Source organism: Garra rufa, chromosome 1 (genome assembly GCF_049309525.1).
Source record: "Garra rufa chromosome 1, GarRuf1.0, whole genome shotgun sequence".
NCBI classification, from domain to species: domain Eukaryota; kingdom Metazoa; phylum Chordata; class Actinopteri; order Cypriniformes; family Cyprinidae; genus Garra; species Garra rufa.
The window spans coordinates 50,856,750-50,917,511 of NC_133361.1; the positions used below are offsets into that span (position 1 = coordinate 50,856,750).

General features: G+C 37.1%; 3 protein-coding genes across 3 annotated transcripts; all 3 read left to right on the forward strand.

Annotated features, from left to right (window-relative positions):
* Nucleotides 1-5,338: 5,338 nt before the first annotated feature.
* Nucleotides 5,339-8,795, forward strand: hoxb3a (homeobox B3a). The gene is given in 3 exon segments (XM_073833506.1): nt 5,339-5,406; nt 5,408-5,883; nt 6,615-8,795. Coding segments are annotated over 3 exon segments (1,305 nt in total). The 3' UTR covers nt 7,376-8,795.
* A 1,501-nt stretch (nt 8,796-10,296) lies between these two features.
* Nucleotides 10,297-13,832, forward strand: hoxb2a (homeobox B2a). Its single transcript, XM_073833507.1, has 2 exons — nt 10,297-11,796; nt 12,625-13,832. Exons 1-2 carry the CDS (start codon nt 11,301-11,303, stop codon nt 13,362-13,364), a joined length of 1,236 nt encoding a protein of 411 aa, XP_073689608.1. The 5' UTR covers nt 10,297-11,300; the 3' UTR covers nt 13,365-13,832.
* Nucleotides 13,833-27,389: 13,557 nt separating this feature from the next.
* hoxb1a (homeobox B1a) lies at nt 27,390-29,221 on the forward strand. The gene is made up of 2 exons (XM_073833508.1): nt 27,390-28,023; nt 28,750-29,221. The coding sequence occupies exons 1-2, from the start codon at nt 27,390-27,392 to the stop codon at nt 29,064-29,066; spliced, it is 951 nt and encodes a 316-aa protein (XP_073689609.1). The 3' UTR covers nt 29,067-29,221.
* Nucleotides 29,222-60,762: the final 31,541 nt, after the last annotated feature.

A 60,762-nucleotide genomic window follows, 5' to 3' on the forward strand; every position in this document is an offset into this window, starting at 1 on the left:
AAAAATCGTTTGACACCTTAAATAATTGCTTAGCAAACGGTGACTCGCAACTCACAGTAAGAAAAAGGGCTTTTTTCCCCCTAGAAAAACATTCACAACATGTTTTTGCCATGTAAACAAACATCCAAACAACAACATTAACAGCAGCCCATTAATTGCTTTGCCAAAAGGCTACTGGAGCTATTTGCTGTCTTGTTGTATGCCAAATATTAATTTTAGGGGCACAACAGTCTGAAAATATATACACATATATTTCCATTAACGCCACTATTTTTAAAAGACCGATGTCCTTTTAACGTAACAAAATGTTATCTTTAAATGGTTCATACACTACTAATTGTAACTGACTTAATGCAACGGTTTGCGAAAACTTTATTTTTTTTTGCCTTTGATCACTGTTCTAAAAAATGGAATTGTGTAGAAATGACAAACTATAAAACTACACAGCTGCATAGAAAATTTACTCTGTATAATCTTTACAATTTTAATACTTCTTTAATGACATTTTTCAACACAGACATACATTTGCTTTAAAATCCTTTTAAACGATCTCATTAATTTTAATTTCAAAAAGGTTTATCCAGGGATCTGCTTGAAGTAGGATAGAATGTCCGGAAATGCAGCTAGTTTTGCTTCTGGTTTCTGAAGATGTACATCCATGGAAATAATGCACCGAGGCTGCGGTTGTCTTTTTTGTATTCCATTGGAAAAGAACGATAAATGTAACATCCATCACCGCGCAGCTCAATATGCTGTCCTTTTTTGAAAATTAACAGTATGATTCCCAGTCCATGAAAACCAGCATGTCATAATCCGAACTGTAAAATTCGACCCACTGTCTGAACAATAACAGTTTGTTAATGTTTACATCACAGCTGAAAGATGGCAAAATGAAAGAGTAGAAATAGTGTTTTCTGCCTTTCGTTGCCTCAGCCCACGAGTTAGTTAATTAGTGCCCTTTTAAGTGGCTCCCCATTGGATCCTTTTAGCAAAGGTTGCAAAATAAGGAACAATGCCGTTTAGTAAAAAGTTGCAGACACCTACATTTTTGCCTTGTGCCTTCCTCCCACACCGTTGGTGATGCTCTCTATTCAAGCACCTAGAAGAAATGCATCTTTTTAAAGTTGCCTGTTTACAGCTGCCTGTGTATGGTGGAAGTCATAAATCTTACGTAGCCATAAACGACGGGGGTAGTGTCCTGAATAATAAAAATAGAGAGAGAGTAAGAGAGAGAGGGAGACGTGGTGTTTGGCTTAAGGAGAGAGAAGTAGCAATATCTCTTGAACACCTTCGTGGTGTTTTTTTCTTTTCTTTTTTCCATTTTGCTTTCGCGCCGGCTTTCTTCCTCGTTTCTTTTTCGTGTCTTTCCTCCATCCTTAAAGGATATGTTGATATTTTTGTCCTTTTTGTAGTGAAACTCTCTCGTCTTTTACCGTGCAAGCGCCATCCATGCTACTCGAAAAATTGTGTGACCAGGACTCCACAGAGCTTCTTAATATTAAAAAAAAAAAAATCTTTCTTTTTTCTTTTTGGTGATTTGTTTTCACACCCCTCCCTCAGGTCTCAAGTCCGCCTGTTGTCTGTTCTCTTGTTCTTAAACCCTCACCTCATTGGTTTTTATATTTTGCGCATAAGTTATTATACTAGTTGGGTGTGTTGGCAGGGATGTGATGAAATATTAACAATACAGATAGAATGTTGTTTCTGCCTCAAGCTAGAAGCAAGCCGGCGCTGAGAACGTACTTCCTGGTAATTTAATATACACCGCTAGAGTAAGAGAGGGAGAGAGAAATGGGTCCTCTCTGCTATAGTTGCCTATTAAACAATGTTACTAGAGCATAATAGTTAAACCACACAAGTGAAAGAGACTCGGGGAAAAAAAACTCTTCAGCTTCCGTTATAGACCCTTATCTTGTCCCGAGCGCCTGCAATTAGCATAAGTTTTCACTGGTGACGCTGTTTGATGGGGATTAACGCTTGCGCCTCTCACATCCAGCCTGCTCCGTTATTTCCAATAGCTGGAAAGGCCTGGTATTGACTACATACAATAACCTAGCAAAGACGAGCAAATAACACCAGCAGACCCGGGCCCCGACATGAGACGGGGAGATGTTACGGCGAGTCGGGAGCCCACCTCGGATTATGATGTTCAATTTTGCGCCGTGAGGAGAAGGCGAGGGGAGATTGAAGGCGAAATCTGAGGCCATTGTTATCTGCGAGCAGGGCGTACCAGTCGACAGGGCGGCCAGGAGCAGTGCTGCCTGTCCATTTGCAGCCCCCCTCGCATACCTCAGATCTTTCATGTTAGACCGTCTCCCCCTTTCGCGAGCCGAGGGGAATCGTCCAGCAGCGCCCGCACTCTGGCGCGGGGCAGCCGTGCTCGAGATACCCGGCGTTTGACGCGCGCTGTCTGGCTGGAATATCGAAAGTGGTATGAGCTTTGGGCTTTTTTATTGATTGCAGCGTGGCCGAATGTGGAAAATATGATGCCTGCCCGCGCGTCTCTCGTCAGAGGCTAAGGTAAGCTTGGTCTGAAATAGGCTATCAGTTTGTGAATGGCGGTATGTGTGTCCTAGTGATTTATGACCGTATGACTCCAAACGCGGTTCAAGAAGAGTTCACAATGCTTTAAGCTTCCATTGAAGCAGGAGCTTTCTTTCGCTACCTCTAAATAAATGCATCCCAGATTGTGTTATCTAGTCTAATTTTGGCTTCGTTACATAACAAAGGAAATCATTTTGGGGGATGTTTGTTTTCATGCATGGCATTGGTAGGAAAGCGAGCGTTTCATTTTTCAAAACTGACTTGGTGTTTTAACGCGAGCAAATAAAATGCGGTGGTTAAACGCCAGTATGAAATATTCAAATGATTTTAACGATTTCAGCAAATGCTTCGATTGGCACCAAGGTGTGTTTTCATTTGATATTGAATTTGCACGTTCAAGGCCTATTCTTTCCGAATGCAAAGACAGTGGGAGTCTCTAATCGAAATATTTACTTACTATATTTTGGGGCTTTATTTGCAAGCCATCCTTTAGAAATTTACATAAATATCAGGTAACTTTCGAACAGCAATAAGGCACCCAAGCAATGTTATGTTGTTTTTGTTGACGTTTGGGTTGGTCCTGCTCCTACTACGTCCGCTCTCGACTCCGTAATTGTGTTAGGGTTGAATCTACAGAAAAGTTGGTTATTGTGTTACCGTAACAAGAGGGCCAAGACATTACGTGTTCCATTTAATGGAACTGCGATATGATTTCATATCTATTATGCCTGTTTTTATATCCCCCTTCTTCCTCTCCCCTTTCTCTCCCCTGAACAATTCCTTAGAGTAAATGATTAGGATTCCGGCCGTCCTCTTCGAAGATAAATGACCGACATTTGTGACGTGTTGAGACTCAGTCGTTGTCCAAAAGCTGTAGCTCATATTTACGCTTTATACAACAGAAAAACAAACCTCTCTCCTCAATATTTACAGATTTATTTCTAAATTAAATACTAATCGCAGGATTAGAAACATATAATGCAGGGAAGTACATTTTATAATCACAAAGAATTCTCTCTTCGAGAAAGACGAATACACCGACTATTCCAGTTCAGTTTAACAAAGGTTTTTTTTTCTGTTGAGTTGAGCTTCTACAATGTATTTATGATCCCTTAAGCTTATAATGTTGGTTCAAAATGTTATGGTAGGTTTTTAATCGCTTTACCTTTTGTTTTTAAACAAACAAAAGAAAAAAAATACATATACTGTTTTAGAACAATGAAATGTCAGGATGATTAATTTAGATGGTATTTCAAAACCACATATTATATTTTGTGGAACACGTTATTATTATTATTATTATTATTATTGGATAGATAGATAGATAGATAGATAGATAGATAGATAGATAGATAGATAGATAGATAGATAGACTGACTTATAAAAACAGTATTATTCCTTGCTTGATCAAAAGAGTATTTGTTTTTTTCTTTTTTGGATTTGATTTTCGCAACGAAAGCAAATAATTAAAAAATTAATAAACAAGCACAAGACGCTAAACATGGTTTATGTAAAACAGGCCTTCGTTACACTTGTCGTGTATGTGTATGTATCCAACGAAATATAAGACAGCATTAAAATATAAATGTATTCTTCCTGACATTTTAGTACACTTATAGTAATATCCACATCATTTTTAATTTCCAGCTCAGGCATACAATTTGTAGCTATGGAGGAAGGACACGAAATAATTACAAAAATTGTATTGCCCACTGTGAAGTGAACTTGCAAGTATTTGATAAAACAAAAGCCACAGTAGTCCTCCTGAAACATCTTACGCAATCTCCTGGCTTCCCCTTAGTCTTTTTAATAACATTTACTACCCAGGCGAGTGAGTGAGAATAAATGCCAGGTGCCTGTAAGTGTTTGAGTGATCGTTTTCGCCCGGTCCTCTCAGCAACCCCAGAGCCAAGCTGCGAGGTCTTGAGCTTTTTAAAGGGCTGGATTTGTCTATTTCGGTCCAGCGACCATTATGAATAACACCAACCGAAGCTTCCGGTGAAGCTTTTCCTGTGCGTTCATAAAGGCCAGCAACAAAGTTAAAGAAACACGATGCCGGTTTGTCAGGTTTTAATGTTGCCCAAATACGTATGTTTGTAACTGGAGAAAGCCCTCCAAAGATGGCCTTTGTGTAGGAGGCGAGAGCTCTCATATGTCCGCAGAACTCGCCTGTATTGTCCATATTTTTTTCTTTTAATAACGCTTTGCTGTCTTTTATTGTGTTTATTCAGTTCTGTTTTGATTGCAAAAATTAAATATATATGAAATGTTTTTTACGCAATATCAGAAGCTCAGAATGGAGCCCTAGTGTCAGCAATTATCTACCAGTGATTTCTATAACATTTTCATGTTTATAATAGGACAGTATATATTTATTTATTTGCCTACCTAAACACATATTTTAGTAAGAACAATGACCACAACACAAAACATTTATTTAAAGGACAGAAGCAAGATACATCTGTGATAAAAAAAGCACAATTTAAATAACATTTAATAAACAAAATGTAATTTGAAAAAACAGTTTTGAATAAATGTAGTCTTTCAGTTCTAACCCTTATGTGTGGTTTGTTATGATGTGCTAAAGAGAGAAAGTGAGACAGAGGGGGGAAGAAAGAGAGAGAGAGAGCATCTGCAGGCTGCGTTGTGGGAACATGCTATTCATGTCATGGCGTCTTTCAGTGCAGTAAGATGGATTTACCTCGCGCCCCTCTTATTATGTGCCTCTTATAACCTTTCAGGTCAGCTTCCAAGAGGCCATTGGAAAGAGACCGTCACGTGACATCTAGTGCCAATGTTCTTCCAGAAGGTCGTCAGGACCCTGGTAGCCGGTAACTCGATTTTTGGAAATGCAGAAAACGACCTACTACGACAACTCGACACTTTTCGGAGGATACTCGTACCAGGGGGCAAACGGTTTTGGCTATGATGCCCCGGCACCAGCCTTCCAGAACACAGCGCATCTTGAGGGTGACTACCAAAGGTCTGCTTGCTCCCTACAGTCGCTCGGCACCAGCGCACCCCCACAGCCTCAGCATGCCAAGACGAAAGAGCTTAATGGCAGCTGCATGCGGCCCAGTCTGCCACCTGAACACCACCCACCCCCCCAGGTTTCCCCTCCTCAGAACGCTGTAAACGTTGCTGCCTCAAATGCCACCCAGCAGCCAGGCGGTAGCGGTGGTGGCGGGGCTGGCAGCGGGGGCACGGCCAAATCGTCATCCAAGTCGTCCTCTCTGGCCCCAAACCCAGCTCTCACGAAGCAAATCTTTCCTTGGATGAAGGAGTCACGTCAGAACACCAAGCAAAAAAACAGCTCCCCTAGTGCAAGCTCAGCTAACGGTGTGTTTGCCAAACCCCCTCTTCTCTTCTCTTCTCTTCTCTTCTCTTCTCTTCTCTTCTCTTCTCTTCTCTTCTCTTCTCTTCTCTTCTCTTATATTCTCTGCTCTTCTCACCCTTCTTGACCAAGACAGATGTTGGCCAACATTATTAGCTTGAAATGGGATACAATAGGGGTGGGACTAAATCAGACCATGTTCATTTTAAATGTTTTCAATATTTTTTTTTAGTAATTTGATGTTTAACAAGAGTATGGGCCAGTCTAATTGTGATTATATGCTTATACACTCTGAATATCTCTGACTATAAAAGTGTCAGAAGAATCAGTACACAAAGATTATTGTTCAGATTTTAGATAGCAGCAATGCCACATCACTTGTCATACATAATTATTGTGTCCAGATAACAGAGGATTTCTCCTACAAGCCTCTGAATCTGCATGTAGTGGTTTGTATCGTCTTAATCCTCTCTGTAAACCGTTCAAAAGACAAACCATGTAGCAAACACACCGTTGCCTAGTGCACAGTATGAATCTGGCCCTGGGCTTTAGTTGTAATGTGATTTACATACACAAGGTCAATGTTAGGGCATGCGTCTCTTAATAAATGCCAAAGTTATGAAGTGTTGACAACCAATATCAGGGGGATAAGTTTTTCATGGCCGGCTTTATTAGTGGGAACGATGCATTCAATTTCCGTGTGGAGTAATTATGTTTTATTTCATTCTCACCCCAGCGGAGAGCAGCGGTGGTGAGAAAAGCCCTCCGGGTTCTGCAGCTTCCAAGAGAGCACGCACCGCTTACACCAGCGCTCAGCTGGTGGAGCTTGAGAAGGAGTTTCACTTCAACCGATACCTGTGCCGGCCGAGGCGTGTGGAGATGGCCAACCTGCTCAACCTCAGCGAGCGGCAGATCAAGATTTGGTTTCAGAACAGGCGGATGAAGTACAAGAAGGATCAAAAGTCGAAAGGCATGGGCTCGTCCTCGGGGGGGCCATCCCCTACAGGAAGCCCACCTCTCCCGATGCAGTCCTCAGCTGGTTTCATGAACTCTATGCACTCAATGGGCAGTTACGATGCTCCGTCCCCACCGTCTTTTAACAAGCCCCATCAAAATGCATACGCCATGTCAACAGCCTATCAGAACCCAATGAAAGGTTGCCCACCCCAACAGAAGTATGGAAACACTGCACCGGATTACGACCCACACGGGCTACAGGGTAACAGTGGCACCTACGGGACACCGAACATGCAGGGTAGCCCTGTGTATGTAGGAGGTAGCTATGTTGATGCCATGCCTGCCACTGGGCCTTCTATGTACGGCCTCAATCACCTACCACACCACCAGTCGGCAAGCATGGACTACAACGGTGCCACACAGATGTCGGCGAACCAGCACCATGGACCGTGTGACCCACATCCGACATACACGGATCTGTCTGCGCACCATCCTTCTCAGGGTAGAATCCAAGAAGCACCCAAGTTGACTCATCTGTAGCAGGTTTGGACAAATAAAAAAAAAATAAAAAACAGAAAAAAGCAAGGAAAAAATGAAAGGAAGACAAAATGAAACAGACTAACCCATGGGGCGATGCAATGGGGTTGAAAAAGATGATCCAGTGGTTTCTTGCCATGACTAGAACACCGGTTTGTGTCAATGTTGTCTTTCCATTCCTACGTGAACATACCTGAATTTAGTATCCATAGGTCTAAATACCCCTTTAAAATGACACACTTCATGGAAAGTGGCTAGTTTATGCCAAGGAATAGACTGTATAGCTGTATGACCTCATTCAATCATCCTAAATGTTTGTGTACTTCTTCAGCATTTTCGCTGCATTCCTCACACTTTGGAGGGCGGTACGGTATAGCTTACATTTAAACCTACTGGTGCAAGAAAACCACTGGATTGTTTTCGTCCACCACCCTTATTTCACATACCTCTTTTTTTAAACGTTTCAAAAACCAGTCGATTTTTTATTAACTTGTTCCAAAAACAGCAGCAGACTGGCACCTTGTCTTTAGCAAAGACACGGTGATGAAGATATTCATCTCTTTTAAGTCCGTTTTACACTATACTACCTATCACTATTAATGAGAAGTAAATATAATTTTGTTATGGCTTTGACACAGGGTAAAAAAGAAGAGTTGAGAATACTATTCAATTAAAGTTCATTCCCTCGTTCTCAACTCGCTGCCCCCTCCCCCTCCCCCTCCCTCTCCCTCATACTCCTTCCCCAGTTCTTTATCTTTCCCAATCTTTGGGTTCGCCTACATTAGTCCAAACTAATATGAAAGGCCCACATTTTCTCATATCTTGACTTAACGTGGAAACAGGGTATATTTGAACAAAAATGCATGTCCGGGAAACCAAGCTACGGCGCAGACGTCTTTGTTTACGCCTAATGCGCTCTCGTCTGGGCATCATTGTTGCACTTAGAGTTTACATTTAATGGGTGAGGAAGAAAAGTAAATCTTATTTTGAATCGGAAGACCTTCAATCAGCGTCTTTCGCTAAGTGTGTTCAAGTGAACATTCATAAATATATATTTATTTGTTATAGCCAGTTTAAATACTTTCTTTTTTGTATTATTTATCCCCATGTATTTATATCGATAAAATGTACTTTTTTAGTATCTACCTGTTATAAAAAAGACGCTGTGTTCTTGTCATTGTAACAAATTAATTTTTAGTTCTTGTATTTTAGAGATATGTAGGTTTATGTTACCCTTGTATAAATAATGTCTTGACTTGTACAGGGGGCGCAAGAACGGAATCAAACCGTTCCCGCATAGTCGAGATTTAGACGAAATATAGCGAAACATTTTGAGAACTTCATTTGTCCTTTGTAACTACTTTTATTTCCTTGTTAAGAGTTGGTTGTTGAACAATTCTTTAATAAAATGTTATGTTATTCATTTCCACTCTAGAAGTTCATGAGTTTACCAAACAGACTAAAACACTGAAAAGGGTGGGGGTTCCTCGAGGCCTGTGAAAAAGCCCTGGAGGCCGCGCCTGCAATGGTCACGTGAAGAGAGTCCAATAAAATCGTTGAACACTCTTATTACTGGTTATGGAATCAAAACAAATGATTACAAATAATCCCAAGTTTAAAGGAGAAAGGTACAGATATCATATGACAAAACATATTTTTGCATGTTGGATCTCGATCGATGGTTGTAGCCAAAAACAAAAAAGAAGAGAAAAAAATGGCTGCGTTACTGTCTGTGCTGCTTATTTATTTAACAACAGATTTAATTCTAGCATGCCCAGGTTTTAGACAACTCTAGACAAGGAAATCTGGAACCGCGTGAATACAAAATAAACAAATATTACAAGAACAGTGATAACACTATTTTCATTGCATGCACGAAAAACATACCAACGCGGCTGTAAACGGTTTGCGATTACCTCTGATTTTCTCAACATGTGACTGCTTAAACGTTTTATACTGTTACAAACATTTATACTACCTTAATATGTCTAAAAATCTAATAAAACACACAAAATCTGTTATCAGAATAAAAAAATTACACACACAAAAAAACAAGTTTTTGCATTTTAACCAAATACACAGAAAATAGTCACATTTGGAGGTAGTGTACGAACGTAAGTATCAAACAGTCAAATATTCTAACTTCTGCATTTTACATAGATCGATAGATAATTACAAAATAGGATATATATTAAGAAATGATTGAAAAACCGCTGTCCTTGGATGTTATAAATCCCTTTAAGCATTTAACGCAGATCGTTGTTCAATTCGTCCCAGAATATTATTATTATTTTCCAGCGTAATAAAATCCAGTTGAAAAAAGGATAACTTGACAATTGTTTATGCTACTACTGTCCGAAACAGAAACACATAAAAACGCACAAACAACAAATAAGAGAAAGTATCAGTGCGTCCCAGTCCTTCTCAGTCGGCTCCGTTCTGTAGTAAAGGAGGGCCTTTCAGATTGACCCCTTTCCGAAGTGCCCACGGCCTACAGCTTGCTTTGTATTTCCTTTAAAATTCCCAGACACCCACACAGGGTTATAGCCGATCTGTTTCCACTGTTCTTTTAGACAAGAAAATCGACGAAACGAAGCTCGGGCTGCAAATCCGAACTACTGTGAAGTCAATTTCAGAATAGGCTGCAGCACAATTTAGTTTTAATCTCTAATCCTATCGATGCGACGCGCCAATGGAATGTATCCAATGCAGAAAAAAAATAATTCTAGAAAAAAATCCACAAATCTACGAGGGAATAATGGGGGTTTTCTTTGTTGTGATCTTGGAGGAAAAAGGCGAATTCTTGAGGGTGGCTGCTGTCAAGCGCTTTGCCGGCGAAAAGATTGATCACCCTTGCTGCCTCTCTACTCCTGCTCTAAAAATATCTACCCCCTTTCCCCATTCGTTTTAAACTTTGACGCAACCAATTTTGCTTAGTTTTTCATCAAATAACATTATTTTGTTGCTTTTTCCCTCCAATGTGCAATAGAAATTCAAGTCAACACATTCAGTCGTAAACGCGACCACAGGATGAACTTTTGGTTGTTGTCACAGTCAACAAATGTTATACACACCACTAACAACTATTTTTCGTGCGGTATTATACGTCTAATCTGCACCTTAATTTTAAGAAATGAGCAAAATATTTATAGAAACATTATTTGACAATTCTCTAACCTGGATTTAGTGCAAACTTACGCGCTTTAAGGTCCCAGTTTTCAGCAATTCTTCAGAGGCTGTGTTAAATAAAATAAACCATTAAATAAAAATCTAATTTGAGGTAAACCCCAAAATAATTTATTTGTATCGTAATGGTTGGGAATCTCCTATTCGGCAACTGTGGCAGATAATCTCACCAACACTCTTGTACATCCTTATTTATGTGCTTGATAAAAGAAATATTTTTAGATCTACATCTAGTGTCTGTTACTCTTGTCAAAACTTTTAAGATTAATGACCCTTGATTGTAAATACGTAAGAAGCCATATTGTGGATGTGCTTATCAGGCAAGGGCCTGTGAATTACATCACCGGTAGTTCTGCATTTGGATTGTTATTGTCTAACATAAGAGGCCCGCACTTTACCTCTCATGACAAAACAGCACTGTCCGAACACATGGCAGCCGAGAGACTTTTTTTGTTAAAAAAAAAAAAATATTTAATCTATGTTACAATAAGAACTGAATTATAATATCCTGTTGTATTTTTTTTATCAGTTCAGACAAATATTGCTTTCTTTTGCCACCAGGCCCCGAATTTTGATTGGCTGAGACGAGTCATGTGACCAGGAATTGGCTGCAATTTCGCCCATAGTCTTCAGTTTAGTAGACCCTGGTCCCCATACGCTAGTAATATCACCAATATACACAATTATTAAAGCCCGCAAATGCCGTCATAGCAGGAACGCGAAATAAATCCCAGCTTTTTGGATGTTATTTTTTGCGTATGTTGGTGTCGTTGGACGCCCTTTTTGCCCAGGCGAAGCGATGAATTTTGAATTTGAGAGGGAGATTGGATTCATCAACAGCCAGCCTTCCCTTGCAGAGTGCCTGACGTCTTTCCCCGCTGTCCTGGAGTCATTTCAAACTTCATCAATCAAGGACTCGACAGCAATTCCACCTCCTTTCGAGCACACCATCCCTAGTCTGAGTCCCTGCACAGGCAACCAGGCGCGACCGAGGAGCCAAAAGCGAACTGCCTCCAATGGCCTCCAGCTCCGGACACAAACAGCACCGCCGACGCAGCACCAGCAAGGCCCGGCCCCGCTATCGGGTGGCGCGCCCCTGGCCCACGAGTTCCCATGGATGAAAGAGAAAAAATCATCGAAGAAGTGCCCCAAGCCCGGAGCCACTGCTGCAGCAGCAGCAGCCTCCCCTTCTCAGGCATCCTCCGGCTACACAACCGCGGGACTGGAGTCCCCGACAGGTACGTTTATCAAAGCAGTAAACGCGTTTGTTCTGCATTTTGGACATTTTCCCCTGAACGAATCGTGACTCGAATAGATGTCAATGTAGCTAAAACTTTATTAAATTTTAATGCCTGTTATTATAGCCTAATCAAAATGATTACAGTATGATTTCACATGCCTGGAATTTTTATGCAATTGAAAAAAACCTGCCCTTTCGAAATTGTTCTTTGTCCCATTTGTATGTGATGTACGGCATAACCTGCTTTGGATGGGATGGGATTCGAGCTCTCTGTATTTAGGCATAATCTTTAGTAATAATTGTGTAATTTTATCTGATGTCTAAATTTCAAGCACAATTAAGCATGCATGATTGTTGTCCAAACATAAATATATACATTTTAAAATCCCGTTCCAGTAATGTTTTTAAAAGATAAAAAGGCACCCCTCCCCCATTTCTTGGCACATATACAAAACTGTGCACATTCTGAAAGATTACGTTGCCATCCTACAGATAGTAGATCTTGATCTATAATAACGATTTAATCGCAATTGATGTCAGCCGAGACTCGATATTTATTCATAACCATGTTTCATGGCTTGGGGAGCCATTTTGGATATCAGTATAAATTGTGAAAGCTCTGGAACACTACAAAATATGGGGCTTATACACCACGCTGCTCTATTACCACAAGACATGCCTAACCATTGCAGGCATTGCTACATGACAAGCCCAAACCATAGGGCAGTTCTACACTGGGATTTTATTGTCATCTGGACAATTTCTCACATAAAGTTCGATGACTTCGCATTTTGTATGGGACTTATTTCTGTTTTGATTCTTGCAGAGGCTCAAGGTGGACTGGATAATGGTAGCGGTTCACGGAGGCTGAGGACCGCATACACAAACACGCAGCTACTTGAATTGGAGAAGGAGTTTCACTTTAACAAATACCTCTGTCGGCCCCGGCGCGTTGAAATAGCAGCACTTTTGGATCTAACCGAGCGCCAAGTCAAAGTGTGGTTTCAGAATCGACGCATGAAGCACAAAAGACAAACTACACACCACCGGGACGGGCAGGAAGGCGAGCCCAGCGGTTTCGAGCTCCTGGAGGGAACGGACGCTGCTTCGCCGTATTCGAGCCAATCATTGGAAGTATCTGGTTCTGGCTCTGGTTCGGCAGCAGCCTCCGAGAGTGAGACTTGCCCGACAACTGCCTCCTACACGAACAGTGCGGACAAAAGCCAGCCCACGCCTGAAGAGGGCCAGGCGAACCAGTCGGAGCCTGCATCTGTTCCTGACACAGCGGTTCACTCCCCCCCGTATCCAACGCCTACTGCAGATAACCCCACCACAATGGCTGAGGGCCGAGCAGTTGGGCCGGAGCATTCGTTCACAGAGCCGCAGGATGCCACCTCTCTGCCCGATTTGAATTTCTTTTCGACGGACTCCTGCCTACAGATTTCGGACGCTTTATCGCCGAGTTTGCAGAGCTCACTGGACAGTCCAGTTGACTTCTCCGAGGAAGATTTTGACTTGTTTACGAGCACCCTTTGTACTATAGATTTGCAGCATTTACAGTTCTGAACAATTGTGACATCATAAGAACTCCATCTTATTGCAGTGTCACGAATGCTTCTCGACCGCAACATTCCTATAATAAGACATAAACAGTGAAAGTAGACATCTCCCTAAACAGTTTTTTATGAAAAACAAAAAAGGCTTAAAAGAAAGCCTAAAAGGAAATAAATTGTCCATTATTTTGAAAATACGATGATGTAATCTTTTTGAATACACATCGAGATGGCCCCTGTCGAAGTTTCAGGTATTTTATTGCCTTTTGATTCTCGGATTTTAGTTTATGTCTACTAACAGATGAATGGTTGCGGACTTTTTCAGTGAAACTCAATCATTGGAATCTCAGGAATTGTGTCAGACATAAGGGTAGTTGAACTGCTTTTAGGAATTCTCCCAAGGCGGGCGTTGTCCCTATTGAATAATTTTAGAACTAGTTTATTTATTGAGATTCTTTAATAGTAAATTTCAAATTTATTTATTGTACGTTATTTTCATAGTTGAAATAATAAAAAAATAAAAAATAAAAACAAAACATAACATGGTGGAGCGAGTGTGACTGATTCTCTAAGCTTTAATGAATTCTTTTTCGTTAAGAATGTTTAATATTTTAATATAAATCAAGACATTAATTTTACGAATTTGTTCTTTCTCCGTGGTATTGATGTGTTGTGATGAAACAGTCCGCAGGTTGAATGAATGTCTGAGGAACGTTAATAACTATATGCATAGATTATTCTTATAATACAAATTATTATTATTATTATTGTTATTATTATTATTATTATTATTATTATTATTATTATGTTACTATCATTTTATTGTGATGAGTGATATTCTGTGTCATTAGTAGGCTATTCGTACAAGAAAGAGGTTGGGACTGCATAAATTCAAGAAAAAAAGAATAAGCCACTAAACTTGTAGTAAAATTTCAAATCTATTTTCAGAACATAAGCAAAAAATCAAGGGTTCTTTTTAAACAATGCAGCACGAACAGTGATTATTCTAAATTTGAAATTAAACATGAAAACAATATATTCTTCACAAAATCTACTGTGGTTAATAACATCAGACGTAAAAGGCAGCAGCACTGATATTATTTATTTTATGGCTGTTTCAACGAGCGAAAAAACGCCAAGGGATAATCTGCAGGAGGGTCAAGCGCTTGACTGGGTTGTGGGCTCCCATGGCTGCACTCGCCCTGATGCAAAATGGCGCTTGAAACACAATGAAAGATATGAACAATAAAGCGGCAGCCATTATGGATAGTTTAGGCTGCAGCTGAGAGCGGGATGCTACGAGCTGGCTGGTTGTTAGTTTAGACATCAATTTAGACAAACACTAACCAGAATTATGTAAGTTAAAAACAACGATTTTATTACGATCATTATTATTATTTAAATATAGTGTATAAATACAGAACACCATATGTAACAGCTGGAACTGAGCATTTATATAGGAGATAATCTTACAATAACACAGTGGTTATTTGGTGTAACACATCTGCTATAATACTACTTCTAATAATAGAATAATACATTAAAACACTGCATATTGCACAAAAAGGCCTTCATAAATGTTATTGACTATTTTATTACTTCTATTTGCCTTTAACCCAGATAGAATGTACACAATGTTTCCATCACCCAGGTCTGACTTCTGTTATCTCTGTTATGAGTTTGAAGCAGCAAGTAAAACAACATTTCAATTCAGTTTAAATATTTGAATAGGTCTTTTTTTTTTTTGCTTGGTTTACATGAGCAGTACCAGGTAATGACCCCTGTGTGCGTTGAACAGGTGCTTTGCTCATATTACTGGAAAGATGGATCTGGTCACAGTAGCTCTATGGCAGCTATGAATTTTACGCTGTATGTGTACAAGAGCCACACACTGAATTAATAAAGTACACATATGGACAATTTAATGATATCTAATCCCAAGCAAAAGCTCAAGTTTGCTGCTGTGTCAAGAGTAGAAGAGTGACATACAGATGGATAAATACAACGACAGATGTCTCTTGTGCTGATCAGTAAAAAGGAATGTGATTTTGGCCAGCCGGCTGGCATCTATCCCTAATTTCTAGAGTCCATTTCAAATCATCAAGTTTGATTTCCAGTATTTAGCCTAGTTATTTCTTGTTTAGGTCCTGGTTTGGGATTTCTTAATTTCCTTATGCCAGCACATACAGGATTCGTTCACTCTCTCATTTCAGACATCTGCCCTACTTCTGTTTAATTCACCTTAGACAGGTGAGACAGAGACTTTACATATCTACATATCTCCAAACTATAAACAACTTGTTCCCTGCTCTGAGGCCACACAGGATTGGTAAATATTATTATATAAAAAAATAAATAAAAAACTCCAGTGGTGATTTTTTTTTCATTAGCCTGATAATTTGAGGTGTGGCTGGGTCAAGTTTTATCTCAGTCCCTATGCTTTGCTTGGTGGCCTGCCAGCTTGTATTTATCAGTACAGCTCTTTCTGTTTATATATTTCGCAGAGCACAGTACTTTGGGACAGCAAAATCTAAAACAAGAAGAGGTGTGGTGGCACAGGGATTTTCTCACATGAGAAAATGGGCCAATGTTTACTGTGGTGCATCCTGGGTAATGCTATGCCTGAAGCAGTGGTGGGACTAGCCAAGATTAAAGTGGAAATGTCTCCTGCCCTATTTCAGTCAAACCACCATGAAGGCTCAGTTTAATCACTGAAGTGGTTAGGAAACCAAAGTACTTTGTCATTGAACAACAACAATAACAATAGTAACAGCAAAACATTATCTTAGCTTATTTTAGAATGGCCTTATAAGACTTTACGGTTAGCAATGTAAACACATCATATTGGATTATGAGCTCTGTAAACAGCTCCCTTTGTAGTACCTCTTGTATTCATTTGTTTAGCAAACACTCTTTGTTCATAAAAGCCTGCGACTACACAGCTACTGGTCATATGCTTATCAAATGAAGCATTATAGCATGCATGTGAATCAAAATGGTAACTGGCAGTTTAAAAAGAACCCCAAAGATATTAATGCGACAATACCACTAAGATGCACCATTCTGTGCTCTGAAAACAGGAAAAATCTGACTGATTACAATGCCACCTGAAACCCTCTCCTGTGACATTTCATAACGTGAAACATTTAATAGCTTGAGCAGTTCAATTTGCATACTTGTTGGCAAGAAGCTCATTTTACTGAAAAACAAGACACATCAGCTTCATCCCTATTCAGTCCCTATTTTTAAAGCTTATGTACAATGAAATAGATATAAAAAGAACATTGTATGGACATTTCAAATGCATATAGACTATCTGATAATCATTACATAATGTTTGATAATGACATAATAAAGAGGGCTTTAAAAATTTAGGTCTCTTCTATTTTGATCTCTATTATATCTCTTCTATGTAAAGAATGCTAAGAAATAGTAAAAGGATACTGTACAAACTAGAAATACTGAAAACAAAGCCTTTGTAGCAAGTTTGCAGATGTACACACAAACCTAATTATAGCATTAGCCATGTACCTATCTGCTAATTACTACAACTCTAAAAAGGAAACAGAATAGGTGTGAAGCTGACATGCAGATAAAGAGATGGACAAATACAGTAATATCAATTTTAACCCCAAAACTCAATGGTTTATCATTTAGTTTGATCGCTCACTATATTCACAGAAATAAAGAACACATAGTTTTGATAGCACTGAACCTTAAAAGGATAGTTCAATCATAAATTGTAGGCTTATTGGAAACAAATGCCTTCATATACATTTCTGCAAAACTGAAAAAAATGTAGGCCTATCTATATGTACAAATGACTGCGGTATTCAGCAATGAACACTAGAAAAACTCAGACATCTTTCATTTCTTTTCACACAAAGTATGATTTACAGGTATAAAGTTTTGATTAATAAAGACTCATTTTCATACAATTACTTGCAGAATATAAGGTTATGACTTCAAAACAATTTTAACATCCTGCACGATTTGAAAACTGATACTTTTGAATGTTGCCATCACATATACAGCTTAATATGCTTGAGTTTTCTAATTCGGTAGGTTTGCTTGGTAGCTCTCGTGATACGGCGTTGCACTTGAGCGATGAAAAGCTCCGGTGCAAGAAAACGTGAAACTATGGTTCGACAAAACAGCTCAAATCCATATAAGGAAGTTAAAATACCACTGGTGCATCAACAAATGCATTTTTATATCACTTTTGCATTTGTTAACACTACCGGGTAGGTTTGGTGTAGGGTATATTTCCAACACGATAGAGCATTAACCTTTAGCGACACTTCTCGAATATTTTAATTCTGAACAGCCGCAATACGTACACCTCAAGCAGCGTAATAAAAATGCAGCAATAAGTGCCTGTACCAATGTAATAAAAACATGCCACGGTCACTTATTAAACGTGTGTTTTAGCACAACACTCTGGACATTTTACTTTGAAACTGCTGCAAAATGTGCAGTAAGATACGTAATTACACCGTTGCAGAAATGTATGCAGAGGCACGTATTTTCATGAGCCTCGGTTGGAAAATTACGTTGCTATTTATTCACCCTCAAGTTGTTCCAAATCTGTATGAATTTCTTTCTTCTGATGAGCACAAAAGAAGATATTTTGAAGAATGAGTGTAACCAAAAAGGTGATGGTCCCCATTGATTTCCATAGTATTTTTTTCCATACTATGGATATCAATGGCTACCAGAAACTGTTGGTTACCAAAATTCTTCTAATATCTTCTTTTGTGCTCAGCAGAAAAGAAACTCATACCGGTTTGGAAGAACTTGAATGTGAGATCACAGAAAATTCATTGTTGGGTGAATTATCCTTTTAAGTGAAATTGCTAATAAACCCAATACACTTTCATAGTAATTTGGCTAATGCATTCATATATATCTGTGCGATCTGCTTATACATGTGTGTTTTCATATACATTCAATTCTAAGAATTCATACAAAATAACTACCTCGTAAATACTATTGTCATTAGATCGGCAGCGAAAAGTCTTACATTGGGTGAGCCAGAATAGTCTTTGATAGACATATCTTGCAGTGTTCATTCCTTTTCACCATTTAAACAATGAAAATAAAGTAATCCTTCAGTATGTTAACATTAGCAGTATGCCAAGAAAGCTCACTGAAAGCATGGTATACGTTTCAAAATGTTTTCAAAAGACAGCGACAGCTGGTGATGCACAAAGAATGGGATGGCCTGTATATTGGCTCAAGACCTTGCATGTCTTTCTGCACCAACTTACAAAAAAACCCTACCCTGTTAAATAGAAAACGGCTTGCAGGGGTTTAATCTGGGCGAACTTTGTTAGTCTGTGATTTCTGTGTATTGATGTTGGCACACCTGAATTTTCAATGACTAGAACTCCTATTATGATCCATTAGACTAAAATGAAAAGTTTCCTTGGTACGTAAAAGTGACAAAAATGGAGAAAGAATAAAGTTCTTGTTTGTAAAAATGACAAAAGCATTTGCATATGATATGATGCTGCTGGTGTTTATGGCATGCTGATCCCCTCCTTCAACGGCAGAATCAGAAACAGGCGAAAGTATATGAGCTTTTGTATGCTTGAAGCGGAGCCTTCACAGCTGTCCATATCTTCTCAGAGGGTGAGGGGGCATTCATGAACACTTGTACAGTATCTAACAGCAACACATTTTTACCCTTAACCCTGCCAACAAGGGAATGTGTCGACAATACCTTGGAGCAATCATGCTCAGTTCTGCTGCTATAGTAGACAAGATGACAGCTTCAAGTCACCCAAAAAAGTAATGTATCCGGTGGCATTCCATTGAAGGCAGCTCACAGGCCAAAGCAGGTGTGTACTACATTCTATCAGTCCTTGTACTGATTTGCAGTAAAATATTGTTTTTGTTCATTGACTTAATTATTGATTAATAATGTCCATACAATCTATTAATATTAGCTCATAAAATCACTGCCGTTCAAAGGTTTGGGATCAGTAACATTTGTAATATTTTTCAAAGATGTCTTGTCTGCTCATTAAGGCTGTGCTTATTTAATTAAAAATACAGGAAAAACAGTAATATTGTGAAATATTATTGCCATTTAAAATAGTGGGTTTCTATGTTATTATACTTCAAAATAAAATTTATTCCTGTGATGCAAAGCTGAATTTTCAGCATTATTACGCCAGTCTTCAGTGTCACATGATCCTTCAGAAATCATTGTAATATGCTCATTTATTTTCAATGTTGGAAATAGTTGTGCTGCTTAATATTTTTTTGGAACCTGTGACAATTTTTTCGGTATTTTTTTGATGAATAAAACATTAAAAAGAACAGCATTTTTAAAAACAGAAATCTTTTGCAACAACATACACTACTGTTCAAAGTTTGGGGTCAGTAAATGTCTTCAAAAAAAAAAAAAAGAATTCTGATAAAGACTTACATTGTTCTTTTTATTCATTATTCATTATTCATCATTCATCATGGGGGCAGCCGTGGCCTAATGGTTAGAGAGTCGGACTTGTAACCCAAAGGTTGCAGGTTTGAGTCTCAGGTCCGGCAGGGATTGTAGGTGGGGGGAGTGAATAACCAGCACTCTCTTCACCCTCAATACCACGACTGAGGTGAGTCCCTTGAGCAAGGCACCGATCCCCCAACTGCTCTCCGGGCGCCGCAGCAATGGCTGCCCACTGCTCTGGGTGTGTGTTCACGGTGTGTGTGTGCGCACTTGGATGGGTTAAATGCAGAGCACAAATTCCTATGGGTCACCATACTTGGCCTCACTTCACTTCCTTTCCTTTCCTTTCATCAAAGTATCACAGGTTCCAAAAAAAATATTAAGCAGCACAGCTATTTACAACACTGATAATAAATCAGCATATTAGAATGATTTCTGAAGGATCATGTGACACTGAAGACTGGAGTAATGATGCTGAAAGTTCAGCTTTGTATCACAGGAATATATTTCACCTCAAAATATATTCAAACTGATAATGGTTATTTTAAATGATAATATTACTTTACAATATTAGCATTTGTACTGTATTTTTGGTCAAATAAAAGCAGACCTGGTAAGATGCATATATAGTAAATCTCAGCAAAGATTTTAATGGAGCTTCAGCTTTCTTTGGTTTTTCTCTAGGATCGAAAAGTGCACTGCATTAACGCAATTTTCAGTCTCTTTTAAAAAGTGGGAGATGGAATATCCACTCAGAGAGTGCCTATCATATTCCATGGCTTTCTGCGCAGACAGCCAACCAATACGGTAAAGAGGTAATGAACAACATATAGAATGTCATGTGACCTCCTGAAAGCTTGGAATAGAAGCAGAGTGCTTTAGCCCACATTGAGTACAGTATATTCACTTATCATATTTAGCTGCCTACGACATGTAAAATTCCTAATTTGTTTCGCCTCAATGAGCCACTGCAAATATCCCAATCACGCAAAGTAAATAATAGACTCGAAGGCGTTTTATTGACATTATACAAACACTATGGTTTGTAATCTGTAGTGGTGCAATGATAAGCATATATCAATCATGCAGAATGAGAGATAAGGGCCCTGGATATTTTGTTTTTAATATAAAAATCAATTCATCAGAGCAACAGCCGCTGAGTAAGCAGCATTACCCTCAGGCCACTCCACAAAGCTGTACATTGTGCATATTTACAATCTCGCAAATTGTTTGTGTATGTGTGCGCGCACACCAAACACACTCACAATGAAGCTTAGTAATGGTGGTTTATTAGTCATGTAAGGTGTGAACCATAAATTGACGCCACACATATCAATTCCTCTTATAAGAGCATCAGTGGTGACTATGTTCGAGGAATAAGAAATACGTTTACCTAATGTGTGACTTATCAACAGCTTAAACTATCAGACTCATGCTTTAGGTACTGAAAACTACAAAATCAGTTGACCCAGCATGGTCCATTCACATACATACTTGACCCTTATACCTCAGCTGTCAAGAAACCAGGCTTGTGATGCAAAATTTTCAGCAAAACATGCAATTTATGTGAAATCAAAAAGATAAAATACAGCTTTTTGGGACAGTGCATATTGCATCTCTCCACTAACGATCAGCATGCTAATAAGACTTCTATAACTTTTTGTGTCATAATTTTGGCTGTAAGAAATGTAGAAATAAAAGTATGTGAAGGGCCTAAAAATTGTCCAAAATAAAACATATAAATGATTAAAAATTTATTTATTTTTAAGTTTGATGTAAAAAAAACAACCCTCATACTGATAAGTAGAACAGAGGTTTTTAACGTAATAACGCATGTTAAATGCCACTCTAAATGGCTGTGACCCCATGAAATGGCATGAAACTTTAAACCAGTGACTTTATGAAAATGTGTGTGTACATATCTAGCAAAAGTACTTAAGATTTAGTCACACATGGGCAACCTCCACTTTGCTACTCAACCACCTGGAATGACAACACCTGCCCAGAAAGTTTACATCTGATTTGCATATAGTTGACAAAGAGAGAGTGCTCTATGACAGATTTGACAGCGAGAGGTTAATTTTACATAGGCGCATTGAGAGAAATACTGAATAGTATGTATAACGATCTGTTGTGAAATACATTAATAAAAATAGACAAATAATGTGGATACTGCACCGCAAAAAAATGACTTTTTAACTGCAGTTTTTGACTTGCTTTTCAGTTAAAATGTTGCTAGTTGCATTTAGTTGAAAAACAACGCTGCATAAGATAGTAAGCCTTGTTTTCAGAGGATGATTCATGAAACTATAAACAAGTTAAAAACAAGTGTATAAATCTTTTTCAAGTAAATGTATCTTTTCATTCAATTTTTTTGGTAACACTTTACAATAACGAGTAATTTGTTAACATTAAAGTATTAACTCACATGAACAAACAATAAACAATACATTTATTACACTATTTATTCATCTTTGTTAATGTTAGTTAATAAAATAAAGTCATTTATTGTTTGTTCATGTTAGTTCACAGTGCATTCTTGTATCTAATATTTTCAAACAAATTGTCATATTAATAATGCATTATTAAATACTGAAATTAACACTACGATTAATAAATGCTGTGGAACTATTGTTCATTTGTAGCTCATGTTAACTAATTTAGTTAACCAATGTTAACTAATGAACCTTATTGTAAAGTGTTACGATTTATTTTTACTGGAAAACAAGACAAAAATAATGCTTAGGAACATGATTGTGATTATGTGGTATTGTTTACAAAAGCAAGCAAACACTGAAGAAAAGTTTCTGTATTTATCTTAAAGTGGTAAAGAATTTTGAGAGGTTTGAGATGGATAGAGCGATATTTTGAGGAAGACAAACCAACAGAATGATAGAACAACAGATAGAACGAAAGAACAATAGATAGATGGATAGATGGATATATAGATAGATAGATAGATAGATAGATAGATAGATAGATAGATAGATAGATAGATAGATAGATAGATAGATAGATAGATAGATAGATAGATAGATAGATAGATAGATAGATAGATAGATCTCATGAAAAGTATTCCAAAATGTGATTTTGGAGCATAAGCATGATATGACTTGGCTGAAGCATTCATTTGATACTAACCTGAACGAGGTCAACCCCTTACACATCAAATTGCGACAGTCTAAACAACATCAACCTTGCATGGCCCTGCTGTCTCGGTTTGACAAAGAATAATAGCCTGATTTCACGCAAACTCCCATTTTTCTTTTTTAGATACGCCTGTGAAGTACAGTATCTGAATCATGTCAGCAGATCTTTTGCATAGTTTGACTAAGAGGACATTAAGATGAATAATTGTGCCCGCATCTGCTAAATATTTGATTTATTGAAAGCTATGGTAGGATGTTTGCACTGGCAAATTAAGTGTGCACACATATTTACACTCAATTCCTAAAAAGTGGAAAAGAGATCCAGACGAGACAGCTAGAGAGACGCATAGATAGACAAAACAATAGATAGAACGATAGAACGATAGAACGATAGATAGATAGATAGATAGATAGATAGATAGATAGATAGATAGATAGATAGATAGATAGATTTTTTTTTAAATAAAGGTTCCAAAAGGGTGTTTTCGCAGTGATGCCATAGAAAAACCATTTTGGTTCCCCAAAGAACCTTCCTTCAGTGAACCTTCCTAAAAGAACCATTTTGAAGAACATTTTAAACATATAAAGAACCTTTTTGAACTATAAAAGAACATTTTCTGCATTAGGTTGCATGGATGTTCTAGGTTCTTCATGGAACCCTCAATGCCAATAAAGAACTTTTATTCTTAAGAGTATGGATAGATAGATAGATAGATAGATAGATAGATAGATAGATAGATAGATAGATAGATAGATAGATAGATAGATAGATAGATAGATAGATAGATAGATAGATAGATAGATAGATAGATAGATAGATAGATAGACAGACAGACAGACAGATAGACAGACAGATAGTTAGATAGTTAGATAGATAGATAGATAGATAGATAGATAGTTAGATAGATAGTTAGATAGATAGTTAGATAGTTAGATAGATAGATAGTTAGATAGATAGATAGATAGATAGATAGTTAGATAGATAGATAGATAGTTAGATAGATAGATAGATAGATAGTTAGATAGATAGATAGATAGTTAGATAGATAGATAGATAGATAGATAGATAGATAGATAGATAGATAGATAGATAGTTAGATAGTTAGATAGATAGATAGATAGATAGATAGATAGATAGTTAGATAGATAGATAGATAGATAGTTAGATAGATAGATAGATAGTTAGATAGATAGATAGATAGATAGATAGATAGATAGATAGATAGATAGATAGATAGATAGTAGAGTAAAATGGCAAATGTCAAACACCAAACAGATTCCATTGTTTGTTGTTTCTACTGCTCCATCATGGGTTGTTTGCATCAACGGATTAAGATAAATTACTTTGGAAGTTAAATTCAGACATGTCTACATGTCCTAAGTTTGTTTATTATAAAAATGACTTGGATAATTTGCACAGATGGCTCATTTAACCTCTGTGCAGCCTATGAAAATAAGGGCATGACTGACTTTGGGTAGGTGTCACCTCACAAAGGATGGATGCAGGAGGAAAATCATTTAATTTGTATAGCGATTTTCTTAATACCCCACTTTACATGTACAATGGAAATACCTTAATCTCTGCCTACAGGCATAAATTATTCTGCAAAGCCGATGTGTGTCAATACTCTTACCGCACATCAGCTACTCAAGTGACAACATAGTGGGTGAAGGACGTGAGCCAGCTTTCAGAACTGAGAAAGGCCTGGGTTCAAGGAACTGTAAGGGAAAAATAATAGAAACAAGATTTAATTTGTGGTGTTTAAAGTTAACATGTGCAGTTTAGTGTACAAACTCTCAATGTTGAGCATGTAGTGTGGAATAAAGAAAGAAAACGACATTTGAATGGCTTCAAGGGCCATTCATTATGCAAGTTAATGACTTGGGCATGCAAAAAAAGAAAGGTAGTTATGATGGAAGCCCCATTACTTGCATCTGCATTTTACGTTTTGCCTGGCAAAATAGGTAAGGAACTGCCAAAGTATACAAACTGAATATAAAAATTATTTCAGTTTTAAGGTTTTATATACCTTAACCAATAAGCTTCATGCAATGATCCCATACATCATTCACAACTGTTAAATAACTGAGTATTGTCACATATTTGTGCCCAAGTGTTATTGGTTAAACTGTAGGCTATAAGTAATTTCAGTCTCCCATCCTTGAGCGTTCAGAAACATTAAGCACGTGGCATGCAATGACGCCATTTAGACCTAGCTAGGCCACGGCTACGACACAGCTCAAAAAATAATTATAAAACGAAATCATTCAACTCAAAGTTATCCCTAATATCAGTTGGGGTTTTTTTTTCATAAAAGTTTTTGGTAACCAGACCTGAATTGTTGCTTGCATTTCGAGATATTGCGAACAATCTCGTCAGACGACCGTAAGAATTCGGCCTCGGGAATTATTGTATCTACAATACATTAAATTAATGTAATAATAACAAGTTAAAAAGCAAGAATCCTTTCAGGTTTAAAATCATAAACAGCTGTTTTTCTGAAATCTGTTCATAGTTGTTACGATTAGCCTACTCACTTGCGAAGGAATACAGCGAGACGCGAGAGTGTGCAGCGCTTTTTTTCCTTCTCCGTCGGAAAAACGTTTAATTTTATGCAAATAATAGTTAATAGCTAATAGTTGAGATGTAATAATGAATTAGTTAAACATAAATTAAACTAAATATCAATGTATTTATTGATAATGTATTAATAATGAAACTATTATTATTATTAGTCTATTATTATACAATTTATGTATTTTAAAAAGTTATTTTGTATTTTTCGAGCTATAAAATGGAGTTTTCTTTTAGAAATATTTTATCTTCTATGCTCTAAAAGGAAATGCACTTTTTACGATATAATTCTTCTCTCTCCCATACATTTCAAAATCTGCGCACCATTATTGCTAGAATATCCCTCACACACAATTTTACATGCGATCTTTTGAAAACCCGTTGAAACGAACATCAGATTCGGAGAATTCTTAATTTCTTTAATCAAAAACCACTAGCCTTGTTAAATTCTACATGACATGGATGATTCGTTCGTGATTAGAAATGAATTGTTCCAATTTATTAAAAAGATATTTTATGGTATGTTCCCGCAGTGATGACATTGGTACTTGCCTGTATAAAATATTGCAACCAATCAACTGATGGATTCGTTTAAAACAAGCAGAAGACCAGAAGCTACGAGGACTCTTGAGTGTAGGACAGTGCTACAACAGTACTAAAAAGTAGTTTGGAATCTAACTAGACAATCACTTGGCACGTGAACCGACAGATAACAAATCACTGTGGGCGTTATATTGTTAGCCTTTCTTGTACCACCATGTACTAATGAACAAATATATTCGAACTTCTTCAGCCCCCCTATATTGAGCGTGGGCTTTATATGAAGAGGAAGACTTGCTCTGCATTGTCATCTTAATTAATTATTAGCTTCTCTCTTCTCATGCTGTCCACCAACGCCTGTCAAGCAATCCACGGTACAGATGAACTCAATTAGCTTGACTTACAATCCTAAACTTTGGGATGTTATGTTTAGAATGCGTGCTCTATATGGTATGGTTTTAAAACGAAAGTTACAGACTATGTTCTTAATTCTGACCTGCAGTTGGATTCAACGAAAGAAAACTACTCTATGCAGCAATGCTGCAACACAAGTTTCTAAAGGCTGTGAGAGAAAAAGGAACTCGTTGGCGTTCCTTTCCTGCTCGTTTGGACTCAACAGAAGGCTCGCTGTCGACCTAATTTCGTTTTGGTAACAGATCAGTTCAGTGATTCAATTAGACGGGTCCAAAGCCAACCCGGACCGATCTGTGAACCGTGGCGTCACTTCCAATTCGAGTGTTAAAGAGATTTCCTTCCTAAACACACATAATGAACTCTGCGTTCGGCTAGTCTTATAGGCAACACTGAACATTACTCTTATTAAATAGGACAATCGCGTAGGCCTACCTCAGCCTATTACAGTAGGAAGATAACACATTATTCATTAAACTCGCGCGATTAAAACTAGAAACTAAATGCAGTAAGTAATGAGAGGAGATGATGAAGAAAATCTCAGTGCAAAAGTCTGAAACGTTCTTTCTTTATTTCTCTTTCTCTCATTCGGAGAGCCTTTCACGCAGGGTTTGACATATTCTAGCTGTTATCAGATTGATGGGCTAGTTTGATTGAAGTGGCTTTGTCATGCAAATGTCAAACGCGTGATGGATGGTCGCCGTGCGCTGACAAACTTCTGGAGGTCCCCTCACCATTGGCGCCGTGACGTCTCACGTGACCAGCAGCTGAGGTAAAGATGTGTTATAGGGAAGCACGGGCAAATACTCCAGAGGTAAGCATTTCCCCCCTTCCGCATGACATACTGTTGCGAGCTTGCAGGACAGGAGGCTCTCCCGATCTCTCAGGTTGACCCTCCGCCATTAATTGCGCATGGACAATTCCAGAATGAACTCTTTTTTGGAGTACACAATTTGTAACCGTGGGACGAACGCCTACTCGCCCAAGGCTGGATACCACAACTTGGATCAGGCGTTCTCGGGCCCCTTCCATACCGGACACGCAAGTGACAGCTATAACGCTGATGGACGACTTTACGTTGGGGGGAGCAACCAGCCAGCAGCAGCAGCACAACATCAGCACCAGAGCGGCGTCTACGCGCATCACCAGCACCAAACTCATCAGAGTGGCATTGGCCTTACCTACGGTGGCACAGGGACTACGAGTTATGGAACCCAGGCCTGCGCCAACCCGGACTACGCTCAACACCAGTATTTCATTAACCCTGAGCAGGATGGAATGTACTATCACTCCTCGGGCTTTTCAAACTCTAACGTCGGTCCTCACTATGGCTCCATGGCTAGTGCATACTGCGGGGCGCAGGGAGCCGTTCCAGCCGCACCTTATCAGCATCACGGATGCGAAGGCCAGGACCACCAGCGAGGCTACTCACAAGGCACCTACGCCGACTTGTCGGACTCCCAAGGAAGGGAAAGGGACGCGGAACAGTCGCCACCTGGGAAGACATTCGATTGGATGAAAGTTAAAAGGAACCCTCCTAAAACAGGTGGATTGACAAAAATATCTATTTGTACTCTCAAAACGAGCAGTTATGCCTTACATCTATTCTTAAAGATTGTAGGTCACCTAAATATAACATTGGGCTTTACTCAAATTAGAAACCTTTTGCCTAAGATAAGTTAAAAAAAAAGTCCTGTTCACTTCAGTTTCAACCCGTTTCCCTCTGCGTTAATGCATCGAACAGACATGCTTTTGCTCGCCCTAGGAAATGCACCAGCACTGTTATCCTTAGCTTGTCCCCGGTTCTCGCCGCGCAACATTCGTTTTTGTTGGCCTCCATTGTGTTCTTAAGCTTTCGTCTCCTCTCCCAGCGGTGTTTGCCTCACAACGATTTAGTGCACCAACTTTTACGCACAGGGGCCACCATTTTGACATTCTGTACAAATTGAGTGGTCATAAAGCCATCTTTAGGGAGTATTGAATTGCATGTATTCCACAGACCCCTTTATGAGTTCTTTCAAAATTGATAACATATACAAGCAGGGGAAATAATGTTAAGGTTATCTAAAGTTTGCAAAAACTTGTTGAATTTCTGGTGTGATATTAAAGTTTAAATGGTCACATCTAATAAAGGTTAAGAACACGAGTACACTTGATTTTTGTTGGTGTGTTTATAAAATAAGCCAGTGATTTATGACTGTGGTATGTTATTTACGTGTTTAATTGTTTGACAAACAGCCATCTAACTATTCTTTCATTTTTTTCCTCGCAGCTAAAGTGGCCGATTACGGACTGGGACCCCAAAATACAATCCGGACGAATTTCACAACGAAACAACTGACAGAGCTGGAGAAAGAGTTTCACTTCAGCAAGTATCTCACCCGAGCGCGGCGAGTCGAAATTGCTGCCACGCTTGAGCTGAACGAGACTCAGGTTAAGATATGGTTTCAGAACCGCAGAATGAAACAGAAGAAGCGAGAGAAGGAAGGACTCGCGCCTGCTTCGTCTACCTTGTCTAAGGACCTCGAGGATCACTCTGATCACTCAACCTCAACATCTCCGGGAGCTTCTCCAAGTCCGGACTCCTAACCGTGGACAATAATTTCGGGTGCACTGAACCACAGATTCGAAATATATCGTAAAGTCTATTAATTTAAGCATTCCACAATGTGCCCGAAAGACCCTCTCGTCTTTTTTGTATGATGGACAATTAGTTTTAGGAAAGACTTCAGAGCAAAGATACTTTTAGCACAAAAATGATCATAGTTACACCATCGGCTCGAACTAAATTTCCAATACTCCTTGGAAACGTTTGTGTGTGTTATACAGGGTATTTCTACTATTATGATAAATATAATGCACTTTCACAATGTTTACAAGTCTCTAAACGAACCTTACTGACTTTACAGGGAGCTTATTGTGTTGTTAAAATATGTGTTGGTGTTTTTGTTGCGTTTATGAAAATGTATTTTTGATTTATTGTACACATTTCATATTTTTGAGTTTTGAGGATTGTAGCTATAGGGGTTTTCGGACTCCTTGCACTATGCGTTTACAGGGTAGGCCTTTACTGAGCACCAGCACAATTTAATGCAATATGTGAACGATTTCTTCTCAGTGTGCACTGTGATTTTCCATTATTTGTCAATTTACGGCGATAAATGATTCTTGGAAAAGTTATATGCCGTTTGTATAAAAAATGCAAGGGTGTTTAAAATGTACTTTTCCTAATTAAAACATTTACAGAAGTTGATCTTTTAGCCTACTATTTTTTAGCGCAGACGAGCTGAGTTTTATTAGTTACTGTCTGTATGATTCCGTAATCTAAATGTCTCAATCAAATGCTTCTGTCAGTTCTTTATCTACCTCAAATAAAAACAATATTTTACTGAACCAGTCTCTGCCACCAGATGTATGCGTGTACATGTAATACAAGAAAAAATATAATACAAACATATACAAAATAAATAAATAAAAATAAAGGGAAAATGTTAATATGGAGTAAATGATGACAAAGGTTTAACAGCTCTTCATTTCGAGGGTGAGAAAGCGACCACCAGTCGATAGTGTTATAGGATGCTCGGAGCACGGAACGGAATGTTGTTGAGCAATCAGGGTGGTTAAAGATGACCTTTTTACCTCGTTGTGCTTCTGGGATATCTAAACATCCAAACAGACTCTCTCGCTGAGTGGTTTAGGGGTGGCACAAATAGCACTGAGCCTGAGCAAATTAAAAGAAAGACAAGCATTTAAGAAACGGAACAGAATTGTGGGCGGTGCCTTTGAGTTATTGAGTGTTGTTATGAATGGGCTTCTTATTTACTCGCTAAACACATTAAACACTTTCGAAACCATAAATCTTTAGAATAGTCCGCTACATGCATTGAAAAGGATCATTCTCGAGTGCTCCACAACAAATAAAGCACTCTTACAAGTGACAAAATATCGACCTGAGCTCTCAAATTCTGAATGTTGCTAATATTTTAGTGTAATTGACAAAGATATATGAAGTCATCGTAAAAATCCGTAAAATTAAAATTGCGCCATGACAGTTTAATTATGTTTGGTCTTTGCAGCAGTGTTAGCGTTAGGGTTTACTTTAGAGGAAAACAATGCTGGGTTGCAGTGGCATTCACGCACACCAGCTCCCTGGGTGGTTCTGTTGCTGAAACGCATCTCTCTCACCAGGCCAGTGTTTATGTGGCAAGAAAGACAACACATATTGTAACAAGCAGTTCCTTTAAGCGAAGGCAAAAACGTATCAGGCGTTAGACTGGTTTCTGCAACGTTAAAGAAATGTTCAAAAACATTTAATATATGCTTATTATGACTTCAGTGTCACTATATTAGGATTTATAATATCCCCAATAATACAAAAGTACCTTTTAGAAAATTTTCCTCAGAAAAAAAGTTTATATTCCATAAAAATATATATAATGTTGCATTTAAGCAATAATTAGCTTTAAAATATATATACAAATAATCCAAACAAATACAAACGATACAAGTGGAATAAAGACGATACAGCAATTGTTCTATGATTCTCTCTCGACCATCTGCTGGTGCAGATTTCAGTCACGCTGTTCGAGGCGTTTGTCCTGTACCCCCCTAAACGGGCCTTTGATCCAACCGGTACCCCCGCGGTCTGCATTGAAACGTAAAGTAATGCTTACAGTAGGGGGTTTACATGGAGGTCACCGTTAACTTTACCTGAACTCTTTACCAAAAAAACTAGACGAGTCTCTGACTTTAATGTCAAACATCTGTTTATTTATTTATTTATTTTTAAAGCAAAAGCAATACACATGTATAATGCATTTTTGGCATTATATAAAAAGGCAAAATATATAGGCCTATAAAGGCCTATGCAAAATGAACAATTAATATTAGTTTCGTTTATTATTCAGTTTGTTAACACTTTATATTTGTTAATCCTATTCATATTATTATTATATAACATGTGACCCTGGACCACAAAACCAGTCATATAGGTACATTTTTGAAATCGAGATTTATACATCTCCTGAAAGCTGAATAAATAAGCTTTCCATTGATGTATTGACAATATTAATGTATTGTTAGGATAGGACTATATTTGGTCGAGATACAACTATTTGAAAATCTGGAATCTAAGTGTACAAAAAATCTAAATACTGAGAAAAATCGCATTTAAAGTTGTCCAAATTATGTTCTTAGCAATACATCAAAAATTTAGTTTTGATATATTCACGGTTGGAAATTTACAAAATATCTTAATGGAACATGATCTTTACTTAACATATTTACATTTACATAAAATATACCCGTGCTACTTATGAATGGTTTTGTGGGTCACATATATATTGTAATTTGTTTGGGCCTATACGCATTACCAATTATTTTACATAACATTACAGTATCTACAAGACTTGTTTAAGTTTGTGACGAAGATTGGACATACTTTGTTTTTTTCCATCTGAGTGTTATCTCGAGTTATTGCTAGGGTAAAAAGTTACCCTAAAAGAAAACCTCACTGAGTAATGAGCATCACACATGAACATCACACATAAGCATCACACGCTCGCACACATCTGCTTTCTATCTGTGAGCTACTGACAGACTTTCGTTCAAATTAGACATCAGATTTGAGGAACTCTTCGTTTTCTTTTGTGCCACCTCAAAAACACATGCGGAGCAAAGCAGGTGAGCGAGAGAGGGCAAACTCCGGTGAAAGAACTGGGGGAATGAACTCTGAGCTGGAGGGTGCTGACAAGTGGTGAAGAGAACTAGTAGAGGGGGGTCGCAAAGGTTTGGGGGGGTCGTTTTTCGAACATTTAAGGAAACGAGTTTGCCTAACTTTTTTCCCCCGTTGTTCACTCTCTTGTGGCCTCACCTCTTCTCCAAAAGTTTACGCGGGCTTGACAGTTCCATTTCATCCACGACCCTCTGACGGACTACCCCAATATTTGCTCAGGCGGACAGGTTTGCCCTGGGTCCTGCCTCAAACATCCCCTGACTGCTTCTCCCCTGGCCTCGGTTCACGCAGAGTTCAGGCCAAATTAATACTCGAAATAGGCAGGTCAGCCTGTCAGGAGCTGCGGACGGGCTTCCATCTCGCCGGGGTCACAAGCAGGTCTCTCCCCTCAGCTTGCGCCGCGAGCACCGTTCTGGGGCTTCACTTTGTCTCTCTTGAATTTTTTAGCTGTTCACCCGTATCTTGCACTCTCCCCGGTCAGCACCTTTGATTCACCTATCTTTCCACAATACTGTAAACACTTAAATTAAAAAGCTCCAGAAGGACTTTCGATTTAGAAACAAGTAATAGCTATTGCATATTGTACGGGAATTAGAGAATACAACGTTAACAAAATGTTTTAAAAATCTGAAAATGTTCAAATTGAGCTTCTGAATGGCTTAAAAATATTGACATGTAACATTTAAAATTATTGACATAATTATTGATTAATCATTGTTATAAAATTATTACATTGAATAAAGTGTTTAATATGGCGAAAAACGAAAATCCTTTAACAAATCATGCGCTTGCACATAATGTTATAGTTACAATATACCCCAAATTTTCTAAATAAAAGTCTAATCTATTTTAACAATTCCATAAATTATTATTATTATTTTCATCAATAATTATTATTATTATTAACAATAACAACAACCAATGCATCAGTCACATTGTTGTTGGTATTATTATTATTAACACTATTATTGCATTAAATAATATTGTTGATATTGGATGTAATAGCTATTGACGTTTAAAATGTCGATGAGTAAAGATTACATCCCATTACTTAACTCTGCACTAATTTTCATGACCGATTGCCCTGTAGTTAAAATGGTGCAAGACAAACTTTACAAAAAAAAAAAAAAAAAAAAAAAAAAACGCTTTTCTTTACAATCCATCAAAAGTGGAAAGGAGCGCAACCCACTCAGCAGGCCGTCAGGGTTCATGCAACTGAATGTGTTAAAAAACGCCGGTGAACTTACCATGACCCTGCGCTGACCAGACGTAAAGGAGAACATCCTGAAACGAGAAGAGAACTATTGGAATCTGACGAAAGTTGAGCAAGTTTTGCACATCTGGATTTACAAACGCATCAATACGAAAATAATCAGCCACGTGAAATTAATACATAAGGAAATATTCTATAGCCTATTTACAAATTCGTCCGTGTGCTTGCATTAAAACTAATTGTTAAACCTGTTGTTTGTTAAAAAATGTTCACCTGCTTATTTTATTTTAGAATATTACAACAACAATAATAATACTAATACTAATAATAATCATAATAGTAGTAAAAATAATAATACTTGTCGAATCAGGTTTTTAATAAACGAATAAAGAAAACGATATTTTTAACATTCAAAATAATGAGATCTGTCCATTTCAAAACTGGCGAGAATAGAAGGGAGAACATCTATTCTGTTTATTCTCACATTCTTGGCTGAATTCAGAGCAAAAGGTTATCTGAAAGAAAAATTCCTGTCTCACGCTTGAGGAAGGCCAGAGAAAAGGCCAGCAGGCCACCAAACAGAAGCAGGGGAATCTTCTAAAATATCATAGGTTACACAACACTTAACGAATTTAACACTCGACTTTTACATAGAGTCGTTTATCTTATAAAACTGCATATTTTATAACACAATCGTTTTAACCATGTTTACAATATCATGTGAAAAAGTATAAATTAATATCATAATTCTGCTGTGACGCAACTAAGTATTTGTTTAGATTCCAGTGTCAAGTGCGCGCAAACCAACAATAAATTACCTTAAAAACAGATTTATGCATGTTTAGCTCATTCGGGATTTAATTAAATTGCCTAACATCTAAAGCATCATATGTTTGTTACTAAACCTATCTGATGCCGTTTTAGGAATGCGCGTCATGCATGATGTTATTTGGCATGATTCATCTGTCCCATTTTTCTATTCTGTCATTCTTTCGCTTGTTGTATCCGATTGTAGTTAGATTAAAAGAGTAACCCTAGTACATCCCGTCTCTTTTTAGACACGCAAAGTGTTGAATGAGATCTGCACAATAGTCCTGTTTACCTCATACAAACACAGCATGTTGTCACAAGGTATTTATATCTCAAATGGAGAATAGAAACTGAGAGTATCTCTCTCTCTTTCACATGCACTCACACACATGCACTCCTTCTCTGTACAGAAACAAATACAAGAATGTCTTTATAAATGTTTCACACATTATATACATATCCACCATATTTTTCCTTAAGAGCCCGCGCGCCATTTTTTAAATTTTAACGGTCTGGCTTCTGGTCTCATCCGCATCCAGCTATATTTAGCTGTACACAAAAGCTCGTTTTGCTGCTTGATATTGCAAATTGGTGCGTCCTACCATATTATTTTAATGTATTGTTTTAATTATGAACACACTAGTTTGTAGTGCAAACAGTTTTACCGTTTACTGCACATTGTTATCCTTCTCGTTATTTCACTAAAGCGGCTAATGAACCGGAAGTCTCGCCCATATGGTTATACTTCTATATTGAAGAATAAGGTGGAAAAATAATACATATGTAAGAAAATACAACCTCATGATTTATTTCTCTTTAGTATTGCTAGTATTTGACAGCTGATATTTCTTACAAGCAATTTGAAACTTTGTAGTACAAGTCAACATTTGCCTATTTATCAATGCATAGGTGTTTGGAAAAGGTAATTGTTGTGAGTAGTTGCTGACATGTGTTTGTAGGCATCCATGATGACGCCTTATCCTTTCACTCTCCTATTTATCATCCGATTCTCTTCTCCAAAAATAACACACGATTCTCTTCGTCACTCGTTCCCTCTGCCTGTAACTATCATCATCACTGCAAACTCTTCTTTAGCAGCCAGAACACAAGAGATCAGGCGTACATGTGCCTGTGTGTGTCAGCATGTTTTAATTGGTAACCAAACGCTGAATGAGTCAGGACCTGATGCCTGTTCAGTTACAGTGCGAAGACGGACAAATGCTTCATCTCACATAACAAGCCAGAAAGACATTTCTAAAAGAGAGCCTCCTGTGCCAGTAAAAGAAGTGCCATTCAGAGTCAAACCTATTCTCATCTCAAGCTATATGTTAGCGTTTGTGTGCATGCCAGGATTCTTGAGCGATCAAGACCCAGCGAGGCCTTCCTTTCATTTGAGACATGTGTGACTCCTCAGAGCTGTCAGAAACCAGAGCGGGGGTTCAAGAGGCGTTGGAGACTGCAGATTATTTTTGTGTGTGTCTGCACAGGTATGTGTGTGTCTAGAGATCAGAGGTCCGGATGGGATGGTGTGGACAGGGCAGACATATTTAAACCAAAGCAAAGACTGATGAGCAAAGACTGTGTGTGTGTGAGAGAGGGGTACTTCTTATTTTCAGACGCTCTGACATTCAGTATGTAGGAGTGTATTTTTGTATACGAGATAGCGATGACCTGAAGACAGGATGGAAACCCAATCTCAAACAAGAACTGTCTTCGGTCCACATGTACGCTCATGTGCTCTCCTCAAAATTGTGTAGGCATCATTACCCGTCCATCACGACAGTTCATAGCGAGGACACACCAACAGCCTTTGACCTTCAACCGAATATACACACGTCATTGCGAGTAGGGCTAGTGCTGGAGCGCCTGTACTCACAACTATCCGAATGAGCCATGTTTTTAGCACAACCAATCCAAAACCAGCTTGCTGTTGAAAGTAATCAGAGACTCAAGGTTACATTGGCACCTCACTGTCAGCTCAAAAAGACACTGCATGTGACACCTAAGGTCAAAAGTGTTTTTTTTTCTCCCTCCCTCCATCCTTGTTTCATCCCTACCCCCCACTGAAACAGGCCAATATGCGTTACGCTGATGACAAAAGTTGTTATATATGTGTGTATGACTCAAGGTGAGCATTCCCAAAGAGGTGTTGGAAGTGTGATAGACTTGATCATGGTAACAGCTGTAGCTTCTCTTATTTAATATGATGTTTGTGTTGCTTCAGTCTATCTCCCTTAAGTATCAAATGGCATACTATACAGCATTTACTTCGATTTTATTTGATACAGCTTTTCACCTTTTTATTTCTTTTTTCAAAGGCAAACATTGGTTGGTTTCTCTCCCTTGCAGTCTATCTTGCTCTATATTGACAAACTGCAAATACTCAGATACTTTGAATGAACATTAGTATTGAGGCTACCATCCATGAGATGAATAAAAAAAAGGGTTATTGCAACTTTTTATCGCAAAATTTTTTTGACTTTTTTGACGTAATTGCAAGTTAAAAGGTCAGAATTGCGTGATATGAATTTCTGATATAAACTCGCAATTCTGGCTTTTTTCTCAGAATTGTGCGATATAAAATTGCAATTGCGAGTTATAAAGTAAAACTTGTGTGATATAAACTTGCATTTGCAAGAAAAAAGTCAGAATTGCGGGTTTATATCACAATTTTGACTTTATCCTCAATTCTCATAATTTTGACTTTTTTCTCACAATTGCGAGTTTGTCACAATTGTAACTTTTTACTTGCAATTCTGACTTTTCTTACAATTCAGACTTTTTTCTTCACAATTGACTTTTTTCTCAGAATTGCATGATATAAAATTGCAACTGCAATTTATAAAGTCAAAATTGTGTGATGTATACTAGCAGTTGCGAGAAAAAAGTCAAAAAGTCGAGTTTACATCACCAAATTCTGCCTTTTCCTTACAACTCTTGCAGAATTGCGTGATATAAAATAGCAATTTATAAAAATTGCATGATGTAAACATTTGCTAGAAAAAGTCAGAATTATGAGAAAGTCTCGCAATTCTGACTTTTTAATTCTCGAAATTATGACATTTTTTTCTTGCATTTATGACTTTTTTCTTAGAATTGCGTAATATAAAAGTGCAATTGCGAGTTATAAAGTCAGAATTGCGACACTCGCCTTTGCGAGAAAAAAGTCAGAATTGTAAGAAAAAAGTCAGAATTGCACGATGTAAACTCGCATTTGCAAGAAAAAAATCAGAATCAGTTTATATCACGCAATTCTGACTTTTTTCCTCACAATTCTGACATTTTTCTTAGAATTGCATGATATATTATTGTAATTGCGAGTTATAAAGTCAGAATTGCATGATGCAAACATTTGCAATTATGAGAAAAAAATCCTGAATAGCACAATTTAATTTTACAATTCTCGTAATTCTGACTTTTTTCACAACATTTAATTCTCAAATTTTTTTCTTGCAATTTTGACTTTTTTCTCAGAAATGCATGACATAAAATTGCAATTGCGAGTTTGTCACAATTCTGACTTTTTTCTTGCAATAATTTTTTTTCTCGTAATTATGAAATTTTGTTTTTGCAATTATGACTTTTTTCCTGGAACTGCATAATATTAAAGTGCAATTGCAAGTTCTAAAGTCAGAATTGCTTGTTGTAAACTCGCATTTTCAAGAAAAAAGTCAGAATCGCATGATGTAAACTCAAGTTTACATCATGCAATTCTGACTTTTTTTCCCCATAATTCTGACTTTTTTCTCGCAGTTGCGAGTATGTTGCAATTCTGACTTTTTTCCTCGCAGTTCTGACTTTTTTTTATCAGAATTGCATGATATATTATTGCAATTACGAGTTATAAAGTCAGAATTGCGTGATGTAAACATTTGCAAGAAAAAGTCAGAATTATGAGAAAAAAAGTCAGAATTGCACAATTTAATATTACAATTAATTGTCTTTTTTCTCACAATTGTTTTTTATTCTCGAAATTATGACTTTTCTTGCAATTCTTACTTTTTTCTTGAAATTATGATTATTTCTCACAATTATGACATTTTTCCTAGAATTGCGTAATATAAAAGTGTAATTGTGATTTATAAAGTCAGGTTTATAAACTTGCATTTGTGAGAAAAAAGTCAGAATTGCAAGATATTAGCTTGCATTTGCAGCCAGAATCGCAAGTTTATCACATAATTCCACCTTTATTCCTCACAATTCTACATTTTTTCTTCCAATTCTCAGAATTGATATAAACTTGCAATTTTAAGAAAAAGGTCAGAATTGTGAGTTTACATCTGGCAATTCTGACTTTATAACTCACAATTGCAAGTTTGTAAGAATTGCTTATTGTCATTAATCAACTTTTATACTATTACATTTATAGAAATTTATAGAAAAATGGTGTTTTGCATCACACTGCTACTCAGCAATAAAAAGCAATATCCCTCATTTCTTTTGCCTTGATGCTGTTCATTAGACGATTTTCTCTCTCCTAAGTGTGCATGTATTATCCTACAGGAAGTGTGCGGAACTGCAGCTTTCCAGAAAGGCTGCTGCCTGGATCAGAGGAAAGGGAGGGGTTACCCACACTTCTTCTCTCTCTAGCTAATCAAGTGAAATCCAATTTAGTTTGGGGAAAATCAGGGCATTAAAAATTTACAGGAAGAAAGGAAGTAGAAGAGCAAGCAAGAAAGATGGATTAAAAATCGTACTATTTTCTACACGCCTTAAAACAGAGTCTCCATTTGTACATATGCATGTGCCGCCTTAGATTTCACATGCTGTGATGTTCTTGGCAGTGGGCCTGCTGTGTCTGGGGTTCACTGCAGCAGAGTGAAACCAGGTTAATGTCACTCTGGGATCGGCTCATATGGTCTGAGGGAGGTTCCAGTTGAGAGCTCAGATTTACTTTTGTCTCCCACAGCACACTGCCTGGATCTCAGTGACAGCTAACCTCTGACTGAACCCTCATACACACACACACACACACACACACACACACACACACACCATCCTCCCTTCCTCACTGCACTGACATTATCCAGCTATAATATGCAGACATTATAATACTTATGGCTAGACATACACAATCGTCATATCAAAAACATTTCAGAGGGCAAATATAGAAGATTTGGGCAAAAATGCATCAAATATATGCAAAGCATTTAAAGATACTAACACATTAGACTCAGCATCAGCCAAGATCTAATCTGATTGGCTGGCCTTCAACTTCCTGTGGGTACATAGTTTTTTTTTTTTTATTCGTCCACACGGAAAATAAGCATATCATCTTTGGGAAGTTTTGGGTTGATAAGAGGATTATTGGGTTGATTAGGCCAAAACATCTTGAAATTAAAAATATGTAAAAGATACTAAGTTTTGTATTGAAGCAATAGACGTATTTTCTTTTTTGTCTGTTTCTTTCCTTAGTTTGTCTGTGTTTCTGTGATTGAACATTTCCCCCCCTTCTCCACATCAGTATATTCAATATATTTAGATATAATAATATTACTTGCAATAAAGTAACTTATCAGCATTCAATATTCACTGAAATATTATTCACTGTTTTATTTGCTTATTATTTTTAATGTTAATTTATACACACAAACATTATTGAAATTGAAATAAAATAAAATAAAAAACAGGTTTTAGTGTCCCCAAACAGCACATAAAAGCAAAAACTGTGGTCAGACATGTCAGTCTGATAGTCTTTTCCTGTCAAAGTGGGTGGTTCTTGGCCAGGAAAAGCTTCACGGCTTTCTCAGAAATCTGGCTATGCAAAACTACTAAACCATATTGTGGTATGGCCCTTATCTAGAAAGCTGCGGCTTCATTTCTTTTCTTCTTTTTGGCCCTCTACCAGCTCCCCTAATAAACCCTGACACAGAGCTCCGTCCTGAGGCCTTCACCATCCCCTGCCTCAGCAGTGTCCAGCCCACACAGTTCACTCAGGTGAGCCCCATGGTGCAGCTCTGCCTTGGGGACACACATGCCACAATTAATCATCAGGAGAGAACGAGGCAGCCGCAGACTACACTGCTCAAAGCCCACACACACACTTCAGACACATGCGATGCTGCTGTATTCATACTGTATACACACATCCACACATTTACTCACATTTTCTTTTAAATCACAACTATACACTGCATTGTGATTCTGAAAATTCACAGCAAATGTTCATCTTCATAAATAAATTTTTTTTTTTTGCATATTTAAAGGGAAAGCTCACATCAAAATGGAAATTGTCATCATTTACACAACTTTATTTAATTCCAAACCGGTATACATTTCTTTTGTCCCTTTTAGGAAAATTCCTGATTAATTAAATATTAACGATACAAGATATTACATCATTAAAACTGTAATCATATTACATTAACTGCAATTCTCAGACAGTAAACTACAACATAAAAATCATTTTGAATAACATGAATAAATTCATATTTGGAGAAAGCATATTTCTGAATTAGGACATGAATCATTCTAATTTTAACCTAATTTACTGAAACATTTATTAATTTAAAATTAACTTTTATCAGGGTTTTGACTGTATCTTTACAGTACAGTACAGTAAATACAGTAATTTGACAGTTTTTGCAGTAAGACTTTACTATAAGGTTTAAAGTGTTATCGATTAATGCATTAGTTACAAAAATGGGCAATAAAGTATTTTTAATCCAGGTTATTTTAATTTCTAAAATTTAAATTATTTGTTTCATATTAATTTTGAGTATAAATGATACATTATAATGTACATATTAATATATTGTGAACAAACAAATGAACAAATGATTTTTTTTATTATAAAGGAAGTGTTAAGTAGAGTTAACTGCAAATTCATTCAATGCCAAAATGAAATAATTAAATGCAAAGTTTTGAACAACCAAATATTAAATTGCCATCATATAAAGCATTATCTTCCTAATAGAGTTTTTTGAGCTAATTAATTTTTTAGTAATCCAGTCATTTACATTACCTGTCAAAAGTTTTTCAAATCGATTTTAATAGATGTTTGAGATTTGATCCAAAGTACAACAAAAACAGTACAATTTTGAAATATGTTTTACTATTTAAAATAACTGTTTTCTATTTGAATATATTTTAAAATGTAATTTATTACTGTGATTTTAAAGCTGAATTTTTATTATTATTAATAAAAATTATGATTCCAGTCACATGATCCTTCAGAAATCATCATAATATTCAGATTTGCAGCTCAAAAACATTTATTATTATTATTATTATTATTATTATTATTATTATGTTAAAAATAACTGAGTATATTTTTTTGCTTCTTTTAAAGTTCAGAAGAACAGCATTTATCTGAAATAGAAATTTTTGTAACGTTATAAATGTCTTTATCACCCTTGCTAAATAAGGATCTTTCTATTCATCAAAGAATCCTAAAAAAAAAAATACTTAACAGTTTTAAACATTGATAATAATAATAATAATAATAATAATAAATGTTTCTTGAACAGCAAATCAGCATATTAGAATGATTTCTGAAGGATCATGTGACACTGAAGACGAGTAATGACGCTGAAAATTCAGATTCACAGGAATAAATTACATTTTAAAATATATTCAAATAAAAAGCAGTTATTTTAAATAGTAAAAATATTTCACAATATTACTGCTTTTGCTGTATTTTGGATCAAATAAATGCAGGTTTGGTAAGCAGAAGAGACGTCTTTAAAAAACATTAAAAATCTTACTGTTCAAAAACTTTTGACTGGAAGTTTATGCATACAAAGCAATACAGTAACAGTTAACCATAAACCACTTAATTGTGATAGAAAAGATTTGCCTAAAACAGATATTGGCAACAGTTAAATGGTTGCAATTATACCAAAAACACAGTACAATTTTGTATAGTAGTATCTTGTGTTGATTATCCTCTGACATAAGAAATATAAAGCTATTGTTAATAACTGGCTGCTGGTTTTCCTCAAGAAAGAGAGAGATTCATCAGCTTTGTGGAGGCCGAGGCCTATGCAGCAGGCGGTGGGTTAATCAAAATGATCTGTGATCAAAATAATTTGTCCAGCGGGCCGATCAAAAAACATGCAAATCAAACACGCTCACATAAACACCCACACTTTGCTAGCCCGTTCGAAGACAACTAAACAAATCAATCAGCAAATGTATCCACACATGCGCAATTACACACACGCTTTCATACGAGTGGGCAGCACCTGGGTTTGCCCTTGTCCGAGTGAAGCACTTCGGCTGCGTTCCCAGCCGAAGACAGATGGACTAATTACAACAACCTAACCACACTTGCCACAGAGGACTTTGATTAAAGGGTGTCTCATAAATGTAATTTACAAACGTACGTACACGGCTTCAGACACGGATACTCTTGATTGTATGTGAATTTATGCGCGCGAGTGTAAGTGTCTGCGCAATGGCTGGTTTCCAGATGTTGCTTGGCGAGAGACTGGCCTGTCTGCCAACAGGAGGTGAAGTGGTCTAACACTCATCTCCAGCTGGAATCAGAGGCAGATATTTAAAAAGAGAGAGAGTGACAGAGAGAAAGGCTGACAGGAAAAGAGCGAAAGATGGAAGGAGAGGCTCTTGCTGCAACAAAAGAGTTGATTCATTATGCAAAACAGACCTTTCTAACTCGTCAACAGCAATTACATTTTTGTTTGGCAATTTGCTGTACAAAATGATTCATGCATTTTAGGAAAAGACCTTTCGTGAGAGAATATATCAAGTAACTTTTTTTCCTTTCAACTTTCTTCCATAAATTCTCCCTTCCTTTACGTTTCCTTCATCCTATCCATCCTGATATCAGTACCTCCATACCTCAATTCACTACTATGAATGTAAGCAGAGCTGGTAGATTACAAACTGTAGTCTGTTACTGATTCCAAATTACATGACAAAAAATTTAGTTAGTAATGTAATCCATTATACATTTTGGGGTATTATAATCGGACTACTTTTAGATTACTTTCGACCCAACTCATTTATCATGTTGATTTAAATAGTTTTGTATCTTGTACCATACTGATATAAAAATACAAAAAGTAAGAAAGTATAATTCCATTCCTTGTTATTAACAACATGGAGTGCATTAAACATTACATTATGTCAAGATTTCCCAAACTGGGGTTTGTGAGTTTATTGAAAAGCTAATAATATTAAAAAGCTTACTAAAAAATTAAATATTTGTTTCTTTGCATGTCATGTAACCAACATAACCAATAGACATGCAAATGTGACACTTATTATTTAAATATTTATTTTAAAATCTCATTGGGACTTCAAGCAATATTAGGTGAAAGAGGTTCAGATGACAAAAAAGTGCATTACGTGTGAATAAGAAATCATGCGAATTTGTGCATTTTGACGTGTTTGAAAGACAAAAGCCTTAGTAGATGGTTAACCCACTGAGTGATAATTCAAACAAAAATGAATGTGCTCATCAGTAGTTGATGCAACATGTTGTAAACCTGAAGTTTGACCATGGACCACAAAACCAGTCATAAGGGCCATTTTTGATTAAGATCTATACATAAATAATGAATAAATAATCTTTCCATTGATTAATTGTTTGTTAGGATAGGACAATATTTGAAAATCTGCAATCTAATGGTTGCAAAAAAAAAATCAAAAATATTGAGAAAATCATCTTTAAAGTTGGCCAAATGAAGTTCTTAACAATGCATATTACTAATCAAAAATTAAGTTTTAATATATCTACGGTAGGAAATTTACAAAATATCTTCACAGAACATCTTTACTTAATATCTCAATGGTTTTTGGCATAAAAGAAAAATCGATAATTTTGACCCATACAGTGTATTTTTGGCTATTTCTACAACTACCCATGCTTGGTTTTGTGGTCCAGGATCACAAATGGTTTCTGTAAATCCAGTGGTTAAAGGCTGGGACTTTCTGAATGTATATAAGCGTTAGACTTTTTTTTTTTTAGAAAGGAACATTTAAAAAATGAAAAAGCGGAATAAATAAATTATTACAAATGTATTGCTACTGTGTGAATAATAGGTAATTATGCAATCAATAAAAAGTAACTGTAGTCTCATTACAAGTATTTTAAAATGTAATTTAATTGAATCACAAGTACTTAATTTTTGGAATCTGATTATGTAATCCAGATTACATGCAATTAGTTACTACCCAGCTCTGAATGCAATCTGCCTCCTGCTAACTCACTAAATGAGCGACGCCTTTCTCCTTCAAAACAAGGCAAAAAGTCACTTTCCAAAACTTTCACCCTCTCTGTTCCTCTCTGGTGGAATGAGCTTCCAACCTTCATCTGAACTGCTGAGACCATCATATCTTTCAATAAGCAGCTGAAAACACAATTTCTGCAAGTACTCACATTTCTTCTCTTTCCTAGCTTGAGTTGTCTAAGGCTACGTTCACACTGTGAGCCTTAGTTGTCTCAGATCCCATTTTTTTGTATAGCTGTTCACATTATTTTACATGTGGCCAATATCAGATTTATGGTGTGAACAGATGCGCAAAAGAACGATATGAACAAGGTTTCCAGGTTTCACAACAACATCCGCCCAATTGCTTCTCAAAACTACTCCACTATCCACTAGTAATTTCCACTAGTAAATATCACGTTAGTGGGGTTGCATCAACCCACAAAGTTGAAAAACAACCCGCAGCAACAGTGGAAAAAGGAGCAGAGTTTTAAACTTTTATGATACAAGCCCTCATGTTTGGCTTGTTTATAGAGTTTTCAGTGTAATACTTATGAGTTCTGACACATCATTGTACTTCCACTACCTTTCGCAACTGTCTTGTTAACTTTTGGCATGTAGAATCACAGAATTATGACGAATGTCGATATAGAGTGACATATAAGTCGCATGAATTCCGATATAATCGTTCACACTGCGGTCTCATTGCAAAACATTTGACCTGTATCAGATTTAGTACCACAAATCGGAATTGAAAAGATCACACTCCATGCGGTTTGTGCTGTTCACACTGTCATGACAAAAACAGATCTGAGTCACATGTGACCCAAAAAAAAATCGAATTTGGGCCACATTTGCCTGCAGTGTGAATGTAGCATAAGAAACCTGGCATTGTGCATGATAAATATTGTTGGCTACTTGACGAATTTCTTTCATAAGTCACTGTCAAAAGCGCCTGCTGAATGCAATTTATTTTAACTTAAACCTTAAAACTATAAAAATCACATTTCTTTCAGTTATCAACAACATAAAGTGGCAAGCTTCCTAAACTGGAAGCGCACAGCATGTGTAACTCAACATTTTGGAGAGCATCCACAGTCTCCTTGGGCTTTGTTGCTTCATCCCTGACAGATTGCACATCTAAAGCAGGCACAAAACAACGAAGCGGCGGCTCGATTTTGAGAAGACTGATTGCGCTAACGGGTGAATAGGATGTGGTCTCTTTTGGATGGGGGTTTTAGGCGCTACACTGCTGTACAGGACAGGTTGTGTCCAGGGGGTGCGGTTGGGGTGGGGGAGAAGAGGACAGGTCTCGGGCCTTTGTGAGTGTGTGTTTCCATGGTGGACAAGCCCCAGGCCGGAGGGACTGCCCTCTGTCCCCCTCCCAGGCCCCTATCCTCCCTGTCAGCGGTGAGTTATTGATGGGACAGGTTGGCAATGGAGATTCCCCTCCCTTCACTGGGGCCATGAATACCACACAGCTGGATGGGGACTGTTCGAGATAGAGTGAGCACGGATGGCGCATGTGTGGAAATTGCGATTTGGTACAATACGCTCCTTGTGCGTGAATTTGAGGGACAGTACTGAACGATGTGTGCGCCTATAGGTGTGTTAAAGGGACAGTTCTTACAAACATGAAAGTTTGTTATTAATCACTGACATGTTCAAGTCCCAGAAAGGCAGTAAGGACATTATTAAAATAGTCCATGTGACATCAGTGGTTTAACCGTAATGTTATTAAGCTTTGAGAATACGCAAAGAAAAAAATTACGTCTTTATTCAACATGTTCTTCTCTTCCATGTCTTGTCTTTGGACCACTGATATCACATGGAATGTTTTAACAATGTCCTTACTACCTTTTTGGGCCTTGAATGTGTGAGCTGTGTTGCTATCTATGCAGGGTCAGAAAGCTCTCGGATTTCATCAAAAATATCTTAACTTGTGTTTTAAAGATGAACGAAGGTCTAAAGCATATGATGTAGGATTGGTATGTTGTGACTTGTTCATTGGACGTCTGCAGGTGTGCAGATAAGACTACATCACGAATAAATGTAAGTGATATGCTTGTGCAGGGCAGAGAATGGGAAGCTTTTTCTGTCTGTATCAGGGACAGAGGCAAGATTTTAGTCTCGAATGCCTATGTAAACCAAAAATGAAACTTCTTTCATAATTGATTCACCCTCATGTCATTCTAAACCCTTATGACTTTCTTCTGTGGAACACAGCTATTCTGAAGAATTTAGAAAGATTTTAATCCTAACACAGTATGCTAACTTTAAACCAAAAAAAGGTATTTCAGATTTCAATGACATTATCAGTGACGTCAGTGCATTCATAATTTTATATTGAGGATACTGATGCTTTTCATAAAGAGTCAAGGGCAAAAATCTAATAAAATCTGGTTAAAGGAGTAGTTCACTTTCCAGAAATTTCCAGATCTCAAAAAACATAATTTCTTGACGACTGAAGAAAAAAAGACATAAATATCTTGGATGACAGGGGGATGAGTAAATTATCTGTAAATTGTTGCTCTGAAAGTGGACTACTCCTTTAAAGCCATTTCTTTTGTCCTGCAAGTGAAGAAGAGCTTTACGACTTTGCCCCAGTTACAAGTTTCTAGTTTTAAAATGCAGAAGCAAATTCTTCTAAATAGGTTCCTCACGCCCCGAAGAGAAAACAAAAGCAGTTGCAAATACATTTTTGGGGCTGTGGAGAATCACAACAACATGTGCTGATCCAAAAATAATCCGCTCACTGTCCAGGGGTCCTGGGGTGCTCTAGTTTGAGAGCTGTAACATTTATAGTTCAAAGGTAAAGTAACATGAGATTACTACACTGTGCTAAATAATAGTCTGCTGTTATTACATTTAAACCTCAGTCACTAATACTTAAAGGAGAAGTTTACTTCCAGAAAAACAATTTACAGATAATTTACTCGCCCCCATTGTCATCCAAGATGTTCATGTCGTTTCAAAATGTTCAAAACATTTCAGGATTTCTCTCCATATAGTGGACTTCTATGGTGAACTTCCAAACTTCCAAAATGCAGTTTAAATGCAGCCTAAAAGGGCAAAACAATTGGTTTATTTCTAAATAAAATTACAATTTATATACTTTTTAACCTCTAATGCTCGTCTTGTCTAGCTCTGCATCTGTGTATTCCGGTTCAAGACAGTTAGGGTATGTCAAAAAACTCCCATCTCATTTTCTCCTCCAAATCGTTCTACATCACTGTTTTACCTTTTATTTATTTATTTATTTTTTGTAAAGGGCGTTTTGATCATATTTACATGTTCGCTTTGTACACTGGGTCTGTACTTCTGCAGCATTGTAGGATGATTTTAAAGTTGTAGGAGAAAATGAGACGGGAGTTTTTTGACATACCCTAACTGTCTTGAACTGTAATACACAGAGTTTACGCAGAGCTAGACTAGATGATCATTTGACATTAAAAAGTATAAAAATGTAACTTTTTTTTTAGAAAATAACCATTCATTTCACTAGATAAGACCCTTCTCTCTCGGCTGGGAAGAAGAGCATTTTGAAGCTGCATTGAAACTGCACTTTAGAAGTTCAAACTCGTAGGCACCATAGAAGTCCACTATATTGAGAGAAATCCTAAAATATTTTCCTCAAAAAACAGAATTTCTTTATGACTGAAAAAGAAAGACATGAACATCTTGTATGACAAGAGGGTGAGTAAATTATCAGTACATTTTAGCTCTGGAAGTGAATTTCTCCTTTAACAACCACACAGCACTACAAATGATCATTCAAAAAAAAAAAAAGATTTTTATTTTTCAGTTTTTATCATCAAAACACATTCTGTCAACAATAACGTCAAGATCCTATCTCTCTTCTTCTTCAAAAAAAAAAAATACTTTGAAGTATATTTTATAGTTTTAGTATATTAGAGAATATAAAAACTTTGTTTTCAAGTATTCTTCAGACACAAGCAAAGAAATAAATAAATAAATAAATAAAGAAAGAAAGAAAGAAAGAAAGAAAGAAAGAAAGAAAGAAAGAAAGAAAGAAAAATGTATCTTTCACTTAAGATTTCACAACACCATGCTAACAACTTAGAAAAAGAAAAAATAAAGAAAAAAGAAGGAAAGAGAAAAATAAAAGAATAAAAGAAAAAGAAAATCTTTTATTTAGGATTTCTCAACACTGTGCAAACAACTTAGAAAAAGACAGAAAGAAAGAAAGAAAGAAAGAAAGAAAGAAAGAAAGAAAGAAAGAAAGAAGAAAGAAAGAAAGAAAGAAAGAAAGAAGAAAATCTCTTTCATTTAAGATTTCACAACACCATGCTAACAACTTAGAAAAAGAAAGAAAGAAAGAAAGAAAGAAAGAAAGAAAGAAAGAAAGAAAGAAAGAAAGAAAGAAAGAAAGAAAGAAAGAAAGAAAAAGACAAAGTCTCATTCACTTAATTAGAAAAAGATTTCACAACATCATGGTTTGTTTCAGTTTGGATTTGATTGATTACCCAATAAAAGAACACAGCTTAAGGTAAATAATGCACTCAAAACATTAATAATTAGAACCTACGATAAGGAAATGTTGTCATTGTAAAGACCTCTAATCTGCTGGTGGTTAATTATGCATTCATCATTCACATTGTGTTGCTTTTTTTCTTCATGATGATTATCGTCACTACCTGACGAAACAGAAGTGCGTGTGATGCAGAGCATCTCAACACGACTTTCTTACTGCTTACAGTGAATGTTTCTCCCAGACAGGTGTTAAAAAATAGCTACAGCCTGCAACAGGGTTCTGCTCTCTCAGCACAACAGTTAAACAGGCAGGTCACACTTCTCCCGGCTGGCAGGTAGATCCTTCCATCCCATCCCTCGCTGTCGCCGGTGAGACCACGTGTTGGACCGGAAACCTCCCGGCCCCGCGGTGGGAGTCCTGATGCGATCTGACAGAGCTGTCAGCGACCAGGTGGTGTCTCTTCCTCCCTCTTCCAAGATCTGTAGATGTCGCTGTCGCAGATACAGACTCGCGACCCCCCCGGTTTTCTATCTGCTGTGTGGAAGCATTGTGGAGTGTCTTAATTTCCCTGTGCGCTCTCGTTCGTTGTTCACAGCATGACAGTGAAAAATGGTTCGTCAGCTCGGTTCTCTTTGCCGGGCGACGCGAGGCCAAACGACGTAACATCTGGCGACGGAGCTCTGTCTCCAGGGTTTTTTGGCACGTGCTCCTGGCTGCCGTTTCCACTCTGCCTCTCATTTTATTTTCCTCCCTCACTTTCTTCCCCTGTTCCCTCGCTTCACTCATTCCCTCCAGAGGTGCTGGTGAGCCACAGCAGGTCCAGGTGGGCTCTTTTACCAATGAGACTCTCATTGGTGTTGCCTCAGTGACCAAGAAATGAAGTCATATTCTGGAAAGGAGTATTTCTGTTTCAATACAAGTTGAGAACAATTGAGAGCAATTGTGGCTTAAAGGGTTAGTTTACCCAAAAATGAAAATTAGCCCATTATTTACTCACCCTTCAAGCATTCTAGGTGTATACGACTTCCTTCTTTCAGACGAATCCAAACGGAGTAATATTAAAAATGGTTCTGCCAGTGAATGGGTGTTTCTCTTTATCAGTCCAAAACAAGTCTAATAAAGTGCATCCATCCATATTAAAAAGTGTCTCACACGGCTCCAGGGGGTGAATGAAGGCCTCCTGTATCGAATTGATACGTTTTTGTAAGAAAAATATCCATATTTAAAATGTCATAATCAATTTAATCTAGCTTGTGGAAACTGTTGTACACATAAGCTGTTCCAGGTGGATGACGTAGGATGTGAAAACCAACATTTGTTTACAGTGGCAAAGGAAGCAAAGTTTCCTTTCTTTAGCAAAGGAAAACCAGTCTCCTCTTGGCTTATATCAAAATCCTCCATTTTGCTTTACAAATCCTCGCTTTGGACTTCTAATTCGTGACTGTTGTTTAATTTTGGTCTCTCTGCTGCACGTTCGTGTTTGTCACTTCTAAGCAGCACATGTGCAACACCGACATCATCCGCCCAGAACAGCTTCCGTGTACATTTTGCGCAAGCTAGAATAAAGTGATTATTGTGATTTAAATATGGATATTTTTCTTACAAAAACGAAACGCTACAGGAAGCCTTTATTCACCCCCGGAGCTGTGTGAGACACTTTTTTAATATGGATGGATGCACTTTATTGGACTTGTTTTGGACTGATAAAGAGAAACACCCACCGCCATAATAAAGCTTGGCAGAGCCAGAACATTTTTTAATATAACTCCGATTGGTTTTGTCTGAAAGAAGAAAGTCATATACACCTAGGATGCCTGGAGGGTGAGTAAATAATGGGCAAATTTTTGGGTAAACTAACCCTTTGATGTTGATTACAAAAAAATAAAATAATAATAATAATAAAATAAAATTATTTCAACTCACCATTTGTAACTAAGATTGTAAATGAGAATTTTGAGAATTTAAAACCAGAATAATAATTTTCATGGTTATGTTATAGTTTTAAGTACTACCTAAGAATGGCAACATTTTTTTTTACACAGAAAAGGTTATTAAAGGATAATTTCACATCCAGAATACAAATTTCCTGATAATTTACTCACTCCCATGCCAAGATGTTCATGTCTTTCTTTCTTCAGTCGAAAAGAAATCATGTTTTTTAAAGGAACACATTACTTATCTAGCAAAATTATCAGTCATTTTCTAAAAAAAGAAAATAATTTGTATAGTTTTTAACCACAAATGTTCGTCTTACACTGGCTCGACTTCACACATTAAGCAGTCGTGTTGGAAAGGTCACATAGGACATAGGCCTAAGTACCGACCCAGTGTTTACAAAGAGAACGTGCAAAGAAAGTCAAACGCCCATTACAAAAATAAAGGTAAAACAGGAGAAAATGAGATGGAATTTTTCACCCTACCCTACTTTTCTAAACCAAAGTATACAAACCACCATGCGGAACCTTTCCAATGTAATTACATAATGTGTGAAGTCAAGCTAGTGCAAGACGAGCATTTGTGGTTAAAAATAATACACATTTTTAGTTTAAAAAAAAAATGACCAATTGTTTTACTAGATAAGACCTTTATTCCTCAGATGGAATTACGTAGAAGCTGCATTGAAACTGCAATTTGGACCTTCATCCCATTGAGAAATCCCATGGAGAAAAATCCTGGAATGTTTTCCTCAAAAACCTTAATTTCTTTTCGAATGAAAGACATCTTGAATGACATGGGGGTGAGTAAATTATCACAAAATTCCTTTAAATTACTTTTTTCACAACACAAGTTAACAATGCATATTTACAATTTGTGGTCATACAGTACCGCAGAAAAAGTCAGTATTTCAACATTTACGGATTGACCTCATTCACTTTCATTGCATGCACGTATCTCACTGTAACCAAGATAGAGACAGGTCAAATTCTTTTTTGTTGTTATCAGCATAATGCCACAAGTGCTGTCGATTGAGCTTAACTTATACTGAGCGAAGAGTACTCTACACTGCGTAAAAAGCTCACAAATTAACATTTGCTCTATGAAAAATGGAGATGTTTGACAAGAACAGAGCGAATGCCCACATCTAGGTTAAAGAGCCCACACATTCTGCGGTTTCCCGAGCGCCTTCCATAATTCATTAACTGATACCCAATCACTGAACATTTCACTGGTGCTGAACGCTGGCTCTTTTCTTGCCTGTGGAGATAGTTTGGCCGCATGCCTCATTCCACCAGAGTGCATTCCTAGGTGATTCATCAGCATATGCCACACCAATACTACAGACTCTCGAGATACCAATCATATGTTTGCTGCTTTTTAAGAAACCTGATATTAAATCTGAGTGGCACTTATTGCTCACTTTCGATCAGTATCGCATAGAAAAACAATAATTTTTAAAGGCATTAAAAAACATTCACTGTTGTGGTGGCAACAAATCTTCATTTACACAATCTCTGTGATCATCTGTGCTCCATTCACACATATTGCTAAAGCACCTGACACTGGTTTCAACAACATTTTCTCAAACCACAGCTCAGATTCCATCAAACATTCTGTGAGTGAATAAATATATATATATTAAAGAACAGTTTATTCAAAATAAAAATCTTTACTATCACTTTTTATCAGTTTAACACATCTTTGCTGAATGAACTTTTTTAAAATTTTGATCAGCAGTGTACACTGTTAAAAAGATATCTATTTGGAACAAAGGCTGTTCTTTTAAACTTTTTATTCATCCAATTATTACCCTGAAAAGGCATCACAGGTTTTAATAAATAAATAAGCAGCAAAACTGTTTCCAACATTAATAATAAATCAGCATATTAGAATGATTTCTGAAGGATCATGTGACACTAGAGACTAGAGTAATGATGCTGAAAATTCAGCTTTGTGTCAGAGAAAGAAATTACATTTTAAAGTATATTAAAATAGAAAACCGCTATTTTAAATTACAATAATAATTCCCAATATTACAGTTTTTTCTGTATTTTTGATCAAATAAATGCAGCATTGATGAGCATAAGAAACTTCTTAAGAGAAAGTTTCCGAAAGTTTGCACAACACCTTTAGATTTATATACAGCTTGTATGTTAAATTTATCAGTGTAAGATTTTTAGTCCTACAACATTAAATTATTGTTAAAAGTACATAAAAAAATCTTCTTGATCTGCACACAAGCCATATTGTCTCTATTAGGAAAAAATACAACAACCACTAAAATGAGTCAAACAAACAAAAAAACACTCCATCACAGGCTCAACTGTAAAGTTTAGGCTCCAAGTAGATGCTTGAAAAAAAAAATATTTATTTTGTCTGATTCTGCAGGTGTTGCGAACAAAAGAAAGAATGCTGAAAAGCAACAGCTGCTGTCAACGCATTTACGTCACAACACAGTACATTAGCAGAGATTAAAAAGATTTTAAACTTGTTGCCAGGCAATACAAAACACAAAAAATAAACTTAATGATAAAAAAACACAAAGAATGCATTCAAAGAACAATTACGCAACTCAATAAATAAATATATAAATAATGAATTGTAGCTGTAGTCTTTGATATTATACCATCTACTGAATTGAAACCCTTTCATCAAGCGTTCAACACACAGATCCTATTCTAGAGCTAACCAAGTGACTAACTTTCTTGCTGTGCAATTTGACGATTGCAGAAGCCAGATTCAGAGTGTCAGTGAGGCAATAAATAACAAAAGAGAGACACATGGTCACTCCAAGTAAGCTACTACCGAAATGCGCAGTAAAACGTTTATTCATGAGACCCCAGACCTGTTTTCAGCTGTCGTAATATATGAATCTAATTTATATTCAATACAGAGAGTTTATTTTCAGACCTGCAGTCTTCCTCTGAGAAGCCTTATGGGCCTCGGTCATACTTCATCGAGGATATAAATGTCAGATCATGTACTGTGATCTCGAATGATCCAAATATTGTTAGGAAATCCCTCTTGATTCAAGCATTGAATAGAGTGCCGGAGTGATTCATGTCTGTTTTGAGTGGAGAGGGCTATAATCGTAAAGCGAGGAGATTATTTTAAGAGGCAGCCGGCAGGAGGTACAGACAAGTCTGAGCTTGCTCACTGACTGAGAAACTGGCTGTAATAGCATAGTATTTATGATCTCAGGCCAAGGGGCTGTGTTACACACTGTTTTTTTTATGAAGTCACTACTTGTAAGGCAGTAAAAAAGCAGGTTCATTAAAGGGGTGTACGTATGTAATGAGAATATGGATTTTCATTGATCCAGTTTCTCTGCTCTTGATTTCAGCTACATTTATTTGCATTCATTTATGTTCATTTCATTGACCAACTAACTTATTATTTATTGCATTATCAGATGATACATACATGAAAAGACTAGGTCTCTTTAAATAGCTTCAGTTATTGGACCACAAAACCAGTCATAAGTAGCACGGATATATTTGTAGCAATAGCCAAAAATACATTGCATGGGTCAAATTGCATGGGTTTCTTTTATGCCAAAAATCATTGAGATATTAAGTAAAGATCATGTTTTCAATTAAGATATTTTGCAAATATCTTACCGCAAATATATAAAAACTTAAATTTTGATTAGTAATATGCACTGCTAAGAACTTCATTTGCACAACTTTAAAGGTGATTTTCTCAATATTTAGATTTTTTTTTGCATCCTCAGATTCCCGATTTTCAAATACATTCTTAGAAAAAATTTCTAGAACCTTTTTTGTTTAAATGGTTCCATAAAGAACCTTTAACATCTGAAGAACCTTTCTGTTTGACAAAAGGTTCTTTGTGGCGAAATAAGGTTCTTTAGGTTATAAGAAGGTAAGAAAGAGATGGTTCTTTAAAGAACCTTTACCTGAATGGTTCGTTGTGGAACCAAAAATGGTTCTTCTATGGCATCGCTGTGAAGAACCTTTTAAAGCACCTTTATTTTTAAGAGTAGTAGTTGTATCTCGGCCCAAAAATGTCCTATCCTAACAAACCATACATCAATGGAAAGCTTATTTATTTAAAATCTTAATAAAAATATTAAATCTTAATCTAAAAGAAAATCGACCATTATGACTGGTTTTGCAGACCAGGGTCACATATTAGTTAGGTTGTACATTGTATAAAAAAAAACCATAAAACTAGGGCACAACATACTGTATTATGAAGAAATTTTCCATATTTATTATTTTTTAACAGATGTTTTACCTGTATTTAGAATTTTGTGTTCTAGAGTTATTGGAAAAGTCCATATTTTTAACAAAAAATGTCCTGGGAAAAAATTACCAGAACATTTTTTTTTTGGTTTTTCCCATATACTTGTATATATATATATATTATTGCGTGATATAACAATTGGATTACATTGCGATCAAACTTAGCAAAATTTGGTATATTTGTGACAACTTGTTTATTCCCAAAATAAATAATTGGCTTTTAAACTGTCACTGTATAAATAAATAAAACTGGAAATAATCAGTGTGTTTTGTTTCATATCTGTTTTATTTATTTATTTATTTGTGTATTAGAAAATACACAAAATATCCACAATATTAGTATGTATAAATGTGTAAACTTATAAGAGAAACATTTCCAATTCAACTCAATTCAAAATTAAAATTCAAAACTCCAATTCTGTTAAATATTTAAAAACAAAAATTAAAACATTTTAAGACATAAATACATTTGACAAACACTAACTTTTACACCTAAAAAAATTAAACAAATCTATTCTAAAAATATTCATATCTAATAAAATATTTATCTTCCCATTTTGTGTAACTAACTACGATCTCAAAATATATCTTTATCATAGTTTATCTACTGAATCTGCCAAGCCACAGATTCAAAGTAGCTTCCCAAACACTGAATCCTGGCAATGGGAAGCGTTGGGAAAATGACTCAATTTACAGAGCCATTAATTCAAGCCGAATGCTACTGTATGTGAAAGAGAGACAATGGCAATGTTTTATTGAGCAGAAGCCAGATGAGCCAGGAAGATTAAACGCAGCGTTGATTTCAAAACCGCCTCACAAATCCTTATTTTACGAGCCCTCTTCCACAGCGCACTGGGATTTCGGAGCGGCGCGCTACTCCTGTGTGTGTCGTATTTATCCCCGTACGTTTTACAACGCCTGCTCTCGTTGTGGAAGGAAGATCAACCGAGAAAGAGGATAAATCTCGTTTGTGGCCTCCTTTCAGCAGTTTGCTCTTCTAAGTCAGCGGCTGACGGGTTTACAAGGGTTTTGACGGGTGTGAGACTGAGTTTTCTTAGCCTGTGAACGGTTCACTTTTTACAAGGTTGCGCTGTGTGGAGGTGATTGTTCCTCTGAGACCCTGACGCTCAAAGAGCGGTAACACGGTAGCGCTGTGGAAGCGTCTCACAGGAGGAATCCAGAGCAGTAAAACCTACATTTACACAGAAACGCCTGATCCAGAGGCCCTCGTTTATTAGGACTACACCACAACGTTAATATGTTTAGACACAACACACACACACACACACACACACACACACAAAAACAAGTCCTTCTGCTCCAGAGGAATGTGTGGAGGCCTGGAGAGGAGGAACAACAGGCCGGGTGTCCCATATCAAACTCCCTCCTCTCAGGCCACAGACTTTTCTCTGTTAGGACATGCAGCTGGACCTTTAGACCCTTGCGTTAAGTATTAAACCATGGCATTCGTGGAGTAGACAGTGTGTGAATTTTTGCGGCTTGGGTCTAACACGCTCACTCATTTAACATGCATTATAATGAGATCTTCGGAGGGTGATAAAAACTCAGTTGAGCCCCAAATATGGCTCCTCGGGGTCGTGTTGTGCTTACGTTCTGAAAGTAGACTGGCGCAATTCACATGCTCATTTATCACTATCAATAGCAAAGTAAAGGAACAAGAGAAAGTGACCATTAAATATATTGGGAAGAGAGCAGAGTTACGCATAACAGCTCTTCTTGCATTTAACACAGTCATCATTTGGCTCTAGCAGCAATGCTGTAGAAAGCCAAAGCTAATTTTCTCCATCTGCAATTCACCTAAGGGAGCACTAAAGATGCTACAAGAAAATATAAATATGTAGAATTTGTGTTAAAAGGGATACAGTGATAAACCAAAGGTACTTTTGAACAGAGGCCCAACATAAGACTCACAATCCTTATCTGAAAGTTCACACGCTAATGTGAAGTCTGGCACTTTGCTAGAATAGACCAGAGGTTTTCTAACTGGGATCCAGAGACCCAAAAGGGACTTCAAGAGCTTTCTCAGGGATCTGTGGGAAATTTGGCAAAAGTACACAAGTGAGGAAGGAAGCCATTCCAAAATCATTAAATGTCATGGATGCATATTTACTGAGTAATCCACTATTTTGTAGAGAGGGGGTCAAAATGACAATTTTCACCAAATTACAAGGGGGTAAAAATGACTTCAGAAAGGTGGCAGCATCATCACGTTACTTTTATACAGAGATTGTTGCCTCTGTTAGTAAAATCTGTTGCCTTTAGCAATCTTTGTTGCATTATACGCCAATGGTGACCATGGTGAAAGTGCACTTTTCAAGTTTTTTCTCCAAAGTTTGCATGCCTGTAACTTACGAAGTATTAAATATATCTTAATGCTTTTTTTTATTTTAAGTCTTAACAAACTTTTATTTTGGCATCTTCATTTTTAAAGCCCTACATAGTTCAGTCCCAAAGATATTGCAATTTCAATGTGGCTCCGGGAGTAAATTGTACACATTTTTAGTGGTCAAAAACTAAATGTGGACTTTTAGTCACTTTGTATAAAGATGATTCTTCTTTTCTTTTAAAGAGGAATGTCTAAAAAACAAAAACAAATAATGTTGAAACTGTATCTTGTTCCTTCTGTCAAAACAATTGCATAGCTCATACCTGTCTGAGTGCCATAAATATTCTCTTTTTGAAGTTTGCATGCCTGTAACTCAAGAAGTATTTAAGATATCTTAATGCTATTTTAGATGTTGAGTCTTAAACTTTCCTTTTGGCATTTTCATTTTTAAAACCCTAAATAGTTCAGTCCCAGAGATAGAGATAGCTATTTCAACATGGCTCCAGGAGTAAATTGTTAAATGGTACACATTTTCAATGGTCAAAAACCCAATGTGGGCCATTTTGCATGAAGATGATTCTTCTTTTCTTTTAAAGAGGAAGGTCTGAAGAACAAATAATGTTGAAACTAGAAATGTATCTTGTTCCTTCTGTCAAAACAATTGCATAGCTCAAACCTGTCTGAGTCCCATAAATATTTTATTTCTGAAGTTTGCATGCCTGTAACTCAAGAATAATTAAAGATATCTTAATGCTATTTTAGATGTTGTGTCTTAACAAACTTTTCTTTTGGAATCTTAATTTTTAAGGCCAAATATGGTTCAGTTCTGGAGATATTAGGATCTCAATATGGCTCCAGGAGTAATTTGTTAAAGGGTACACACATTCAATGGTCAAAAACCCAGTGTGGGCCACTTTGCATGAAGATGATTTTTCTTTTAAAGAGGAATGTCTGAAGAACAAATAATGTTGAAACTTGAAATCTATATTGTTCCTTCTGTCAAAACAATTGCATAGCTCATACCCATCTGAATGCCTTAAATATTCTTTCTCCAAAGTTTGCATGCCTGTAACTCAAGAAGTACTAAAGATATCTCAATATGATTTTAGATTCCAGTTCTTAATAAACTTTTCTTTGGAAATCATTTTCAAACCCTATATCACTCAGTCTGAGAGATATGGGGATCTCAATGCAGCTCCATATTTAGGTTGTTGAATATTTTTTAATTTTTAAGGCCTTTTATGGTCCAGTTTCAGAGATATTGGTATCTAAATATGGCTCCAAGAGTAAATTGTTATATTGCACACATTTTCAGTGGTCAAAAACAAAATGTGGGTCACTTTGCATAAAGACAATTCTTCTTTCTTTTAAAGAGGAATGTCTGAAGAGCAAATAATGTTGAAACTAGAAACGTATCTTGTTCCTGCTGTCAAAAAATTTGCATAGCTCATACCTGTCTGCATGCCTGTAACTCAAGTAGTATTAAAGCTATCTCAGTATGATTTTAGATTCCAGTTCTTATTAAACTTTTCTTTGGAAATCTTCATTTTCAAGCCCTATATCATTCAGTCTAAGAGATATGGGAATCTCAATGCAGCTCCATATTTAGGTTGTTGAATATTACCCATTTTTTGACCACCCTCTACAAGATATTTGAATAATTTGTAAACAATAATAAAAAAGAAAATTACATTGAACATGTTCCCTTTATAATTACACTTTTTCTTACACAGCACTTATGGACATCACATTATAGCGTCAAAAAGATTGGAAACTTTTGAGTTTCTTTGAAGATTCCTTAAAAATGAATCTGCCCACATTTACTGACCAAATAAAATATTAAAACACCCCAGTTTACTTCAGTGCTTGACTTGCAATAAATGTTAGGAACATAATCTATTTACTGAAGCAGCCAATTACCAATGTTTTTAAACTTTAATAATGTGTCCCCCTCAAACAGAAACGAGCACTGTAGCTGTGTTATTTATGCAGTCAAAGGTGTGCACACCACATTAACTGTCTCTGCTCTTTGCCAAGCAAAACCACTTCCAGCAGAATCAACAAAACATATTCATCAGCCTACATTCATCAGCCTTGTAATCTTGCTCAGGGTGACGAGGTAACAAGAGCGCAGTGGATAATAGCCAAATGACAAGTGTTTTGTGGTCATGTTCTTTGTGTTTAGTAGCTTTTGACACTATAGGTTAGCGATTATAGGCTTTTCTCTGCCTTCCCTGACAAACGTGCTGTTTTTAACCAGAATCCTCAGTGCAAAAAAGACATGCAAATTGATTCGAAGCTGCGAGTCGGCCGCTCTGAGCTTTAATATACTGACTGGAGGTGATAAATCACAGCTAAGCTACAGCTAGCACGCTAACGGCCCAGCACTATGATAACAAACACAGTTCTGTGTTATGGGTCATAGAGGCATTGACATTCATTTCCCCGAAGCTGAATAACTGACTCGCTGGCCTTCACAGCGAGCAGCACTGGGACGGAACGGCGGCCATGCTTGGTTCCCTCGCTCCTGGCTCCACAACACAGAATGGAGAAACAAACAACGCTTTGATAGAAATGCGCACGCATAAGCGATCAGTCTTATTAAATGACGCAGAGGAGATTTAGTGGAACTGCGTGCGTAAACGGCCACATTGATTTGTCCATTGTGATTTATGCAATGCAATATGTTATGAGCGCTGCACACCTTCGTGAATATTCACACACTCCCGGACAAACATCACCTCCACCGAGCATAAATCTGCTCTTCATATTCGTGGCGAAATTGACCTGGAGTGTTTCAGCGTCATAAGACACCTCGGTTTAGAGAAATTTCCCAGAAAGACAGGTTGTGAATATAACGGAGACAAAAATAGAGAGAGAGGGAGAGCGCCAGGGAGAGAGAAGAGACAGCGGAACTCAATCAGAGGCGGGTCACGAGGGTTCAGGGCTGCAATACAGCGTCTGTGCAGTGCTGAAAAATGTGAGGTGACAGTTCATTTTCGCTGGTGACAGTCTTTGTCGCTCTCACTCGCCTGCTCACCCTGCCAACAGGAACCGTGCCGGCAACCGTTGCCCTGACAGCGGAGAGGAGGCGGACCTTATCTCATGACAGGGCTCCGCAGAGACCAATTGGAGGAGCCGCGCTGCTCGGTGATGCTCAGGAGAGAGAGAACGAGGCCGGAAAAATCACAGCAGAAAGACTTAAACGAGTATCTGAGAGAGGAGTGCACACACTGACTGTCCTCACAGGCCTTTTACTGCTGCATCAGAATGAGTCCAGGGTAGCTGTTTGTTAAAGAAAACGTGGA

Bases quoted from the DNA above. Each gene is read 5' to 3' on its own strand.
- hoxb1a (XM_073833508.1), top strand. From the start codon at position 27,390: ATGGACAATTCCAGAATGAACTCTTTTTTGGAGTACACAATTTGTAAC. The intron at 28,024-28,749 runs GTGGATTGACAA...TTTTCCTCGCAG, and splicing joins AAGGAACCCTCCTAAAACAG to CTAAAGTGGCCGATTACGGA.
- hoxb2a (XM_073833507.1), top strand. From the start codon at position 11,301: ATGTTATTTTTTGCGTATGTTGGTGTCGTTGGACGCCCTTTTTGCCCA. The intron at 11,797-12,624 runs GTACGTTTATCA...TGATTCTTGCAG, and splicing joins GGGACTGGAGTCCCCGACAG to AGGCTCAAGGTGGACTGGAT.